Source organism: Astatotilapia calliptera, chromosome 13 (assembly GCF_900246225.1).
Source record: "Astatotilapia calliptera chromosome 13, fAstCal1.2, whole genome shotgun sequence".
Taxonomy (NCBI): domain Eukaryota; kingdom Metazoa; phylum Chordata; class Actinopteri; order Cichliformes; family Cichlidae; genus Astatotilapia; species Astatotilapia calliptera.
Window position 1 is genome coordinate 3,017,502 of NC_039314.1, and position 72,089 is coordinate 3,089,590.

Here is a 72,089-nt window from a genome sequence, read left to right on the forward strand (position 1 = left end):
AAACCGTGATTTCGTTTGCAAGAGTGTCTCATGACAATGACGTAAGTGAGTCCGACGTTCGTGGCAACAGCTGTGTGCAGATCAAAAATGGATAATATATCGATATATCGAGTGCGGGAGAGAGCATGAGCGTGCAGCGTTTAAAGCGTGGAAGTACTGACCTTACTTTGAGTTTGATTCCGTAAAAAGTGACAAAAACATTAGCGTCCGCTGTTCACTGCGTGGGAAGAAAACTTATTTTACAGCGAAAAACCCCTAAAGCACCGAGTACGCTGCCACAGGAATGTGAGATTCACAGAGAAACTCCTGGATCCTTCCACTGACAAAAGTTAAAGATCAGAGATCATCTCTGAATTGCGATGTTTTGTGCAAATGTATTTCAACCTAACATAACTCTGTCTTTTAAAGATAATTTTGGTTCTGATTCAGCAATATTTCCCACTTCTTGTGGGGTTTTGAATCACTTCTACTGTTTAGGTCAGTAACAGCATGCCAGGTTTGGATAGGATCTGAACAAATCATAAATTTGTTTTTGACCATAAGTCTTATTTTTATCATAATGCAGCATGGCCACATTGCTCGCTAAAGCTACAGTAAATAATAAAGACAAATAATTAACAACATCACTAGTTGATGTGCTGCAGATAAAATCTGGACTGGTTAGGGAATGGAAAATAACAAGAAACTTTAATAAATAACTTACTGATAACAGCACTGTGTGGAGTAATGGGAGAGTCCAAAACAGTGATAAAATCTATGCATGAAATCCAAGCTAACAGTAGCAAATGGGAGAATAAAACAAAGGAGAACAGAAACATGAGGAAGATACGACAAACTGTCAAAGACTGAGGGAGAAAATGGCATCTAAATACAGACAAAGGTGGAAAATGTGGCAGGACGGCAGTGCATTGGTTAGCACTGTTGCCTCACAAGCTGGTGGGTTTCAATGCACCATCTGACCTGGACCTCTTTGTGCATATTCTCCCTAAACCTGCATAGCTTCTTTCTGGGTACCCACAGTCAAAAAACAATGCAGTCAACTGATGATTCCTAACAGACAATAAGTGTGAATGTGAGTGCAAATGGTTGTCTGTCTTTCTGTGTTGGTCCTGCAACAAACTGGTGACCTGTCCTGGTCATACCCTTCCCCTTGCCCTATGGCAGCTGGGAAAGAAACAATAAGCTCTGGACAAAGATGAACACAAAAGGTACAGAATTGAAACTCAATACAAACCCAAATGTAATAAAATTCAGGATGCCGCATAGATTAAATAACAGATTAAAAGACCATGACACAGGTTTCATTTAATGTCTTAGCATTCACTAGTTTACCAGTGACCTGTCTACAGCAAGAGTTATGTTTTGTGTCAAGCACATTAGAGTTAATTAAAGTTTCACACATCATAGCACTAGTCTTTAAACAGGAGTGTTTAAAAGCTTTTTAACTCCAGACAGGTAAAAAAAAACTCAACATTAACCAGATACTAATCCTAACTCTAGATGGCTCACATGAAGAAAATGTTGATTTTGTGATCGGTATCCACTGCATGCATATGCTAAAGAGTGTGTGCAGTGTTGATCAATATTATAATAATAGCTTTGAAAAAAATACCAAACAACAGAGAGTGTACACATTTCTGGACTGTTTAAAGATGTGTTGATTTTTTCTTATGCTGCGTTAGGTGATCGGGGAAATCCTTTATTACGTTTCCTGATTTGAATGATTCCCACACTAAATGAAATTCACAATGACTAAATCTTACATGTAATAGCAGGTATGCGGGTGTTTTATAAGGATGCTCAAGTGTGTGTGAGAGCTGGATAGAGGGGTGTGGTGTGTGAAGGACACAGTGCTGATTGATCCTGACAGTTTTATGAGCCTTTGTGACTACTGAACAAACAGAGGGGTAATGGTAGATAATGATATTTACTTAAGTACATTCTGTGAAAGTATATGCATTCATACGCTGTATGTATATACACATGTGTGTGTATGTGAGACTGAGGACCCATAAGGGACATCTATTATCAGCAACAGACACTCACTGTAGTCTGAGGAGTGACAGCATAGCGCACACATGTGCTTTAAGATAGTGTGCAAACTAAGTGGAAATAGTACCCACGTGCACTAAAACAGCTAAACAGCTGGACTGTGTTGACCAGCAGATAGGATGGCACATACACCCCCCCACACACACACAAACACACACACACGCACACACATACACAGAGCAAGTAATATAGTGGCCATAAAGTACTTGAGCAAAGGCTAGGGTGACTTCTGGGGTGGAGAGCTGAGTTCATTAGGTTCAAGGAACAGTGTGAAGCAAGTATGTCAAACATCAGTCCATCACGGGCTAGAACTGACCTGCCAAATCACTCTAATTCAACCCACTGGATGTCTTTGGAAGATGTGAAGATGAGCAAAGATTTTGGACTTTTAACTGTAGCTTCATAAGTTTTTGAGCTTCTCCTACTGATAGAGACAGCACACTGATAGCTACACCAAAGTAACTAAGCAAGAAATGAACAATTAAAACTGACAGAAAAAAATTACAGAAAGGTTCATGTTCCTTCACTTATATATATATATATATATATATATATATATATATATATATATATATATATATATATATATATATATATATATATATATATAAAAACCTACTTAAAATGTAGTCCCAAAGAGTCCATATGCTGACAGATTTCTTCCATGACCATTTCTTCATTATGCAGACAAACAGTTGAAATCTACTTATTTTTCTTATATTCAATGTGTTGTTAAACTTGTTACTGACAGAAAGAGGATTTTCACTGGTCTGGCCCACTGGCCCAGATCAAAGTGGGTTATATGTGGCCCACGATGTAAATGAGTTTGGCATCAATGGTGTAAGCCTTGTATGTTAAGAAAATCAGATCAGACACTCGCTCACTCTGTTGGGGGAACTGAGCGTATGGACTTGTTACAAATGGCTTTTAATGGAAGAGTTTTGACCATTTTTTAAATAGGAGATTCAAAAAGATACAACAGTAATTGCTTGATGACGAGTTTGCAACTAAAACATAGCTGTAGGGTGGGGTGGGGGTAATTACATACACATACATGCATGCATACTTGAGATAACTTGACACACACACACACACACACACACACACACACACACACACACACACACACACACACACACACAGTGGAGATAAGCAACAAGTGCCATTATACTTTCATTTTTTTATTAATTGTTTTTTGATAAAGGGACAAAATGGGTGTGTGAACAGGATTATGCAGACATCTGCCAGAAAACACAGACAGTGGTTTTCCCAATACAACTGAACAGAGACCCCAAACAAGTACAACAGAAATTAAAGAGCTCCAATGACCATCGGCCACCATTACAAAAAAAAACAAATTTAAATTTAAAAAATTAAAATTATAACATAACCAAAAAAAGTAAGAAACCAAAAAAACCAAAAAGAATCCATTCCATGTCTCTGTTTTAAACAGAGCATATAGGTAATAATAAATAGTAACTCCCATAGTAAAAGATAAAGTTCAAGTTCAAGTTACAACAAACAGCTCTCAGAACAGGAATAGAAAAGGCTGATAACAAAATATTCCGCATTGCCATTTACAAAAAAGTCTCAACTCAAGCAGGCTTCTCCACGTCCCCCGGGTCATTTTTAAATATGCTTTGCATATGAAAGTATACCCAATCTAAATATAAAGCACCATTTAGTATTTGGCAATGAAAAAAACTGCAAAACATTAAATTTGTTTTTCAACGTATTTATTTTGACGCTTTTTCGTAATCCATGTACTGCATATGAAGTTTTTTTTTCTTTTGTTTTTTTCCCCCCTAGCTTCTTGATGTTGGAATGTTGTCAGGTGGGAGGGGTGAGAGAGACAGAAGCACACAACAGAACAGGCCGACGTCAGCTTGCATTACTGCATACAAGAATGGCAGCGGGGGGGGACAAGGGAAGGAGGTCTGAACCAAAAAGCAAACATATGTACAACCACCTCTGTGGACAGGAAACAGCAGCGGCCATCTGATGGCCCCACGACGCCTCCCAATGCCACATATTTTAGCTGCTTTTTATGTTTTTTTTCTTTTATTTCTTTAAACATACAAATAATTCGCACTATATTATCCTGCCAAATTAAAAAAATATACCGTGGCAGCTTGGGATTTTTTTTCCACTACCAAAAGAAGGTATGGTAAATACCTTTAGAGAGAACAAGCAACAGTTAAAAATACGAGCCTCAATATAAATACTATAGTGCCTACTCTAAGTGAACATTGAATTCAAATACAATTCTAGAAATACAGAAAAAGTAGACCATAAATGTGTTTAAGCATAGGAATTGACATGAGTGTGCATTTTCCTATATTTTAAGTTCTTTATTATATATTCATATATAATTTTAATCCTTTCCCCAATGTATTTCAACCTGAAGAGCTGTGAAGAGCCAAGGCAAAACAAAATACGGAAAAAAAAAAAATCACAGAGTTTGTTTTTTTTTTGTTTTGTTTTTTGTTTGTTTGTTTTTCATCTTTTTTTTGTATCATTTCATATATACTGTGATCGGAGTCTTGAACACCACCAAGACGCTGAGGAAAAGAGAAACGACAATTAAACTTAAATACATCTTCCCCTAAGAGAGCGTGAAGTGTTATTTGAAAACAAAAGTTTATTTTCATATCTATAATTAAAGGAAGATTTATACAAAAAACAGATTCTTGCAGTGTGGGCAACACAACTTGGAGTGTCAGTTGACAAGCCAGTAAGGTCTATAGATTATTCAGGTACAGACGACAACAACAACAGCTCCTTTAAAATAAAGAAGAAAGAAAAAAAAGTGGATGTTACAGTGGCCAGCAGGAATGAAAACTGTGTCCATTTGACGGCCGTGTAGGAGCATCGGTTACTCGCTGTGAACCTTTGAATTTACAGATCTTGCTGACAACAATGAAATATCAGCCCAGGCTAAATGTTGGGGATTCCAGGGGTAACAATTTGACAAATGGTCAAAGGTGAAATGGCAAGGGTACAGAGGTCACGAGGGTGGAGTTACAACATATTATGTGTCTTATCTTTTACTGTTCAGAACAATGGGACCCTCATTGTCTGACAGCATTTCAGTGAGGTTTTCGTCCCCTTTGACGTAAACTTGTAAACAGGAAAAAAAGGAAACAGTGCACTTTATGTCCTATAAATGACAATCTAGCTTTTAGACTCAACCTGCATTGGTGTGGCACAATGCACGAGAGACGTCAGTACGTACCCCAGGTGGAGTGACAAGTGAAAACTGTGAACGGCTTGAATGAAACAACAACAAAAAAAAAAAAATCTGCCTTTGGGTTAAAAAGCAACAGCAAACAAACAAAAATGCTCTGCATTAGCCTATACACACTGATTAAAATGATCTCATTCTGATTTTTTTGAAAGAGCCCTAGAGTACAGATAGATTTTTTTGCAATTCTCTATTTTTTTCTCTGCAATAATACTTATGACCCTGTTTTGATACTGGAAATGTAAAGTGAAAGACATTGCCTCTAATCCCCGTAATATGTAGCTTCCAGTTCTGTGTAGCTTTCTGTCTGTCTAGCTTGTAGTTATTTCAATGCTCTCAAATAAAGTTAGCCTCATTTGGAGCTCATATATTACTTTATGCATTGTTCCACACACTGACGTATTGAAGCAGCGTTGTAGGTTTGTGCTAACGCAGATACATGACACTTCTCAGCCATGCGTTGTATCCCTCAAATTCAGGATTGTACACTACAGGTTACCTTTGTTTTAAAAGTACCTCCTCACCAAAAAACAAAACTACAAATAATTCAGATATACACAATACTGCTTGTACCATGCTTGCCATGAAATCCACATATTAAAGATAGCCTATTGAACATGTAATAGGTAGCTAAATGATGATTAAAGAGAACTCGCTGATCTTTCATCATGAATCATCACAGTCCATTTGAGCAGTCAGGTGCTTGATGCAAGGACCTTCGCTGGGTGGCTTATGTGACCCCAAACTTATGCCAGATAAGGTTATGGCCGATGCAGTCTAAAGATATCAAAGGCACTCTTTCTTATTCTACCGAATGATAGTACAAATTGAATTCTAGCACACCCTTGTCTTTTTTAAAGAAATTTCAAGGCCCACTTACAGTTTAGTCCTCAAGCCAATGCATGTTGGTTTTTTTAAACCCTGTCTGAACATGGTATCTTTTAGAAAGATCAGGATAAGTGCATTTCCAGGGTTGTAAGAAATGGATCAAGTCAAAGAATGTTCACTTTCCATGTTACAAAACAGAACTGTACATGATATGTGTTACAGAATGTATGCAGCATGGATGTATCTTTCTTGTCTTTTCTCTTTTTGAAGAATAAAAAGAAAAAAACTGAACAAGAGAAAAACAGCAACACATTTACTCAACAACTAACCAACCAGGGACAAGTTCTTTTCTTTTTTTTTTTTCTTTGATTAGCAAAAACATACTATGCATGCTGACTAATTCTTAAAAATGGAAAAGGAAAACTCATAAAAGAAAATAGTACACAACATGTAAATTATTGCACAAGAGAAAGGCTCGAAGTTTTGCGTCAATGCAAGAGTATTGCCCCGATACAGATCATGCATTCAATGAGTAATGGAAACAGGGTGTGCTGGTGCAAAGCACATGGTCTTAAACTTCTGCCAGATTGGCAAAAGTGGTGTGTTGGGATTGGGGCAAATCTACAAGGGGCAGGGAATAAACCGGGGACTGATGGTGGACATAACTGCGGGGAAAAGGTCCCATTGTTCGGCCTTCTACTCTGACTTAATTTCGGTACTCAAAGGACGGTCACTGTGCCATTTTTTCATGTGTTTCTCCAAGGTGCTGTAGACACTGAAGGGCATCTGACAAATTTCACACTTGTACACGTCTTTGCCCACCTGACCATGGGTCTTCATGTGGCGAGTAAGTTTGGAGCTCTGGGCACATGCATAATTGCACAGCTCACACTTGTATGGTCTTTCCCCTGTGTGGCTGCGCCTGTGCACTGTCAGGTTACTGCAGTTCTTGAACACTTTGCCACAAAACTCACAAGTATCACTCCTGCGGCCGTCCTTGGAGCTGGGGCGCCCAGGACCACCGAGGTGTGGTGTGCTGCCCCCACTGCCTGTACCACTACGGCCTGACATCCCACCATCCAATTCCCCCGGAGGGGTTGAGAAACGCAGGCTGCCGTTCTCTGAAGAATGCTCCGATGAGGATGCAAAGGGCGATTGTCTGGAATCCCCAAAGTTCAGAAAAGGGTCCTTGAGTTGTCGGGAGGCAGCATAGCCAGCCAGCCACTGAGAGTAGACATTCTCAGTGTTAGGGATTGTAGAAGTGGGCAGGTCAAACTCCTTTTCCAGCTTGATACGTTTAGAGAAAGGACTGAGTGGACTGGGACTACCTAGAAGCAGTTTCTTGGAGAGGCCGACGGAGGCGGATTCATTAGGTGATGCTCCTCGACCGTTGACCGTTGAGACTGAGCCCTCCTCCCCACGATCGGTTTCCAGCACTGAGTCTCCATCGCATATCTCACGATTGTGGTGATGGTCTCGGTTGAGGTGGTGGTGCAGGTGGTTCTCTTGGGCCATGGCATTTCGTTTGTGTGCATTTAGGGCTTCACTGAAGTGCTGCATGCTCGCAGCAAGACCCATTCCCTGCATCACCTCAGGCAGCGAACGAGGGATCGAGCCCTCATCGGCCACTCCTCCCAGTCGACTTCCGATGCTGCCGTTGTTTTCATGCTGACGTGCCGTTTCAAGGTTCAAGCCAAAGTGATAGCTGTTATTGTTTCGTCTTGCTACCCTCTCTCCATTCTGCTCTTCCTCCTCCTCCCCCTCCTCTTCCTCCTCCTCTTCTTCTTCCTCCTCCTCCTCTTCTTCCTCCTCCTCCTCTTCCTCCTCCTCCTCCTCTCCATTTTCACGTAGCATACGGTCATTCTCACTTTTCAGCTTGGCCACCACTGACTTGAGGGCATTGCTTGCGCTGCCCACATGCTCACTAGTTCCAGGCTCCGGGGATGAGGCTGTAGAAAGCCCGTCTTCTGACTTGCCTGTATTTGGTGAGGACGATTTATGCATGTGTGTCTTCATGTGGCGTTTCAGTTTGCTAGCCTGTGTGCACGCATGATCACATAAGTGGCATTTGTACGGCTTCTCTCCTGTGTGGCTACGCCGGTGCACGATGAGATTACTCTGAAACTTGAAGGCCTTGCCACAAAATTCACAACACTTTGATTTCAACTGGGTGGTAGAGGAGGGTGTAGCCCCTGCTGAGGGGAGAGGGGTAGTGGGCGTGGTCTGAGAGCCCACAGGTGACTGCATGGAACCTGGAAGAGGCGGTGGAGTAGCAAGATATGGAGGTTTGCTGCCCCCTGCACCTCCTGTGCCGCCACTTCCTCCTCCTGTCTGGAATGGCTGGAGTAAGCGTTGCATGGGGCTTGGCCGGCTTGGGGACAGCGGGGGAGTGGACCCTGAGGTGTTGCCCGCCAGTTCCCGAAGCCGCCTTGAGAAGTCCATTGTTGGAGGGGGATCTAGAGGCAGAGGAGGATTGAGGCGCAGCACCCTGTCAAAGGCACTCGGGTGGTGGGCTGCCAGCGCCAGCTCCTCTGGGCTCAGGTGGTGGGGGTCCAGGTGGTTCCTTGGAGGGGGGCTGAAGAGGGGTGGTGTTGGGGGGAAACGCTGATGATGGCCACCACCAACAGCGCCAGTGCCAATGCCACCTCCTGCTCCAACACTGTCCCTTCCACCTGAGCCCGAGCCAGGGATGCGCAGGAGGTTGAAGGGGCTTGCATCAGGAGGCAGATGAAGGCCATGAAGTGGAGGCTGAGAAGGGCAGTCTGCGCCTCCGCCAAGGGAGGAAGGGCCACCCATGCGTGGGGTCAGAGGACTGCCATGTTCACTTTCCAGGTAGATACGGAAGCCGTGGGTGTTCTGAGCATGCTGCAGCAAGAACCAGGCGCTGCCATAAGACTGCTTACATGTAGTGCAGGTATAAGTGGTAGGCTCCTCCTTACCTGTTGTGACAAAGAAAAAAGAATGGGGGTTAGAAGAAATGATCAGTGACCTTCAACATGATGCAGACTTTGTTACATCTGAAACAGTTAATGTTATTGTACAGAAGCTGAATTCTTTTAAACATTTAATGCATTTCAAATGCTGCTCATTTAGTGTCATTTGACTCATTTTCATTGAAACAGCTGTACATGAACAGTGCTATATACGGAACGAAACACATGAAGAGCAACTTTGTTCTCAGCTGAACCAGTCTTTAAACCTAAGGCCTAACTGTTACAGCTTTTAAAAGTGGTCGGCACATGGTGTTGAGGGCTTTGCAAATACAACAGTAGCTTTTATTGAGGTCATGCCCCACATGAGTAGCATGTGAGAAGTGTGTGTGTCTCTCTCTTTTTCTCCCAGACTGCTTTGGGACATAATTTCTCCCTTTAGACTGACTGTGAGTCCTCCATTGTCAGCAGGAGAACAAAGAAACGGGGCTATCCCAGCGGACGACCACTTCCCACTGATCTACCAAAACAGAGGCTCACTGACAAACACACACACTCCCGAACACACAGGAGAGACAACACAGAAGAATCCTCCAAACTTGTAATTTACTACTTCCTTATTTCTCCAGCAACAACCTAAATACATTAACCACCTGATTCACTAGGTCATTGGAAACCTGTCTGGGGTTACAATTAAGAGTAGATCCATCCTGTTTCATAGATTTCTTTTACCTGCCAGGCGGTGTACTGCAATGACAAAATATGTGACTTCATTCAAAATGTAACATGTTCTCCCTTCTGAAAATTTGCCTATCACACATACGGTTAAAGCAAAATTCAACCGTCACTCATGGCAGGCTCTGGCAACCTGGAGGTTGAAGCCATGAGTAGTCAGAAATGCTTTTCTATTTTTATCTCAAATGTATGCAAGTTCATTGACATAAACTGTATTTTAGAGTCATATGTACTGCCCACACTTAAATGTGCATGCACACCCTTATTCACACAAACACAACAGAGCAGCTCAATCGCCCAAGGATGGTATAACAGTAGGAGTGCGAAAACATTTAGGCTCCAACTGGAGAGGAAAAATAACCCCTTCAGTCTGCTTCAAAGCATCTTCTGTCAGTGAAGCATGTAGAGTCACTTTGAGACAGCAACAAGAGGAACATCTAAAACAATAATTGCCTTTGAATGGCCCTGGTGACGATGACCTGTGGCAGGACCCGCAATGCATGTGTAATCTCATTAGGGCACTGATGGACGGCCATCAGCTCGTTTACAAGATTAGATGATAAACAAACCCCGCCATCACTGCCATTCAGAGTGCCTTCCACTATTAAGCACTGTGCAGCAAGGGTACATTAAACAAAGTGAACATGCAGATATGCACATTTTATACATTAACGAGTTTATGCATGATCAAAAGCCCAAAGCAAAAGAGAAAATATTCAGATAGACAGCTAGTGTGAGGTCAGTCTGGAATTTTAATTTACACTAAAACAGAAAGTAGCTATAGCATAATAGCTCTATATGTGACTGTACTGAATGACTAACACCATAGCTTTGTCCCTTTCACTACCAACAATCGTAAAATATCTCATTTAATGCATAAAATGCTTGAGCTGTCTTCAGTGTGTGGGTAGAAATAGAGTTATTTATGGAATAACAACAACTGCAATGAAAAAAAAAGTCAAAAAGTTGTAACACATAATAAGCTGAAACAGGCAATATTATTTCAAAAGCAAATGGGTGTCATTCTCGGGGTCGTAATATTGATGCTAATTATCTCAGATGATTTTTTGGTTAAAAGCTATTTTGTTGAATCGTGTCGTGGACAATAAATTACAAAACACCCCATTAATATGTAAACAGGTTAGGTGGGTTGTAAAAATACACACTAAATTGGGACGTATCACCTGCTAATTACTGGCAGAACAAATACGGCAAATTAACAGTGATACTAAAAGGATGTCATGGTTTAGCGGAAGCTTTTAGACGTCGGCACACTGCAATTTACCTCTAATAGCCAGAAAGAGAAAGTCAAAGAGGTTTTAGGGATGGAAAAAATACTTCAACAAATACATGCAAAGAGAAAATCTCTGTGTACGAGTGTGTGTTTAAATGAGATCTAATTTTACTGACAGTACAGAGCTTACAGACAGCGATTTAAATTGACAAAAGAAATGTTTTTATTCACATAAACGACAATGAATTGCGACAGAATAGCTTGTCGTCATAAGGAAGACATGATTGAGTTAAAGTGCGTGTGCGCGGGGGTCTGTCTGTCTGTGCATTTCAGCATCTGGTCGAAAGATTCGCCTTCATTTCCCTTCCCTTTTCCTCTCCCGGCTTCTCTTTCTGTACACACACACACACTTATCCCATATGACCAACCATTTGCAAAAGCAGCCAAATTATGGATCATTAAAATCGGCACAAATTACCACTAATTGTAGGCACCTGCAAAGGATCTAACCTGTGAATATCATTTGCATTATCAGGACCAGGGAGGATTCATTTATTTATTCATGTTTTTTCCCTTTGGTTGATCTGCTCTGGTCTTGGACACTGACAATAAAACTGCACTTTTTCTACCTGGACATTATTTGGCCTTCCCCTTATTGACTAGACAGTAATTTCAATTAAAGGTGAATCTATTTTTTGTTTTGTTTTTTTCCCCTGCCTGCCACAACTTTGGAAAACAATTTAAAATAATACTCTAATAGCCCAGAACTAGGGTGAGAGTTGAGGTCCTATTAGCTTAGAGCCAATAGGTTTAAAGGCATCTGACATCATCTGTCATCGTCCCCAGTTGGTTACCCCTCCCTCAGCCTGGTTCTGCTACAGGGTTCTTCCTGTTAAAAAGGAGTTTTTCCTTCCCACTGTTGTTGTTAGATCGCTGGGTTTTTTCTCTATTATTGTAGGGTCTTTACTTTACAATATAAATCTCCTTGTGGCGACTGTTAATTTCAATTTAATAGAATCTGTAATAGAATCCTCTAAACACTTGGTTTCCGACAAAAGCTGACTTAAAGAGATGGAGAAGGTGCCTAAAACTGCTTGTTTCATTCAGTGGTTGAACAGAGGATGTACCGAGGCTCAGTACAAAGCTACTCGAAGAATCCAAGCATAAGAATATGGAGAATAATAGGTCCCCTTCAAGCAGTTACAGTTTCAAGCAGTAATTCTGAATACAATCATCAAGGTGCCGGTCTGACATCTCTATTTTCATACACACAAAATGAATGAGTCCAACAGAACAGAAAAAAGGTACAATGTGTACTGAGTTAGCACAGTGTGAGCAAGTATAAGAACAAAAGCTGCCCTGTATCTCCCTGAAAAATGTCACTCTATTACAGACTTTTCAGGCAGAATAGTATCTGAGGCATGTTTTGCAGCAGTCAAAATACGACTATTAGTAGGAAGGAAGTCTAATATTTGTCTTACTTGCTGTGTAAAAAACAGAAACGCTTGTTATATAAAACTTAAATGGAGCTTCTCATGAGTTCCAAAATGTGCATATGATTTAGTCCAGTGGGACTGGGAACCCTACAAATAGATGCAAATCAAATCTGACAAAATAGGAAATATGTTTCTCATAAGGAATAACCTTCATGCCTTTGCTTCTGACAAAAATGCCTCTTTGGCTAAAGCGGTCACATGTGCAGATCATTTCATTTGTGCAGACGCTCACAATAAGCTTTGTTTTAAGACATCTTGTGGCAAAATGCTTGGGAATCACTGGTTTATCACCTTCTTTGAGAAAAGTTTCTCTCTATATGTGTGGTTCTGCTCAAACTGATACTCCTACAACACTATACAGAAATCTTTTTCTGAGGAATGTGGTGAATGTGCACTTAGTGTAAATCTTCAACTATGTCATTAAATCATGAGTATCTGCATATTCATAATTTTTGATTCATTCTGTGTCCCCGGGAAAGTACTGTCATTTGATTAAAAAAAAGACTTGTATAAAATGTTGACATTACAAACTGTCTGAAAACAAAAGAAAAAAAATGTTTCTCTCTGTGTATAAAGATGTGTGTAAAGTATTAAGTAAAACAAGTAAAAGGCACAATAGTGTAACTCTTAAGCTAATATGCGCCTTTTTGACTCGTAGCTCAGACTTGTCTGCATGCTGATTGAAACTGTAAGGTTAATGGATTTTAGAGTAGGCGACCGCTCCACTCTGTCTCCCTGTAATATACTCCCATCAGCCACTTCATTAGGCAAACTCTCCACCACTCCAAGGTAGAAAAATGAAGTGAGAAAGTGGAATGGAGACGGTGGAATGAAGACAGATCGAGCCAGAGAAAGAGAAAGAAAGAAGATGCAATAGAAGTAATCTCTGTGGTTTAAGTTTAGATAGAGGTGACAAATACCTCGCACAACTTTAAAGTTTGGCTGCACGTGTGCACCAGGTATATGGAAGGAGACGGGTGGGCAGATGGGGGAAATAATAACATCCGCTTCTTTACCGAGGGTAAATGTCAGAGCCGTGTGCCTGCTAGTGAGACTCCAGAGGACACACACACAGTTTCAGAAATGTCCTAGCACTCAATACCAGCCATGCTACAGTGACAAGCGCAGGCATTAAGCCTTATTAAGCCAAGGGCATTGCCTGGACACTTATGTGGTGCTAGATGGGAGAGGGAGGCAGTAAGACAGCTTGGCTCATGTTTCACAACTCCTTTGTGTGTGAGAGAGAGAGAAGGACAGAGTGCAGCAAGTTCCCCTGGCTCTACCCATCCCTCTCAACAACGAAGTGTAACACTCTGAGCCAATGGCTGTGCAAGGGGCTGAAATAAAGCCAGCGCACCAAAGCGTACAGCGACAAAACGGATAGATTGAGACCAAAATACACCAGAGCATCATATGTGGTTCAGGATTATTGAAATTGTTCTCCCAAGTCTTGGCATTCAGAAGGTGAAAAATAATTATTCTAACAGACACATCAAAAAAAAATTGAACGCATTGCTTGGTGGTCAGGGTTAGGGTCAGGGTGCTGCACTTTGATAGTCTCTCTCTGAAGCTAATTTGTTTTACTTCACTTTAATTTTCAGCTTTTCTTCTGCTGTTATCAGCTATTTTTTTCCTTTGCTTTATAGTTTTTATGTCAACTGTGCTGTAATACTTTTTTTCTTTTTCCCCAGTCATACAGATACAGCCACTTAAAATGGTCACCTCGTCCCTGACAGGACCAGGATGGAATCCTGACCAACTGCCAACTGATAGATGCTCGTAATGATACTCCCCGCGTGTGACGTGGACAGCGCAACCATGAGTAGTGATGCCCCTGAGCATCATCTCTATCCTGTCGCTGTGAACACATGCAAATGGTATTCCAGGAATCACTGATAGAAAGCATTTACAGAACAATCATCTTCTTTGTATTTTGTATAAACTTTATTACAAAGTTCAAATGAGGAATTTTTGCTTTTCTCATTTTAGTGTTTGTTGTTCAGCTGCTGTATCGTCAGCTTTTGAAATAAGAGCCTTCTGCAGACAAGCAGCAACCCGCATGTGACAGTAGCACAGAGTGTGTTACTGTAGCTAATACACCTGCAGTCTTTGAATTTATAACTGTAACTTAAAAAGATGCAGAAGTCATTTCTACTTGATTGAATGATCTCACAAGTCAGAACATGCCTGTTTAGTTTATTTAGGCCTCAGTCAGAGAAACAGTTTACAGTGCTGAGCTGTGTTCATGAAAACTCCGACATCAGAATATTAGTCTTTTTATATTGGGGTAGATGTTCTCTCCTCCTTGAAACAAATTGAAGGTTTCAACAGAAACAACAAAAACTAAATATCAAGTATGAAAACCTTAAATTTATGGAATTCACATAGTAGTATTGACTGCATTTTTTTGGTAGTCTTATAATGTTGTCGGCCACAGTGAAGACATAAGGTCGATGCATGTAGTCACATTTTGAAGGTTAAAATGGCAAAAAAAATATTCTTTTCTTTAAATATTCAAAAAATAAAAACGTACTGAACGATAGATGCTTACAGCATTTGAAACTGTTTTCCACAAGTTGCTGCAGTGACACATGACCTGTTACCTCCAAATGTTTCATGCATGTCTGTGTAACCAGAACAAGACATGTTGGTGGCACTAAATTAAAAGCGTCAGTGTATCTTTAAGATGGCAGCACATTTACAGTATAAAATGATTTTTATTGAATCCACCTCAGAACGTCAGCCAGCATAGTGGTCTGTCCTTCAGCCAGAATTCTGGCCTGTAAATTAGCTGGACTGCCACCATTACATCCCTCCACAACCAGCTGGGAAACAAAAATGGATGCCAGGTCTTGGCTACCTTCTAAGACAGACCTACAACTATCCTTGTAGCTTTACATGAATTCTTTTAATTCTCTATCATTTATGATGATTTCTCCATAAATCTATCCTCCTTATTTCCTTTCTTTTCTCTTTTTTTTGGTACAAGCTAGGACTCTCCTCTTTATAGCCCTCCCCTCCCTTGCTCTCTCTCTCCTCCACCCATCGGTAGTTCTCTGGTGGTGTCCTTGGCTGGGTCCACCTCTGGGCGAGATGATAGTAATTGAGGTAATGGAACATCGCTAAAACAGGATTAGGTACGCATACTGAGAGTGAGGGACAATGTCCCTTAATACAATTTGGGATTTCCATCGGAGCCTCAGGCTTTCAGGATCTGCTGCTTGTATTTACATCTGGGCATCGCCGCTCACCCCTGATGAACCCCTGCTTTACCTTAAAGGGATACCTCAACATTTCACTAGAACTTCAGTTCTTTCCTTATGCTTCACCAAGCATGTCTTGCAAAGCTGGGGTTATGTTCATTTATTGTCAGATTAATTGTCTTTTCCTCTTTTTTTTAAAGAACAAAAAAGAATGAGGAATGTGCCAAAGCAAATAAAAATAGAAATAATTGAGCTGTTACATGTTGGTAAAAGGTAAGCCAGTCAGTGCGGGTCAATCTGATTTTCAAGGAATTTAACAGAATGCTATTAGAAGAATCTGCAAAAAAAACTGCAACAGCTAATGCCTATGATTGAGTTCAGTGATAAATATGAATAACTAATAAACCTAACAATTAATAGCTTTAATATTTTCAATGATTCGTTTGGTTGGGGCAATAAAAGTTTGCAGAAACATCATGGCTTGGGTTAAATGTTCCCCATCAAACAGTCAATTTCAGGGCTGGTCAGACTGTAACTTTAAAAAGGGCTCATAAATATAGGCAATAAATCTGTATTGCAGTGATGCATACATACATCTATGGAACATCTAGCATATTTTATTATAACGAGTTCTGCTCACCCTTGGCCTCACTCTCTCTACACATCCTCAGTGACTCAGATACTTCGGTCTCATACTTGATACACTGACTTACTTACTTTACTATATAAAAAGTCGGTTGTGGCACGGGGAGCAAACCATACCAAAGAAAATGATTTTTAAATGGCTTCAACAGGACATTGAAGTTATTGACTCCCCTATCATAAGCCATCCATCGTCTTCACCTCCCTTCATCTTTCCCCCATCATACAGCACTAAAGTGTAGCAGCTGTGGTTTGCTGCTTCTTCCAGCCTACTATACGTCTCACAAGCACTTAGCCATATCATTGTTGTCGTGTGAAAATCTTGCTACCCTAATTATAGTCGCGTTTCAAGTTTGTCATCTCGGAGCAGCATGTTTGTTCGAGCTGAAGATCAGTGCCCTCTAAACGAAACCATCTTGAGACCAAGTGGGTTTAATTCAGAAAGATGAGGCAAAAACAAGGCAATTACCAAAACCATGGTAAGAACAAAAATAAGAGTTTGGCTGCACTGCATACTTGAGTGTCATCCTATTATAGTGTCACTAAATTCCTCTAATTGTTATTTTGCCATCATTTGCTGTCTTGCCCTTGTAGCGAGTTAAATCCTGCAGCTCCTTTCTGTGCAGTCCATAGAAAAGCGATCTGTACAATCCTCCTGTCCTCCAATTATTTTCCCCTTTATGCTCGGGCCTTCTTACTAACTGGATGGCAAACAATTGGAATGCAAACAGTGGCAGCTGGTGTCCTGTCCGCTCACTGAGGGGAACGCCGCAGTCAAATAATAACATGACAGAAACTGCTCAAAAAAACGGCACTATGCTTGGAAGGAAATCAGCCACCATTAGCAACTATGAGTCACCAGCTAGCTCAAAGGAACTTCCTCAAACACTGCACTTACAAGGCAAGTATGTCAATCCTATTGCAAAGTTGTGTAGGCCGGGGGGAACGTACAACACCAATTACCTTGCAAGATAGGAAAAAGGTTCAGTGTTCCTCCTTCTTGCTGTTACACCGCACCCTGAAGTGTTTGTTCCCTCAAGATGGACTCAAGGACTCGACTTCTTTGACAAATGTAATGACTTTATTTCTACATCCATACATTTTCATTGGCGTTTGCATCTGCTGGTCCAGGAGGCCTTTGACCTCATCTAGATTCTTTTCCTTACAAAAAAGAAACAGCTGTGCAAACACACAGGTAAGGAATGTTCATCACAGCATTGCTTTGACCCTATCTGACTATTCACAAAACTGTTGTGTAAAACTAAGGCAAATGCTTTTAGTACCACCCATGGCACTCAATGCCATAACTGCATTCATGCTTGAGTATGTTCATACACATGATGCCAATCGTCATACTATACCCCAGTTAATCTGAGAATGTCTTGATAAAATCAATATATATCCCGTGGACTATCAGCTTTCTTTGCAACAGAATAAAGTTTTCCAAAGTAAAGACAGAAACTCTGCAAAATAAAAAATATATATTTTTATCTTCAAAAGAAGGCAGATCAATCAGCAATGAAGTTGCCGGATTTATAGATGCTCAATCAAAGTGAACATCCAAATAAAATAATACATAAAAACACCTGCCAATGGCAAAGACCCACAATCTGAACTTAAAATAGCTGCGAACAAAAAGAAGCCTCCAGACCTGACAATAATGATCTGGTATTTTTGTGAGAGAAAGAAGGTAGAATGCATTTGAATTACCAAAAACAACAATGAATTATTGAGCCAGCCTGATTGCATGCTGTGTGTGTGTGTGTGTGTGTGTGTGTGTGTGTGTGTGTGTGTGTGTGTGTGTGTGTGTGTGTGTGTGTGTGTGTGTGTGTGTGTGTGTGTGTGTGTGTGTGTGCCCGAGAATGTGCATGTCAGTGTGGTCCTGCTAAACAGCCATACACTGTAGGCTGATGAGCAAAAATACCAATACCGTCTGTCACTGTGTGTGTGTGTGTGTGTGTGTGTGTGTGTGTGTGTGTGTGTGTGTGTGTGTGTAGGATATATCAATACCTTCTGTCTCTGTGTTTGGAACCCCTGCTGGGCTACAGACTGTGCGATCTGCAACTCTCTCACCACTCTACTCGTGTGTGTCTGTGTGTGTGTCCATCCAGCCACCCATTATAGCTGCAATGTGACAAAGTTTCCTTTTCTTTCTCCTTATGGCATACACAAACACACACCACCGCTCGCTTGCTCTCTGGCTCTCATGCACACACACACACACACACACACACACACACACACACACACACACAGTAATGTATCTCGTAAAGCCTGTTCTAATGACACAGCCTGGGCCCTTAAAACTGTGTTTATAAATGTAATTAAATGCACCGGCCTTTGTAGAAGCATCCAAGCACACTGTAGCAATGATCCAGTGTGTGTGTATGTGTGTGTGAGGGAGAGTGTGTGTCCATTTAGAAGACCAGTGCTCATGATGGCAGGGACAGCCTCCACTTAACCCTAAACCGCCATGGTGAAATTACAGAGCATCCAAATTACAGCACTTATGTGAGCAGAGAAAGAGAGCGAGAGACTGGGGTTTGAAAGAGGAAACTTGGTCCTGACACACAAACACACACACAGTACTCAGTGACTCAGTGTGTTGACTTATACTTAAAACCCATGATGTAGAAACTTTCCTTCATCTTCTAATCTGTTGCAGATTGCTGACCTTAATCAGATTTGGGAGAATCGTGCAGATATTTGATCGATTACATCCTTTATTAAAGCCATATCCTTTACAGAAATGATGGACATTCCCATTGGTTTGTGGAGTCAGGTTTGTTTGCCAGATATGGTATCAAAAAAAACAAGAGGATGACTGCCAAAATGCAAAGGTTTACCTTTGACTGATAAACCAAGGGCACTGTCCACTTATACGATGGCAACTTATCAGTCATAAGGTAGTCACACACTCGAATCATACCCTGTATTCAAAACTACACCAACTGCAGGCTATGTCTGTGTTTCATATAAAGTCTATGATCAGACCCTTTATTAAATGATGTAAAATGTTCTGTAGCATTTTTTTGTCTCACTTCCTATAGATGGAGTAAATAAAATACATCATGTACAGTTGTAGGCTACATTTCTTAGGCAATATCCAGGCTGACAGGCTGCTCACTGATTTGACTGCAGCAAGACTGAAATGTGCAAAATACTGCAACAATTAGAGTCCTGTCCACACAAAAAGTAAAAACAAGTTTGGGCATGAAACCTTTGCTTCAACTCAATGCAAAATTATCCAGCCACTGCCCTGGCACCAAGTGTTCATGAATATAATCGATGTCCTGTTCAATAAACCAAATGGTTGTTATTTCAGCCCCTAAATGGAAACCTCTTGATCACCAGTATAGCTCACTAGTAACTGTAAGCACCACCGAAGGGCTCGCTGTGGGGAGAAGGTTTTACTGGCTAACACCAAAAGCCACAGAAACAATCACTTTTTTGGAAATAGGTCACATTCAAAAGCTTACATTATGTAACAGTGTTATGAATGGTGACGCTAACTTATGACATTCACCAGGTGAACCAATTAGAGGTAGACTGCATTTAACAGAATGCTAAACACGGATACTTTCAGACACTAGAGTCACCTTTTAATGAACTGTTAATGCAGTTTGACTTTTCAGTTTTTCTGAGATTTCCATGACTATGTCAAACAGGTAAAAAAAAATTTAAAAAAAAAGAAAAGAAAAGAAACAAACAAACAAAGAGAAACAACATAGTATGGTGACCCTGACAGGCCAAATGCACTGTCAGGTATCAAGCATGTACTTCTGCTGTGTTTTCTGTGCTTTCTGAACATGTCTGCAGCTGTAGTGCATTTGACCTCTCAGGGCCACCATACTCCCCTTTGGTGTCTGAAAATCGATAACATGTGGATAAAGCAAATTCCAACCATAACCCTGGATTTGGTGAATATTAGGAGGTTCACATAAAATCCATCAAAAAAATGTAGGGAAGTGCAATCTAATGGATATGGTGTCAGCTGGTTGTTTATAAAGTCACTAAATGATCTGAACTAAACATTTAAAACACTGTTCAGGGAGTCTGACGACAGCGGGAAGCTGTAAAGACAATTTAAAGTCTCTCTTTCACAGGATCTTCTGTCAAATATTCTCAGTCATTCAGTGATGTGCAGCTGTGATTCAGATACAGTAGGTTAACATAAATGATTGATCAGAATAGGTTGATGTACTTTTTCCTAAAAAATACACATGCTTTGTTTTCCCTAGAAACACACACACACACTCATGTGTAAAATCTCTGATGAGATAAGAGCTCATGCTGAGAAGAAGCAGATTTTCTCTAGTGCCACAAGCAAGAGGTTGGTGGTCACTAAAGGCACACGCACACACACACACACACACACACACACACACACACACACACACACACACACACACACACACGTGTATATACACAAAGCCAGTCTGGTATTGAGTGATCTGAGGGACCTGCAACAGCTGCCAAGTAGGACAATTCAGTCATCAGTGTGTGTGTGTGTGTGTGTGTGTGTGTGTGTGTGTGTGTGTGTGTCTTGCGGTGACCACAGTGGGAGATCACTCTGAGCCGAGCAAACACCTCAGCTGGCCGGAGGCCCTCACACACAATCACACACACAACACAGCACTTTGCTTCCTCTCTTCATCTAATCCCTCCTATGTCCAGTTGGCTTCATCCCTCCATCTGTCCATCAACACTGCATACAGGTGGCTGTCCTCACTCTTTCTACCCCGTATCACTCGATCCCTCCATCCCACTTTTTCATTTTTCCTACACCTTGATTCCGTTCTCTGCCTCTCTTCTTCCCGACAACATCAAAATAAAAATTAGAAAGGGAGGGGAGGGCAAAACCATGGAAATTAAGGAGGTGGTGTGTGAGCAGACACAAGAGGAGCACGATGAGAGCCTAAAACACAAAGAGCCCCACACACACCCTAAGCGCCCACACACACAGACACACACACAAAAATTTACGCAAGATGTGGACGAGCTGTGACTCGACCGAAGAAGCTGCCAAAAACCTTTCGCTCACCTATTCTTTCACTCCCTTACACGTTCCCTACTCGATTTCCTCCCTCTATCCTTCCATCCTCCCCTCTTTTAATCCCTCCATCTTCCCCTCCCAGGTGGGAAGCACTCAGCGCCGTCTCTTTAATTGTATTCATCCGACAAGGCCAATCGATAGAGGACATATTTAATACAAATTTATGACTATCAGCCATCAGCGATAAAAAGCCTTTTTTTTCTCCTTCCAAGATAGCTCTTGCTTGTGGTGAAAGAGAGAAAGGGGGAGGAGGAGGAGGAGGAGGAGGAGGAGGAGGAAGAGGAAATACAAGCCATCCTGCTTTTAACACAAACAGCCTCCCACAGTCTCACTGTCCGACCTTGGAGAGATACGGTTTAAGCTGTAGGAAAAAACATGAGAATTCAAGATTTTTTTTCCTTCTTCTTCCTTTTTCCTTTTCAGAAAAAGCTTTAACTTCAAGAGGGTCTCGGGTGTATTTGGGAGTTTTTTGGGATTTTTTTTTTGTAAAGGCATTTGATTTTTAGTGCACAGTTCACAAGAGGATTTCAGAATGGACTCCGGCGCAGCAGCAATTTTTGGCAGGCACAATAAATAATTATATCGACTGGTTATTTTCAGATTTGAGTGTGATAAACTGCTCCTCCACTGGGGGAAATTACAAAAACAGAAGCCGAGTGTGCCATTAAGATAGCAACATGATATACTTTACATTCTCAGGGTTGAATAAGTTGCGTTTTAAAAAGGCCATTTCTGGCTATTTCCACAAATTGCTGCCTCGCGAACTCGTGAAAGAGGACGAGTCGTGCGTTTGTGGAGAGTTCAATATTACATTGCCTATCAAAGTTTCAAGGTTTGCCCACTGTTCTGTTACTTTCAGAGACAAACAGCAAAAAGGAGTGTTGCAATGAGATAAAGCACGAAGACAAACTCCCCTTCAGCACTCCTTCACAGCCCTGTCTACTTAACAAACACTGTAGGCTTGATTCATTAGCGCTGCAGTCACTACACCCCGAGAGCCCTATCGATCCCCCCCAGACGTTTTCTACAGGCTGTTGGGAAAAAAAGACGAGCAGAGAAAGATGGAGAAACCGAGGAAGGGCAGAAGAAGAAGGGAAAAAAAGCCAAAGAGACAGGCTGAATATATGGCTCTGTTAATACGGAGCGAGCAGCAGTTTACCTGCCTCTTTAAATTCATTCTAGTGTGCGAGGCGACTGTGACGGCTCCCGGACAGAAAAGCCCCTCACTCGTCGCCAAAGGAAATCTTTCTCTCTCCAAGAGAAACAAGGTGTGCATGAGCTGGAACTGAAGTCAGAGGATGGAGAGATTTTGTGGGGTTTGTGTGAAACCACCAGTCAGATACATTGGAAACGCAGCGAGGGTTAGTATTTTGGGGGGGTTGACTCATCCTCAGTGAGAGAAAGTTTGACCCTGGTTCACACCCCCAAAAAACTTTTTTTTATATAGCATAGTGTCAGCTTTCAATCATCAGAGGAGCTATGGTAATCCTTTAATGCACACATACAGGGTGGGTTTTACAAACTGACCCCCCCCCCCCCATCCCACACACACACACACACACACACACACACACACACACACACATACTTAGTGTGAGTGTGAAGACAGAGTGACAAAAAAAATCTGATTTCTGTCGAGTAATTTATGGCAAGAACAACCAACATATGCATTATTCATTACAACGTTTACCACCATTTACCCTGTTTTAGACTTTGCAAGCTGCATTTAATGCTTCATAGCTTTTAAAACATTATATTTGCGACATTTAATATATAAGACTCTATGAAGTTGTTGTAAGCAGGGGTATACACTTCTTCTATTTTCATAAAGCATTAACCTTTGTTAATTAATAACAAATTGATAGTTAATTAAACTGTAGTTAAAAAACCTTTTTCCCACTACTAACCAATGGTGAAATAATCTTTTATAATTCTTACTTATTAGTTATTAATAGTTTGTTCAACCATGTGACTCACAGGACACAGAGGCCTGTTCACCTTCTCTAACTGTTTGGTGTAAGCGTCACACTTTCTTGGTTGGACTCTGGGAAAAGTTACAGTTTGGGTTCAAAAGTAACCAGTAACAGAAAAAGATCCCTCTGAGTATCAGACAGGCTCATAGATCTGTACAGTAACATTTAGTAATAATTAACAAACACTTCAAATTATATCATCTCTTATTGGCTTTGACACACAGAAATATCTTGAATTGTTTTTATACATGCAATATAACATTACTTTATGTATACAAAATATCTATATAAACAGTGTTATGTTATAAGAATATAACTGTTTGTCACCTAAATATAAACCTATAGAACTGCATTATTATTTTGTTTCAAATATTTTTATTGAGAGCAAGTATCATGATTGTAGTTTTTACAAATTGACATAACATAACTTATGCTCCTTTTTTTTCTAAACTAACAAGGCAAATAATTAAACAACACCAACAACAAAAAAAAAAAAAAAACCCGCAGTCACCCATAAGGGGTCCCAATACCCCGGCTGTCGGCAAAAGGGAAGAGAAACAAGTAAACAAAGTTTTATATTTTCCCAAGGTATATAAGTAAAGGGTGCCAGATTAATTCAAAATCTTTTACATTGTCATTCATACTATATCTTATTTTTTCAAGGTGAAGAGTGTTTATAAGTTCAGTAAGCCACATTTTTAATACAGGAGTCTCATTGCCTTTCCAAAGCTGCAGGATCAATTTCTTTGCAATAATCAAAGCATATGCCATAAACCTTTTTTGAGAGTGTTGTAAATTTTGTGTTTCGTTGGAAATCCCAAAGATGATTACTGTCGGATTTGGTTCAATCTTACTTTTAAAAATATTAGACATATAAGTAAAAATATCATACCAAAAACCCTGAAGCCTTGGACATAGTGCAAAACAATGTAACAGATTTCCATAGTGTATCTTGCATTTTTCACAGAGGGGGGAACACTCTGGATACATTTTGTGAAGTTTTTCCCTTGAATAGTGTAGTCTGTGTATAATTTTGTACTGAATTAAACAGTGACGGGAATTAATAAAAGGCGTATTTATGTTGTGTAAGGCCTCCTGCCAGAAATCTTCTGATAGGAGAGTCCCAAAATCTTTTTCCCACTCCTCTTTGATTGAAGTAGTTGAAGGTATACTCATCTCCTGTATTGAATTATAAAATAATGAAATTCTCTGTTCAAACCCCCTTCCATCACTAAGACATCTGTCCAAAGGATCGGACGATATGTTTTCAAATTGTGGCAGGTATGTACGGATATAGTCTCTTAGTTGAAGATATCTAAAAAAATGACTGTGAGGCAATCCAAATCTATCTTTTAAATGTTGGAATGACATAAAAGTATCATTTAGGTATAAATCTTTTAATTTACAAATTCCTAATTCCTGCCATATATTGAAAGCTCCGTCTACACATGATGGACGGAAGGAGGGATTAGCTGTAATGGGTATACATATTGATAGTTTTTTCAATTTGAAATGCTTAATTATTTGTCTCCAAATTTGTACGGTATTATAAATCACTGGATTCGAATTGTAATATGAGTTTGTCAAAAGAATAGGAGAGAGTAGTATTCCACCAACACAGTAAGGAAGGCAATCCTCCCGCTCCATCTGTAAGCCGTTAGGGAGTATTGCTGTGTCATCCAATAGAAGGGAAATTATTCTTAAATTTGATGCCCAGTAGTAGTACATAAAGTTAGGTAGTGTAAGTCCACCAAGGGATCTATGTTTGCATAGGTGGTCTTTTTTTTATTCTATGTGTTTTATAATTCCATATAAATGGCATAATGATGGCGTCCATCTTTTTAAAAAAAGATTTGGGCAAGAAAATTGGGATGTTTTGAACCAGATACAAATACTGCGGGAGGAATACCATTCTTATTGAATTCACTCTCCCTATTAAAGAAATAGGAAGTGTCCTCCAGTACTGAATGTTATTTTTAAGTTTCTCCAGTAAGGAAAGAAAATTCTCTTTCATTAGGGAGCTGTGTTTTTTTGGTATTGTAATGCCCAAGTAAGTGATTTTTTCATAGGTTATTTTAAATGGGAGAGATGTAAGCCATTGTTTATTCTCTAATTTAATGGGCAGTATTTCGCTTTTTCCCCAGTTAATCTTGTAGCCTGCGAAAGTACTGAATTTATCAATCACGGAGAGAATTGCTGGGAGGGATATTAATGGTTTTGTTATGTATAATAATATGTCGTCAGCATAAAGCGATATAGAATTAGAAGTGTATGTTGTATCATAACCGTGTATATCCATATGGGTTCGAATTGTCTGTGCTAAGGGTTCCAAAGCCAGGGCAAATAATAATGGACTAAGAGCGCATCCTTGTCTTGTACCTCTGCTGAGTTTAAACTGAGTTGATAATGTCTGATTTGTAAGAATTCTGGCTGTGGGATTATTGTAAAGTAGTTTTATCCAAGAGATGAAATCTTGTCCCAGTTGAAATTTTTCTAGGACTGCAAAGAGGTAGGACCACTCCACATGATCGAATGCCTTTTCGGCATCCAAGCTAAGTATAAGTAGGTCCTGTTGTACCTTGGGGGAATAGATTATATTAAATAGACGTCGAAGATTATTAAAAGAACTCCTGTTTGGAATGAAACCTGTTTGGTCTGAATGCACCAATTTATCTATTACTGTATTAAGTCTACTCGCTAGTATTTTAGCCAGAATTTTTTGATCAGAATTTAATAGAGAAATAGGTCTATATGATCCCACTTCCTCCAATGCTTTGCCTTTTTTTGGAAGTACTATAATAGCTGCTTCATTCAATGTTGGAGGTAGGGTGCTCATTTTGTATGCATGGTTATATAATTTAAATAGATATGGTTCTTAATTTGATCTTAAAGTATTTATAAAACTCATTCCCTAACCCATCAGGGCCTGGACTCTTGTTGTTTTTTAGTAATCCGATAGATTTTGTAATTTCTTCAATTGTGATCTTAGCGTTCAAAATATTGGCATTTGTCTGGTCTAACACAGGAAGATCACATTTATCTAAAAATTCCTGCATTTCATTAGGCCCTGCAGTGGGATGAGAAGTATAGAGGGATTCATAAAACTGTCTAAAGTTATCGTTAATATCTTTGTGTGATGTGACCAGATTTCCGTTACTTGTTCTGATTTTATGAATCGCTCTATCATTTTCTAGTTTCTTTAGTTGTCTGGCTAGCAACTTATGGGGTTTATCCCCAAATTCAAAATAGTTCTGTCTCACAAAAGTGAGAGTTCTATTAATATTAATAGATAATATTTGGTTTAGTTTATACTAAACTGCATTATTATTTTGATATTTTATATTTTTAGTCCAAAAACTAATAACAAAGGTAAGCATGAGTAAGACTATTGACTATTAGCACAACAATAAGCATAATTATTATTAATTAGCTTTTCACTGTTTATTAACACCAAAGTAACAATTTAAATACATTTAATTAGCTATGAGCTTTCAATTTATAACTGAGGATTATTATGAAGTGTTAGGGTTATGAAAGGCTGCTGTAACATATAATGTAATAAGGGTTAAAAAGCCTTGGAAATATTAATATGTTGATGAATTTCGATATTCATGTATTTTTGTTAAATAATTATAGTTACAGTTTAATACCTTTCCCCATAATACAACGCCTCACCTGTTCATTTACATGTGTAATGTAAATGTGTACGTAAAACCATATTTTTACAAAAGGAGAACGTGAGGTTGCAACCCTCTGAAACTTCTGTCATGTAGGATGTAAATGTGCATAAGACACTTATTTTTATACGCAAGAATTGAAATGCAAAATCAGATGTTATATCACAAAAAAAGAATACATCTCCGAAAGCCACCACACCGTCTCCCATATTGTGTCACCACTGGGGCTGTGAAAAATGGTTCCAGCATGCCGGTGACCGGTCAGCACCTGCGTGAGCATATGGTACAGACAACATTTCTGAATGATAAAAGACTTCTGTTAGTGTGTGAAACAGTATTCATTTCTGCATACACAAACATGCTCACACACACACACAATGACATATGCCTGGGGCCAAGCCACCAGCGGTGGACAAAAAGGCCAGTAAATAATTGAGAGGTGTGAAAAGCAAAGCAGAGTGGGAAAGGAGAGGGCGATGGGCGGAGCTACAGTACATGTGGAGCTTTTTTTCTGCTGATCTCGTCAACTTTGAGCGAAAAAAGTGCAGTTCAAAGCTAGTTTCTCGTGTCTAAACATCTTGTTGTCTGCAGCTTTGTGTGTGTGTGTCTAGGTGTGTCTGTGTGTGCTGTGTTGGGTCCAAAGATGCTCCATTAGTGATTTGGAAAGTGGTGTGGGGGCCTGGCATTCCCATCAGGCCCAGTATGGCCTAAGTGCTGCACCACACACCCTCCCAAACCCTCACCAACCCCACCCTCATGGACACAGCCTGGATATGGGAGCCACCCCAGCCCCCCTTCCTCCCAACTCTCCACCAACCCTTATCCCACCTAGTGGGACAACCTAGTAGCGCCTCTCAGTCCAAAACACCACACACATACACACACACACACTTATTCATGGTCCACTAATGACCAAACCCAAACAGCTCCCAAACAACTCTAAAAAGCTATTAGGAGAGGGCATTTTGATGAGGAAGTGATTTTTTTATATGCCATTAAAAGCCATGGATAAAATGGGCGTTCGCGTAAATACAGCCACAGGTCGGAAGGGGATAGCCAAACAAGGATAATTGAGAAACCATACTTCCCCCCGAGATAAAGGTAAAGGAGTGTCCACATGTTGCTCTCTGTTAGTGAGGAGCAGTTGGCCAGTAGTTTCCTCTAGTTTTAAACATACTTTTTATGACCTTTTATTCTTTTTACCAATTAATTGTGAACTTGCATTTCTTTTCTTTTTTTTTTAACTCTTAAGCTCGCTTTTCTTTACTGTTGCTGGGAGGCCTTAAATACTTGCCCTCCATGGCCTCATAATTCATGAGATTTGTTAAAGTTGCCTCATTATGCTCATTCCCTGCTGTATATTTGGGGGGGGGGGGGTTAGGATTGGCTTTGCATAATTCACAGTTGCAAACAATCCTTATTTAGTTTGGTGCAACCCCTTTCATTAAACAAGCTCCTTTAGCTCCACCCCCTTTCCCTTTAAGCTAACTTCTTTCTGATTGGCTGTGTCCTCAAGATGACCATATGACCACAGTGTTTGTTGGAGACGTGATAAAGGACCTCAACACACTTAAAATTTGCATTTGACATTTTATAATTTCCATGGATGGATTGTAGTGATAGTGGTGCATAATTCTGCATAGAAATTGTCCTCACCTTTTAACTGTTCAAGTGAAGAAACTCAGTCACAGAACTGAGTCTGTCATTCAACTCAATGACAAACTTAAAAGTGAAGTTCCCTGAAGAATGCTTCCCATGCACAGACACACCTGCACTTAACACTAAATGATTCAAAGCATTTTAGTGGCGTTTTTAGAAACATCTGTCTGTTTGTCGATTCCTTTGGACTTACTCTATACACAGGACCTTGAACATCTGTGTTTTTTCCGAGTTATGCACCCCTCCTTTATTATGATTTGTTTTATTTTGTATGAAGTTTCACCAAATTTGGATTATAGCATTTTAAATCCTCTATAAAAGGCATTGTGTAATTGTAGCATTTAATACCATGTAGTTAATAAGCTGTCCATCTAAACCCAAGGCGCAGCAACTACAGCAGCTCCTGACAGGGAGAAAGAATTCTGGTTCCAGGTTAAACAGGTTCTGTTCCTCACAAGTGGATAGCTTTGGGAATCTCGTCAGCTCATGCTCAGACATGATTTAAGGCTGAACTCTCCACGACACAACTTTTTCCTAGAAGGAAATGGCGAGCTTGGTGTACCCGTTTATTGCTATCCCTCCTCTTCCTTTTCTTTTTGCACCTTAAGATTTTTTAACCAGTTTTTTTCTCTCAACCATCTCCTTTAGAACAGATGAGGGGCGAAAGAGGAAGACAAAACACTGGTCATCATCAGGAAAATACACCTACACACACCTACATGTTCACACACAAACATACACACTCCTGGCTTATTCAGCTTTATCAGCAGGTCATTCAGCACTTCAGCAGTATTTGCACGGCCTCGTGATAAAAGAAAGAACACAAGTGAGAGAGAGAGGAAACATTCAAGAAGCCTCTGGGCTCAACACACACACACACATACACACATAGAACACACAACATTAAGGGTAGGATATCTTTCTCCTTCTTGTTAGCTTTTAATAACCCACAAGGCCATCATATTCATAACAGCTATTAGGCAATCTTTAGAAAAATGCTTCCTGATGAGAAGGTCAGTCAGCCTATTAGAAAAGCCTATTGCTGTTTTTCTGATCATAAATCCAGCAGAGTGGCCACACGTGAAGAAAGAACTCCTCATTAGAGCCACCAGTTGCTACCCTGAGTGTCATAATGACATTAACCTCTATTACTGCTCTGAAGAGTCAGTCACAGTCTTTGTGCTTTACTTGTGCACACAAAGCATATGAAGAACATACAAAACATGAGGCCTTCTCATAGATTAAACTCCCATACAGGTTGGGCCATGTCTACTTACTGTCATTTTACCAGAGTACTGCTAATTTTATAGCACTCAACACCAGTGCATGAGAGTCTGAACAGGACCATGTTACCAACTATTAAGCTGCACAAATATTACTATTACTTTAAAGTAAAAAGTGTGAATATCTTTTTATTCAACACAAATTATATTTAAACCCTTAAAAATTCTCTGCACTGATTTTTATTTCTGATTAAATATTTAGATTTTCCTACAAAAACTAACATTTCCACTTCAGAATATCTCTAAACTTTCATTTTTTATTTGTCACAGCAGGAGCGGTACATGTGTTGGCTCATCTTAACAGGTTTTTCATCTCACTATTAATGACACCTGATTTCCTCGCTGTGACAAATGTCTTTAATGAAAGAAGCATTTGAAGAGTAAACTTTTCATTTGAACTGTTTTCCATTAAAGAACAAGTTGCCGTGAAGCCTCCTTGAAGTGTGTTGTTTAGAGTAGAGTGACAAAGACACTGCTCACAGAGGGGGAGTTTTCTGTGGATTGGATTGGAGGGGAAAAACCCTCAGATCTTATATAGATATCATAATATTCTGTACATATTGATCCCTCTTTATTTAACCTACATGCCTCTTTTCTATATGGAGGCCATATAGCAATGTGTCAGGTACACAAATTAATATTTCCTTAACGACAAACTTTAGTTTTACTACAGGGCAGAAGCTCCCTGACCTTGTAAAATCATGCACCACTTCTCTTTAAATCAGTTATACAATTGCTATATTTTCTCAGACCTGCTACCTGTAAGCCACACTCCTCTCTCTCTCTCTCTCTCTCTCTCTCTCTCTCTCTCTGTCCATCTAAGTCCCGCCCTCTTTTGCTTTTTTCTCATTCCCTGCAGCTGAGCCTTGTAAATCAAGTTGAAACATAACTCTGCATATGAGAGTGTGTGTGTGTGTGTGTGTGTGTGTGTGTGTGTGTGTGTGTGTGTGTGTGTGTGTGTGTGTGTGTGTGTGTGTGTGTGTCCATATACTGCATGCTGCCTACTAACCACTGCCAAAAAAATTTGTCCCAACCGCCCCCTTCTCACCTCCCTATATGTCTCTGCCTATAGGAGGAGGAAGAGCCAGAGGGGACGGAGGCGTGCGTGTATGTGTGAGCGTGTGTGGGATTAAGTTTGGCGCTATCTGTCAGGGTCACACGGGTTGAAGGAACATATCCTGGACGCTTATCTCGAGTGGTGCAGAGAGACAAAGTAACCACACGGTCTGCAGGTCTTCATGTAGAAAGAAAGAGTAGTTGAAAATAAACAGCCACTTTATTTCATCGTAGGAGCAGCTGTAAAATTCCATCTGAGTATTAATCTAAGTAACATCAATCTCTTTCAGCAAGTTAGGCACTGGTGATGGATAAAATAACCAGATCCAGCAAATTACATACCTAAACAATAAAGGTATTTCATATTAATCAATCAAGTCCAATAAGGCCATAAAGCAGTTTCCACACTCATTTCCAAGAATGCCCAAATTCCCTTAGTCAAAGCATTAAAATCCTGCCTTGAACACAATTTTCACAAAAACGTGCCCGCTTCAGTTTTGCTAAAGAATGAGGCCATGTCTGTTTTCTCCAGTCTGCAGGGCAGAACTGTTTGATTTGAAAAGCCAACACAACATACTGCAGCATCGACTGAGTACAGGATTAAAAAGCAGTAAAAGTGACTAACACAAAATAAGTGGAATTAAGTTTTTAAAGACAGACTGCTGATGGTGTAAATTGCACACCAGAATTTATAAAAACAACGACACGTGACACATTTTCTGCCGTCATACCACATAACCCAGTGAGAAGTGTGCTGTAGCAGCAGCTCTTGAAAACAGATATGCCATTAGCTTGAAAGTGCCACAGTCCTGAAACATGGATAATACACATTTCAGGACTACTCTGTCTTTGTCAGAGTGCTCAGGTAAAGGAAGAGGAGGCTGGTTCAGGTTCTTTCAGTAAACATTAAAATTCTCAGAATCACATCCTGTTATGCGACAATAGGCTCGCCCATCCATGGTGTAGTTTTTCTTCTTTGAATGTTGGCTCATCAGAGCAACGCACAGGAAACCAAAATAATAACCAAAAAGGGGGCTTTTAAAAGTATCAAGCAAGCAAATAAATGAATAAATATGCTATCTTTTGAGTTCACTTTTCACCCCCTTAAAAAAACACTGTATGTAAACCAAAATGTTTAAATGCTGAGACAGATTTTTTAAAAATTTCATGACCTATGTAAAAGTATAATTTCAGACTACTTGTAAATGTTGGATATATACTACTCTGTTGAGTTGTTTTGTCATTTTTTCCCCCCACTGTGTTATAGTTTTTACATTTATGATAGAACAGCAACGCAGTAACACCTTGAGTGAAGTGGGTGGTTGAGTTATTGATTATCACTGAAGTAGCATAGATAGGAGTGAGCAGAGTAAGAAAGAAAAAAATAAACAGATCGTAATTTTCTTGCCGGGTATTAATGTATTTGTTTTATAAACAATAAGCACAACGAACAGTTACTGCAGCATTTACTGTGAGGTAAACGCTACTTCTGAGTGCCTAAAACAACGGACACACGGTGCATAAACCCCACTATGAACAAAGTCGTGACTAAAACAAAATTGGAGCAGACTTGATAATCAGTGAAACTGAACTGTAATAAAATAGTGTAATCAGAAACCTTTGAATTCTAAAAGACATTTGAATTTTAAATCATCAGCTTAAAAAGAAAAAAACAAGGACATCAATAGCCTCAGACAAGTTGAGTTCTGCCAAATTCTTTGGGTTTACAGTGCGGTTTTGGAGGCCCCTTTAATGCATTTGGCTCTTCACCTTGTGCCTGGTAGTCCTTTTCAGTAATCAGTCTTTCCCTTTGTTAGAAGACTGTAAATATCACAGCTTGTGTTTACTGAGCTTGCACTGCCTGACTGACTAGTGTGCCGTGTACGTATAAATGTTTGAGAACTTCTGAGACTGAGTTCTGCTTCGATTGCTGCTGTGGCATCCCTCACAGCTCGCAATAACACTGCCACTGGTCAGTTTTTCATTTTTTTCTTTTTTTTTTAAATGTCATACAGTCAACAGTGTCAAAGACGTGAGCCACAGTGTTTCTGTTACTGTAATACAATGTAAATGTAGTGTTCTGAGAAAGACTAATGTGGTGTCAACTTGTGATTACAGCTCTCGTGTTAAAATATGGTAAAAAGAGACCAGTTTTAACCCGACTCTGGCACGACAGAGCTGAGCAATTTTTATGCAGAAACAGTGTGAATGTAGCTATATTCTTTATACGTTGCCGAAACTGTGCGAGAGATAGAGTGTGTGTGTGTGTGAGCGAGGGGAGAAAGTGTCAAAAGCATGCCATATTTAGGCCAGACTGGCACAGAGCGAAGACACCGACTAACTGTTGCTTTTCACACATCGTGCCGACTCTTTCTACCATCTGCCCTCCCTCTTTGTCTCACTGAGCGTCTGTATGTCGTTCTCCTTTCCTCTGTCGCTCCTTCCTAAACTGACGCTCTCTGTCTGGCTGATCAAGTCTTGGCTATAACCTCCCACCACCTCCTTTCTTTCTCTTCTGTCCATTAAAAGAGCCTCAAGGTCTCAACAAGGCAGCAAATATATCTATTAAAAAAAAAAACTGACGGCCATCATAGCTCTGTTAATGCACTCTCTGGCCTTAAAATGGTTCCTATTTGAATCTTTTCCCGACAGAAATGGTGTTATATCAGGAGTGAAAGGCATCGACTAAGTGCCAATATGTGTCAGAGGGCTGGTGGCTGCAAAAAGAAGAAAGAAAGACACTGGGAGAATTGTTCTCATGGTCTGCTGGTATATTTAGACTAGACAACCAGAGCACGGAACACAAACCACCGTGACTCACACACACAGCGGAGAGATTACAGACACACACATGTGCACAGACACAAATACACTCATTCATACACAAATCATGCTCAAATCAATCCCGTCGCAGACAGCCACGTTTCGCCTCAACGGCCTTTCGCATTTCTCACTACCCGTTTTCGTCAGGCCTGCAGCCAGATGTTCACGCACAGGTGAAAAAGAGGAAATGACCAGTATGAGTGATAATACTTGGTGGGGCAGGTGTCAGCAGTGGTCTGAAGGTGAAGTGCGGCTGAAGTTTAGAAGCTCACTGGTACATTCGGGTTCCTAAAGCAGCTTGGACTTTACATTATTTCCTTTCAGGCATGGTGCAGGGATACAGTTCAGACTGGCTTACCATAATTGGAGCTACAGATCCAATATATGGACGCAGTTACCATTTTACATATTTTAAATCATAATTTCCCCTCTAAAGCACCCCGTGTTATAAATTTATGCTGTTAAATGCTCAAATTTAGCATCAGAGAAAATATTACTGATGACATCATCACAAAGTTATTTTCTCCAATTTGATGAAGCTCCTCCAGACACGCAGACGTAAAAATCAATTTATTATAAAATGTAAAATAATTGATCTTAGTGTTCTTAGGGACGGCACAAAGTCAAATTCAGCTTTAGTTACAGCCGATCAACTGACCTCAGCGTTAGCCCACATCAGCTCACCACTGACACAACTGGCTCAGATTCGGCTTCTATTAAAACTGCACATCTGCAAGCTGCTTTGCAACCCAACTAAAGTGGTCCGAACTAAAATACAGTTCTGGTCCCAGTACCACTCTTCTCATTACTAATCCACACTAACTAGAAGCAGTTTGTTTAGATTTTCAACTCCATCTAGGAAGCTTTTTGAAAACAAGTAAGTGGACGTTTATGAAGGTTTTTTTTTTAAGAAAAATGATTTTTCAGGAGCTAACTACGTTTTGACGTACTACCCAACTGCAGTCCATTTAGTGTTTGAGGCTCAAAAACACAAGCATATGGAAAGTGCAGATTTCACTGAAGACATCATAAACATTAGCCTGAATGGTTTTCTGTATTTGTCCGACCTTTGCTTAGTGCAGTTTTTTGTTACTTATCAGTCTGAATGTGGTATCTGTGATCGGGATGGGCTCTAACTCAAACTGTACTTACATTATGCTCCACTTACGGAACCTGAAGGTGTAGATTTGGCTCATTAGCACCAGCAGAGTGGAGCTCAGCACCAGTCTGACAGCAGCGGTTGAAAACATTAGCATTCCACATGCTAACAGCAAGCGCTCCTGTAACCGTGGCCGGAGACCGACGGCCAGCGGTTGGGGGGCCGTGTTGAGCTAATAAAGTCTGTTAATTTAATTGGGCATTGGGTCAGTATGTCTGTCAGTGTGTGTTTGTGTGTGTCTGTGTGTGTGTGGCTATAGCTGGCTAACCCCACCAGATGAGCCTTCACCCCAATCACAGCCCCCTTTTCTGCTGGCAGCCTGCCGTTCGACTTGGCAGACACACACTCGCGCGGGGTCTGGTGTGCATGTGTGTGTCTGTGACTGTGTGCGCACGCATGCATGTGCGCTTGAGCCCGTGTGCGATTGCACAAGGGAGAGAGGATTATAGATGTTGAACATACACACGCAAATGAGCACAGGGCCTGACTGGTCTGCATGGCGTGTGTGTGTGTGTACGTGTGTGTGTTGTAATAAAGCCAGCAATGTTTTACTGGCCCGCTGACACAGTGCATAAAAAGATCAGTGGGCCAAATCCATTAGTAGTATAATTGCATTACATGGTAAATATTCCTAAAAGGTCAATATCTCCATTTGAAACATCACCATCATCACAGAGGGCTGCAAACGAAACAGGAATTCTGGGATTTTACAGAAGCTCGGGCCACAAAATTACACTTCTAGGCATCTATTATGGAAAAGATTTGGCCGGCAGGGCCGATTTTCCACCTCAAAATGAGTGAGCGTCAGCTTGTGGCAGTCCAGCTGATGATTGTTTAACATGTTGAGGATCTGAATTTGATTTTAATACTCCAAAATTCAAAATTTTATAACCAATATCGCCAGTGGCGCCCGGTCGCTTTTTACTCGGGGGATTTAATTGAAGTGATCTTGGACTGAAAATGAGCACGGGAAAGAGAGAGAGTGAAGGAGACAGAGAAACGACGGGAGTGTGGGCGAGCGCGAGACAGCAAGCGTGTGTGAGGAGCTGAGAGTGAAACTAACTTAATTTGGTGTTTATGTAAAGTAAGTCTGTGCATGTGGAGCGTATCACAGATCTATTTTCAATGACGACGAGGGATTAAGACGCTGTTTGGGGGCTGTATGCAAAATCTTTTCCTTTTTTTAACTACTCGGGAACTCACTGTATAGCTACATAATTTTCCACATGCATATGAATGAGATTAATGATAACAATGAACCAATGAATAACCATATCTAGTAGACAATTACAAGTGTCACAGCCCTTTTCTAATTTCCAGATATAACACCCTATGACATAAGAGTATGTGAAAGCGGGGGATGAGTGAAGTGATGTTGAGGAGACCCTGCAGAGTAATCACTCGCTCAAGCAGGAATTGAATGCATAGCCTCAGCTTGATAGTATTCTGTCCTGACCAACAGCAGCGAGCTGCCCTGTGCTACTATATGAAGCAGAGGCTCATGTTTGGATGGCAGGGGGACCATTGTTACACACTGTGACAGGCTTGTACTAATAAACTGCAAATTCATATTTGAGGACAAAAATAATGCGTGAACAAGGCTTCCTGAAGATGCCTGCTAAGAAACGGCTATATTAAAGCAGCTGCTGGCTAAAAATTTGTACCCACACTATTATTTGGTGTAATTTCCACATGCTCGAAGGGCATTTCATACCAGAAAACATAAAACTAGAGTGTTTGCAGGTGCTACGCCATGAGAGACAAATGAGAAAGTATTTTTAGTTTTGTGAAAAGGCACTTTATATTGTAAGATTAAATCCAACAGTATTAGAAAGAAGCCCCAACAATCAGATGACCCTCCTCCCCATGAGCAAGTGTTTGGCAATAGTGGGAAGGAAAAACTCCCCGTTAAAAGGAAGAAACCTCCAGCAGAACCAGGCTCAGAGAAGAAGAAACACTCAGTGCATCATGGAGAGCTCCAGGGTCACCTGATCCAACACTAATTACAAGCTTTTAAAAAAGGAAAGTTCTAAGTCTCATCTTGAAAGTAGAGCCTCTGTCTCTGAATCCAAACTGGGAGCTGGTTCCATAGATAAGGGGCCTGAAAGTCTCCCACTGTACTTTTAAATACCTTATGTAAGTGAGCCAGCAGTCTGGGACGTGTCTTTAAGATAAGATGGGGCCTGATCGTTCAAGACCTTGTATGTGAGGAGAAGGATTTTAGATGAAATTCTGGAATTAACAGGAAGCCCCACAAACCATGTTTATTTTCACAGGCCCACTGTGTACTGATTCGAGCACAGCGGGCTTGACTGACTGACTCGCCAACACTGTCTATTTTATTAAAACCAATATCTGACATAGTTGCATCATCGACTTCAGAAAGTGAGAAGGCAGATGGAGAAGAAAGCAGAAAAAAGAAAAAAGAAACAGGAACACAGAAACACACAGAGGCAACAAAAAAGACAACACATACTGCACGGTATGTTCACTCAAACACACACATAGCCTCCAGGCTATTGTCCTCCACATTTAGGTCACACCGAAACTAACAGCTTCTCACACACACACACACACACACACACACGTTCCCCAGGAGGTTCCCCTCACCTGCAAAGAGGCCAGTTTGGACACAGTGTCAAAGATTAAACCTGTGTTTTATCTCAGAGAAGGGGGCTGCCTGGGGGGGGGGGGGGGGGGGGGTGCGTGCATGTGTGTAGGTGTGTGTGTGCTTATGTGTGTTAACTCAGTCCCCGTTCACTAGAGGGCAGAGGGTCACTGGAGAATACACTTTTTCACTGACACACACGCACACAGCTGCCCTTCTCTGTGTGCGCGGTCAAGTAGAAAGGTGGATCTGTGTCAGGTAGCAAGGGTATTTACTGTTACTGAGACAAGCAGGCCGAGAAAACACAAACACAGCAGGGGGAGAGAGTGAGGGCGAGTGGGGCGAGCGACTTAGAGGAAGACTGGAGGAAGAAGCAAAGGAGAAAGTGGAGAGGGAAGAGGACGGCTCGCGATGCTTCTCGAGCCTTTCAGGGGCAAAAAAACAGCGCAGTCGTGTGCAACATCAGAGACTTAAACGGGTGGAAACAAAGCACATCAGACTACTCTACACTGCACTTTAATAAGTACACATGTTAACGCCAAAAAACACACTCAAGCAGCAGATGTCTCACAGTGGTGGTGCAGGAGAAGCAGGTGGGAAAAAGTGTGAGCAAAGATCTGACACACTGCAGTTTTAGGGAGGAAAGCCGGGTTGGACGTCCTGGATGATGAAGCAGACTCTATCACAAATTAATTAGAGTGCGACCCAAAAACAGCACACAAAAAAACCCTGCACACACTCCTCACCGCTCTACCATGTGCACCGCTTTCCCATCCAAATCAGCTCTTATATATCAAGAAACCACGCTCTCTTAACCTCCATTAACAACTCTGTCTGCTTACCGCTACACTTAATTCACTCCTCTAATCTTTGCTGAGCCTTCATATAAACATTTTATTCTACTTCTGTTGCTCTTTGCGTGCTTTTGCAGCGTTTTTCTTTTTGCTGGTATTTTCTTAAGTTGCAATTCGTTTGATCTCTCAGGGCCACTGGAAATAAATCTGCTTTTATAGCATTGAGCTAAAATTATTAGTCAAGTAATAGATGGATGTTTGAGCACAAAAGCAACGTGCAACAAATGAAAATGTCCAAAAAGCATGTTGGGCCTAGCTTCTCAAACCGTTCTAGGTTGGTATAAAGTCAGATGAAACATTAAGTATTTCATTTTAACTTCATATGTCAATTCAATTCAATTTGATTTATACAGCGCAAAAACCACAACAACAGTCACCTCGAGGCACTTTATATTGTACGGTAGACCCTGCAATAGTACATACAGAGAAAAACCCAACAATCATATGACCCCCTATGAGCAAGCACTTTGGTGACAGTGGGAAGGAAAAACTCCATTTTAACAGGAAGAAACTGGCAGAACCAGGCTCAGGGAGGGGCGGGGCCATCTGCTGCAACCGGTTGGGGAGAGAGAAGGAAGACAGAGAGAACATTATAAATACAGAAAACAATCGGATGAACCAGCGCTGTAAATTCTCCTTCACTGCATCGTGAAATTAGCTGGACTTTCATGTCAATGGTGAAAGGCCTCTCAAAACAAGGCTGCCAACAAAAATCTTCCCTGACTGCTGGGTTTGTCTTATCTGTGCAGACTCACAAAAGCAGAGACTCAACTTGGGTCAAAAGTGGACAACAGAAAGGTGGTTAAAGAAAAGAAACTTGTTTCATTTTCTGTTTATACATAAAAAAAATAAGGTTGTATCCTGAACAAGCCCTGGAGACAAAAAAAAGAACTCTGCATCCCTGAAAGGCCTTTTTATTTATCTCTCACTTTACTTATTTATTTATTATTTCTGCTTTCCTGCCATGCGGCCGGGGGAGAGAAGGACCACAGGTGCTCGGGTGAATCCGATGGACATCTGCAATTTATCATTCATACGCCACTGATGGCAGGCCGGGCCGAAATATGGCACGCTAAACACAAACCATAGATCATTCACGGACACAGATACACACAGACAGGCGCCGACGCACACAAACACACATCCGTGCGCATGCACGTACCTAAAATGCATCTTTGAAGACAGATGCTTTTATGCATTCACAGAGCTGGACACGGGTCACACTACAACATGTTTCTTGCAGCGTGGTGTTGATATCTTTTTCTTTCCATCTCCTTCCGCTTTATCTTTGTCCCTCTTTTGGGAGCGCTCGTCCCCCTCCTTCACTTCTATATCTCCTTGTTGATTTCTGGCAGGCCAGACACTTAAAAGCGTAGTCCCACCACCCTCCTATTAGTAAAATAGTAGTTTTGGCTTTCTAATTTGCTTTGTAACGTGTAAAGAGCAAGATTTTATTTCTCTTGAACAATTACTGCTTCCTTCTCTTTGGAAGTCAGAATACAATCCAACTGACTTCCGACCTTAGTTCCGTCTTTCCTTTTGTTTAGTCATGCATAAATAAAGAGATGATAGCATCCCACCCAGAAAAAAAATAGCTCCTATATAAACTTTCCTCCCTTAAATGCTCCCTGCCTCCAAACTTTTAATCCAGGCTTTAGAGGGATATATCACAGTGGGACATCACTGCTGGCCTGCATCTGCCAGAGTGAGCTTGGAGCTGATTTCTGTGTTTACATAAGATTAGAGCACAGGGAGAAAAGAAGGTGGCCGATATGGTAGCTCCAAGCCAAACAGCTCTCATTTCTAATGCAGCAAAAGCTGCCATAAACAGCCTGCAGGAGGGAGGGGGGCTGAGGAGTGATATAGCCAAAGGTAGGACCAGTGAGTAACACCACTTCCAAGCCCGAGGGTGTGTGTGTGTGTGTGTGTGTGTGTGTGTGTGTGTGTGTGTGTGTGTGTGTGTGTGTGTGGGCACGATGGCCTGCTTATTCTGGATTTGCAGCAGTGGTCACTGATCTTAGCCACACTTCCAACACGGCGATATTAAAAACCCATGAGAAAAGCCCCACTCAGGTGTTTTTGTCAAAATAGCATTTAAGGGTATAATTGGAAGGATTTAAGAGGTGTACTTTTTTTGTGAGAAAGAATTTACTTGTGATGGATTAAAGCTGAAAATTCCAATGTGCATCATTGGCAGGGAGGTGTATAGAGGTGGGGGTACTGTGACTGCAGCTCAGCCACCAATTCAAAAAGGCAACAAATTAAATGCTCACAAGAACAGACTTCTGCAACAACTCTTGAGAACCAAAGAAACAAAGCGGCTTTTCATAGCTGGGCACTTCCTCTCTTGGCAGTGTTTGCCAACAGAGGATGCTAATGCGTTTAATGTGTACAAGCTAAGATGTGGAGACACCTGAGGGGTGTACTACAAAATGAGATTAATGGCTTAGCGAACTATGTCAACCTTAAAGTCAGAGTTTCTGTGTCATGAAAGTGGCGCTCTTTTTACCTGACAAAATCAAAGGTGAACACATGGTCAGGAGCAGAATGTGGAAACTTTGCATCGCAATTCACCAGGTTAACAATTTTCTGCAACACTAATCTCTTATCTGAAACGGTTACTGTTCATTCAAGAAATAATGTATAGTGTGCCTGCAGGACAGCTTGCTGTAAAAGACGCTGCAGCATTCTCAGCATGTATTTCAGTATATGTGTAAAGTCATGGGGTCCAGTTTACAGCTGCACTGAAGGTAAGAGCACACATAGATTCCACATACCACCTGGCCTATCATATGTCGGACATGAAATCATACACACAGTATAGCTCCACCAACCAATGATAAATGACACAATCATGTGACAGCCCTGTCAGAAACATGACTCCATATCTATACAAAATAAAAATCATAAAGATTTCTTGGTCATGGCTTTTAAAACTCTCATGAGGACCAATGATTTGTGTCTCTCCAGACGTACATATTTACAGCAAGCATTTCACCAGAGCACGGCATCTTTCTACACAACTATGTGAGGTTGAGCTCCTGCACGCTCCTACATATCATACCTGTCGTGTATCAACCATGTTTCTCCAGCTGAACATGCAGCAAAGGAAAATTGCCTTTAAACATACAAACAGCCTTGCAGAATTCTGTGGATGTGTGAAAGAGGAGCAAATGATATAAGATATTAAGTTCTCTTTTTAATAACGCTTTATGAGGAACTTCTACACGTGCTTGACCTGCTGACTATAAAAAGCTTCTTTTCTTTATGTCAACAACCATTTTACAGTAACGCAACTCAGCTACTCCCGTCACCTCTGATCCTTGTTAGTGATGGGTTGAGGTGAACATGCCGTACTTTATTATACTGGCAGAAAAACACAGCAAAGCACATCCAAGTAGAGGGCAGAGTCTAGAAGAGTCAACATTCCTAACGCAGCCATTTTTAGAAGAAAAATCGACAGTATCAAACACCTGTCACCTGATCCCAAAAAAACAAGAGTGCTGCAAATATTCCCAGAGCAATACAGTAAGAAGAAGTAAAGAAGCACAGGATAAAGTAAATGCATCTTAAAACAAACAACAACCCCCATGACAGTTACAGCTAAAAGCTCTCCTCTTACTTCCTATATTGCAACCAGACAGCCAACTGACGTGAACGTGCCCTTAAGCAAGGCATCAAACCCACTGAACCTGCTGGGCAGCAGCAGCAGCAGTGTGGATTCACACACAGTGCGTAACCCTCCCTCCTTCCTGCTGATCCTCCTGACCCCGGCTGTTGCTGTAAATATCTGCGTGCTCCTGCACTGTCAACTCGCGCTCAGTTACACAAGCAACAGTTCCACGGAGGTTAAAACTGTATATTTTACTTCCTCCTGCTTTCCCTTTGCCTTGCCTGCATCTGTCCCATCTGTCTAACTCTATGCGCGGTTTTCCTTGTTTTCAGTCTTTCTGTCTCTTGAAGTGAAGGGCTCGGCAGGTCAGGGGCATTAGTGGAAATTCTGCTGTAAATTTCTCTGCCTGTTTGAACTTTTTTGTTGTTGTTGTTTTAATTGTTTTATTTTTTTTATTTTTCACTTTTCTGCTTTCCTTCTTTAACCCTGCATGGCACGGTTTCCATGCCAGCAAACCGGTCTGAACTAGTCCTGCTGAATTATGAGCGCACACGCATGTGTGTGTGTGTGTGTGTGTGTGTGTGTGTGTGTGTGTGTGTGTGTGTGTGTGTGACAGAGAGAGAGAGAGATACCAAAGGCTGTGTGTGCAGGTAGATAAAAATGAGAATGAGAGCTTACATTGAACACCAGGAGAGGGTTAATATGCAGAGCAGGAGCAAGGAAAGACGGTGTGTGTAATCACGTGTGCGTGTGCATGTGAAGCCCCCCCCAGCACACACACACACACACACACAGCCTTATGACACCAGTCTCATCAAACAGTTGGACGTCGGCCAAGTTCATCTGTTAATGGACAGTCGCCACCAGGACCCAGTCTTCTCTACCTCGCTCCCCTGCGTCTTTCTCTCTCTTTTTCTCCCCCTCACATCCCCTGTCCCCCTAGGGCGTTCTACCCCTATGCCCTCTCCTCCTCATAGCCCCCATGTTTCTGTCTTTCTGCCCCCTCACACCCATTCCCTCCCCTCATTTCTCTCAACACCTCTCCCAGCATTGCAGATTGGGGCCTGCGTTTCCCTCGAACAGCAAAGATAAACAGTGTGTGTGTGTGTTTGTGTGTCCCTTTGTCTTGTCTGTCTGTCGGCAGACGGCGCTCGGGGTGTGTTGCATGTACACACAGACACACACGCACGCACACACACCTATGCAGTGGAGAGTACCTTTGAACAGACGGTTTTCAACAAGCTAGAAACCAAAAAAATAAGGACGGAAATTACACAAAGGCCAAAAGACGAGTTAGCTTCCATTAATTTAAAGGAGACAGACTGTACCTGTGTGTGTGTGTGCGTGCGTGTGTGTGTGTGTGTGTGTGTGTGTGTGTGTGTGTGTGTGTGCGTGCGTGCGTGCGTGTGTGTGTGTGTGTGTGTGTGTGCGAGTGAGAGAGAGAGATCAGCAGTGTCAGCTACAGTCCTGAGCGTGTTGAAACACATCTGTATTCCTGTGGAAAACTGCAGCACGGGAGAAGAAAAAGTGAAGAAAAAAGGGTGAAGACTGACAAAGAAAGTGAAAAGCAGGGAGAGTAGTTCATCAAAAGCAGGTGAAAACGTTTAAAACACATGAATTTTTTGCAGGGGCAGGAGCTCAAGGAACTACTTTCACACCTCTTCATTTTTTTTTTTACATTTAGAAAGACGTCTTCATTTTTAAGCCCACTTTATTTTTATTTGGCGGAGGTGAGCATTAGCAAGTGTTAAGTGCAGCTGATGTGACGCCCGATGTAATTTGGAGGGCAATTTTGTCATCATAGCGGAAGTTAAATGATTGTGTGATTCTGCTGCAGGCTGGGAAATCTTAAGGACTCTCGAAGATTTTTATGATTTAAAAAACGTTCCCACCTTCACAGGAGAAAAAAAGAAATGAGTTACTTTTTGTTCTTCTTTACGTCCACCTTAAAACTTTGTGTTCTTAAACAGTTTTATTAAACATCTGGACAATAATGACTGCCACTGCACTGAAAAGTGTTTGGAAAGCAGCGACTGTTTCCACACTGACCACACACACACACACACACAGCAAACAAGTGTACTGCTAAACACCCGCGCACACCGAGACAAAAAAAAAAGTCTAAGAACTAGATTTTAATGGTTCTTTATCTGTTTTTTGGGGGGGATAAATTATCCATTAGATTTCATCATATCTTGCTGGGGCAATTACATCAAGAAAATGATAGCGGGCACAGGATCAATTATGCATGCCCTTGGCCAAAGACCAAGCATCGGGCAGAAGGAGAGGGCATGTATACACACACACACACATGAAGAAGAGGAGGATCTCATAGATGTGGCCCATCAGTTCATCTTACTGCCTAAAAAGTTCATACGCTTAATAATTTAGCTGTGTTCTGGATACAGTTTCCCAGCTGAATATTAACAACTTTGAAGTGAGTAACAGCAGCCAGAGGTATATATATATAGTGTGTGTGTGTGTGTGTGTGTGTGTGTGTGTGTGTGTGTGTGTGTGTGTGTGTGTGTGTGTGTGTGTGTGTGTGTGTGTGTGTATTTGCAACGGGCTAAAAGAGACCTCAGGAAACAGGCCTCGTGAGTCCTACCAGAGACAACCCCTCGAAACACACACACAAACACACACCTTCCACTCGACTGCGTCCATTACACCACCGTTTGTAACATTGCTCATTTCTGGGCAATTAAGAATTCCTTTTCATCGCTATGTAGGTTCACATATCTCCCTCACAGCACTTGTACACAAACTGGGAAGACATGAGGAAAACGAGGTGTGTTTGTGTGTGAGGCTGAGAGAGAGGCTAAAAAGATGAGAGGAGGAAAAGCAACAAAGGGAAGCGGAGAAGAAAACATGAAGCTTAGCGCCCTCGCGTTAGTTCTTCTTGGTTGCTGTTCTCACTTTCTTAATTGTCCAGCCTCGTTATTTGATTTTTAAAAAATGGCTTTATTTCATCGACTTTCCCCCCCTTTTGTCTTCCTCTCACAGGAGCCTTTTTCAGAATGAGTTTCTTTTTGAAGGCGTGCGTACAGGTGCTTGCATTTTGTGTGTGCACGTTTTTCTGCTGAGTGCAGAACAATGGAATTCATTTTCTTTCCGTCTCTTTTTTTTTTAAAGAGTTTTCACCGATGTTTACAGAGAAACTCACTTAGCAAGACGAATCGCTGTCTCCAAAATGGCAGCCTTAGATGGAGCTGGGGAGGGACGAGGAGAGAGAGAGAGAGAAAAGAGAGGTATCTGACATCTGTTTGTTCAAGGAGAAACAGAAAGCAGTAAGAAGGGGAGGGCGCTAAAAATGAATAGGCTGACAGAACGAGAGAGCGAAAGAGAGATGAGCATTGAGAAATCATTTTACCATGTCAGGACCGACACGTACAGGAGCGAGCCAGATGGTTTGCATTGGGTGTGCTTTGTAAATTTGTGTGTGTGTGTGTGTGTGTGTGTGTGTGTGTGTGTGTGTGTGTGTGTGTGTGTGTGTGTGTGTGTGTGTGTGTGTGTGTGTGTGTGTGTGTGTGAGACGAGCAGTGTAATGAGGGAACAGACGAGACATCATGTAAATTAAATATGTCCAATCTCTGGCTCGCCTCTCAATCTTCACACAATAAAAAAAAATGTTACTTTCATTTATATCAGCCTAACAAACACACCCAGCTCACACAAACACACACCCACATATCTCGAAAGCAAGGCACGAATGAGAACATACACACGCACACACAAACACCCGTTGACATGCCAGCTCTGACAAGCGTGGCTGATGTGCGCCACGAATGTGCATGGTAATAGGCCAATCAAAAATGCAAAACAATTGGCAATTACTGTGAGGACCTAATGGTCATTAGAATTTACAACTAGGTAATGAACTAAAGTCTGCCCACTGCATGCATATTCATAAAGCCATTTGAGCTTTGAAGATTAAAGTAGTGCTTAAAATTCAAATGAGCCTCCGCAAATTATCAGGAAAAGTCAGTGCTGCCGCCGCCGCCGCTGCTGCTGCTGGTCCTGGGTGTGTTGGTGACAGCGATGGGGGAGTTCCCCATATGTGCTGTTTGTGCGTTTATGTGTGTGATTTTTTTTAAAGTATTATTAAGCGGCGTGTTCCTCAGCATCTCAAGATGGAACAAGAAAAATTACAGGTTTGTTTGTTACCTGACATATCACATGAAAATAATTTTCTGTGGCAATGTGATGGTTTTTTTAACTCATGAATGGAAATATTCAATTACAGGTTTTTAAACGATACCAAATGCATCTGAAATGTATTACAATTCTTTTTTTGTAATTCCACACCAACAGTCATGTTTTTCTTCTTTCAAATAATCAATATTAAAAGAGCAAATACTGCCAGAAACCGTGGGATCAGGTGTTTTCCTGGATTATGATCCAACAACGCTGTCTTATACAGAACTATTACGTAATGTAAAGGATTCAGAAACGTAGCCAAAATTCGACTATATGCCACGATACCATTTAGTTGAGGACAGCAACTACTGGAACTGTTGAGCGTAACAATATGCCATTTGGTTTTTAACAACTCAGTGGTTCTGGAAAAAGAAGAAGAAGAAAAGATGATACACAGTTCTGCTACTTGTTAGCACTGTCGCTCATGAGAAGAGTAGGGGGCATCATCAAACCTGATAACAATATAATTTTTCCAGAATTTTGCCATTCGTGGATAAAGAGTCAAATCTGTTTCAGAATTTGTGACAAAGCATTTTAGGAGTAAGTTTTTATTATCTTTTATTAATTGTTCATCAATACCGATCAATAAAATAGCTGTTTGGTTTGTAAAATGTTAGAAATTAGCAAAAAAAACCCCACATCTGTCACATTATTTTTGCCTACAAGAATTCACATTTGCGGCTGAAAATGCTGATCAGCATGTCTGGTTACTATGATACTGGCTTTGCAAACTAAAAGAGCGAGGCTCATACCTGCTGGAAGTGGATGAGGGAGCGTTTCGGGCTTCTTGTATTTCTGGTGATTTTAGACTGCAGGAGTCAGGCAGTTTAAGGTTGTCTACTCTGTTGCCGAGAGTCAAACGTGTTAAACAAAAAATGGAACGACATGCGTTATCCTACTTTGAAGAGGACTTTATTTGGCACTACGAAATGCTTTCAATTTGCTGACGAAGGACAGAAAGTGGAGGGGAAAAGGTGGCGGGAATGACAGAAAGAAACAGACTGATGCACGTAATGCCAAAATAAAAGATTAGACCCACTCATACAGAGCTGTGCGTGTACAGTAAACACACACACAGTCATAGGGTGTGTGGTGTGTGTGCACGGCCCTCTGCTGCAGTTGTAGTAGCAGTTCAGCCAAGCGGGGAACATAAAACCAGAGCGAGGAGCCAGGCTCCTCCACACATATGCACACACACACACACATGCATTGTCAGCTCTGGCACACTTCACAAAGGGATGTCCTGCATCCACACTGCCAGTTCACACACACACTTGTGCCACAGTCATGCAGGCCTGTTGTAATGACAGGTACATCTGCATGTACATGTGAATATATGCATGCGTGTGTACGTGTATCTGTGTGTGTGGTGTTTAGAGCCAGGCTGTAATCCAGTGGCCTATATAAATAAGCTTTGTAGTGTATAAACAGTTTTATGAACAGCCCTTCAACTGGCTTCAACATAATAAGAGAGCTGCGTTACATGTGCACCCCCCGAGCAGACCGAGCCGAGTGCATGTGGAATAAACACACACACACACACACAGAGCGAGCAGCGAGTGAGCCAAAAACAGCAGCTTTCCCTCTCACCACGAAGAAGTAAATGCAGCATGGATGTCGAATCATTCGCATAAACACAAAGAGCCAGATCAATAAACAATCCTCCATCGCAGAGCGCGTACAGTAGTGGGCTTTGACGTCACGGACGTCGCGGACACGCTGTCACCGCTGTAAATACAGCAAACTGCTTTTTCTTTTCTCATCACGCCTGCCGCTGTCATTGTTTTGGAACGGGGTTTTGCCGGCCATGATCATCTGGAGGTGGTGGGGGACGGGGTCTTTTTGTTTCAACTGATCTGTCGCTGTGTTTGGCCGACGTCGCTGCGGCAGAGTGTCTGCGCCGCACTTCCCAGGGATCAGCTGTCAGTCAAAGTGTGTGGGCAGCGTGACGTCTTTCCCTCTGATTTTTCTTCTTTTTTTCACCCTTTGATGTTGTTGTTGTCTCTTGGTGGCGGTGGTGATTGCTGTCCATGCCCTGTTCTTTTTATATTTAGTCCAAACCCACTGCACATATAAAACTCATCACTTCCTGTGGAAGCAGGGTTTTTTGTCCCGGGAAGACTCAGCAGACAATGCTGTAAATAAAAAACGGCTCTTGTATCCATTTTAAATCATTTCCCACAGAGCTGACAAAGCTGATTTGCACTGTAAAAAATAAACAAAAAAAAAGAGGCTTCCATGTTTTGATCTTCCCATTGCACCTTATGTAATTTCCCACTTCATAGACAGTTCATGCTCTTCTTCTGATTAATTCAAGTCAATTCAATTCACAACAGCAGGCACTTTCTACCCCCCTAACATTCACGAGGTCACCAGCAACCTGTTCAGGCCTAGGTTCAGGTTCATGTCTAGCCTTTTGTATAATATCAGACATACTCAAAAGGAAATCGTACAAGAGAAGTAGCATGAAATACCTGTTTTGCATGAAGCTGAGATGCATTTTATCCCTGACCCTAAACAAGTGGTTCACCTGGCGGATGTGAAGAGGTTAATTAAAGTAAAAACTAGGCGACATCAGAGCGAGATTCCCAATGATCCCTGTGAGCAAGCACCTGACAAAAGTATGAAAGAAAGAACGCCACATTAAGGATTCTATTGTGTGATTTTAATCTATTTGTTATTAATATAATGAGCACTTTTTATTCTACATTGATTATGCCATGATCCGTGTGCAGAGGCATACTCAGCACATGTGCACACGCTCTCTACTCGTCTACTTACTCCAAAACCACCGTAAATGTAAACAGTGTAACATGTGCAAATTGAAACGGACGCTTCCTGCCCAACCGGGCGATGATTTGGAGGAAAAGGCTCCAGCTACTTTTGCAAAATGTTTTGCATAAATAGTAGAAGCCAGCACGCCTTTGCAACAATAATACATCTGCTTTGCATTTCATTGAAACGCTGCCATCTTCTAAGAAGCACTATAACAAAGTGAATCTGACGGTGACAAAGAAGCTCAACAGATCAAAGGTCACAGCAGCCGAGGTCAGCCTAATATGCGTCCAGTGTTTCAAAGAGTCTTTGCTGGAATGTCACTTTACTTTCCTTTGTTAGTCCTACTTCAGTCAAGAAATCAGCTGTTTAATGTCCCCTAGGGGAGTCACAAGTAACCCGGCTGATGTTTCTGTGATGTCATCAGGGTTACCTCACGAGTCAGCCTCACAAACCGCAGCAACCGGGTTTGAAGGATGAGGGGAAATTCTTCTAGAAGCAACTCTCGCTGCAAGGGCCCCCCCTCTTTTCTAGGATTACGTAGATTTACTGTCATTTCAGTCGTCTGAAGGACTCACAAACTGCACGTGTACAATCAGCAGTCAGATCTGATAAAGACTGCTTGGAAGGTTTGCCCAAAATAAACCTTTAAAAAAGTTCTACTTCTCCTACCATCTTGGAACTCTCCACTACATATAATGTGCATGACGTAGAGGCAGCGAGGGTTACAAACGTCAGGACACATCGTGCTTTTGCTGTGTCACCATCCAGCTTTGCAGAAGTTCAAGATAACTAGAGTGGCTCTCTAAATGAAAATGCAGGCTACGTTTTTGTTCAGCGCTGTGACTTATGTAAAAAAACTATGAGCATTATAAAACAGGATAAAGGGCGAATCAACAGGCTTGTCTTTGTTTTATTGCTACTCTTTAACACTCAGCACCAAAAGGCTTTTTTTTCCTTTGCTGTTGTCCATATGCAGAGCTTCAGTTACTTAATCATGAATTTTTTTTGTGAGCATCAAATAGAAAACATTAAGGCCTCTCTGAAGGATTATGAACTTTTCCCTCAGTGTGCAGCATGCTCTACCCTGCTGCTGATGTTTCCTCGCACACACCGGCAGCGTTTGCGTTCGGCAGGCTTCCTTCAAGACAAAAGCCACATTCCCACTGTTCAAACGCTGCACTCGAGGCCGCTAAACAAAACGCAGTGAAGGGAAAGAATGAAAGAAAGATGGACATAAACAGAGGGAGGGGGCAGCAACAATAGATTAGTGATGGCAGCCAGCGTGTGAAATCTCTTTGTAGGCTCGCTGGGATGCGCCACAGCACAACACACATGGCCGCACACGCACACACATACACCGAACGTACTGTAATTGATTCAGTATCAATTGGCTGTCTTGGATTTGCATTGACTGCTAATGTTGCAGCGAGATCAAGAGAGAACGAAAGAAAAAGATAGAGAGACACCAGAGCCAAAACAGAAAAAAAAGAGAGGACGAGGACAGACGTGAGATGGAGAGCGAGCGATCTGACACCAAGCCAGGCAATGAATGGGTGTTAAAAATGCACTAATGTGTATTGAGGTGGGCAGCATTAGCCGGTGATGATAAGCTAATTGCTAATCAGTAGATCATAGACTAACATGTTACGAGGCTTTGAGCCAGGATGGCTCCTCAGTGGGTTGACTAGCATGAAGAGCTGCATTTGCCTTTTTTTTTTTTTTGGAAGGAAGGAAGGAAGGAAGGAAGGAAGGAAGGAAGGAAGGGAAAAAAATGGGAATGATAAATTTGTCTCAAGAAATGTAGCGATTTATCATCATGTCCAAGCGGCGATAATATCTGGGTTAATGAGCTAATATTGATAAGCTAATTCAGCTTATCAGCCAATAATTCTCAGTGAAATCACTGGTCAGTAAAGACGAGCAATTCTCCGCACTGGCCGTGTATCAATTTGAGCTCATTAACACAAATATTAGGACTGGTTTTCAGCCCTTTGTGCTAATTACGAGAAATCAACTGACAAATCAGGACAGCGCGGGGAAAAAATGCATTAGCCGTCGAAGTAATCCACGAAGAATTGATGCTAAAATTTCAATTTTCAAGCCTCTTTTTTTTTTTTCAATTTGAGTAAAAGGAGCAAAGATGAAGACGCAGCCATTCACACGCAAATACACACACGCAAATACACACACGCACACACGCACACACGCACACACGCGGAAGCCCCACTCTTTTGAGACATTAGCGATGCTGTTTCTGAATGAGGGATGCCTCAGGGATTATAATCAGAATTTTCATCTCAGTCAGGGATTAATAGAATAAATGGGCAAGAGAAAGAGAGAGAGAGAGCACTAAATGTGTGTGTGTGTGTGTGTGTGTGTGTGTGTGTGTGTGTGTGTGTGTGTGTGTGTGTGTGTGTGTGGGTGGGTGGGTGAGCGTTTACGCTGGCTTTTTTGCATCACCGATCGGCATTTTGCCTGTACAGTCCTCACTCTCTCTCACACACACACACACACACACACAGGTGTGTGTCAGCTCTACTCGGTTGGGGCTGTTTGATATGTAAATAGCAGCGTTCCGGCACAAGTCGGACGCTTTGTGTTCCTCTGAGCCTCACAGCCACTCTGTGCTTCTCTGACCACAGACATATTTTACAACAAGCAGTCGGAGCATCATTATATACATGAGAAGATACATGCAGGAAAAAGTATACAGCGATTAAAAAAAGGGAGGAGGGGGTGCTGTAAAATAATTCCTCCAATGTGAGATGAAAAATATTTGGTTGTTTCTAAAAGAAAGCAGATGGAGACGGAGCAACAACAACAAAAAAGGGGGGAAGGGAAGGAAACATGAAGATGGTATGGTCCTATTTTATCTGATTTAAATGAACAGAGTAATAATGAGGCAAAAACTAAACCCCAGTAGAAATTCTGTTAGACTGAAAATACTGAGATTAATGACAAAGCATGTGTCTACAAGTGTGTAGATTTTTTTAATGGCATTAATTGCATTTCTGTTTTAAGGCCTATCTGTGGGAGCAGAGGCCTCATACACAGCAAGGAGGAAGCAGCAGCCCTCACCTTGCTTTGCTTGTGTGTGTGTGTGTCATTGTTTTTGGATGGCAATAATCTCGGCTGAAATTCCAGCAGATTATTACTTTTTCTTTCACATATTTACTCCACCGTGACAGTTTGAGGTCAATTACGATGAAAGCTATGGGTTTGGTCGGGATGGGAGGGATAAGAGAAAGAGAAAGAGGAGGAGGAGGAGGAGGAGGAGGGAAACGCTGGCTTTGATTATCGGCTATCAGACTGAATGTGTTGCGCAAATTCAGCATGTGAGGTTTGTGCTGGTGTGGATCCAGCGGCTGGGAGAAAAGAAAAGAAGAGAAGGGAAGGGGGGAAAAGGAGAGCGGACAGGGTGTAAATAAAGCAGACGGACAGTTTAAAGGCTGGGGTTTTCCTTTTCCAGACGAAAATTCCCAACATTTAATAATAATGCTCGGCCAGTCTCCCGTCCACCTCGACATCGACATCAGACAAGATATATAACGCTGCCTTCTGAGCGTACAGCTGTTCCTACCAAGACGTTCCCACACACAACGCTATTGAAGCCACCAGACGCCGGTATTATGATGTAAATCGCTCTAATAACCCAGTTTAACTGGTGAGCGTCTGAGTGTGTGTGGGAGTGGGAGTGTGTGTATGGGGGGAGTGTGCAATCAAACATGCAGACGCTACAGAAAGTGAAAAAAAAGTCTTTCTAGAGCCGTAGAGACAAAGGTCAAAGGTCAAACCCATCCCGTTTCCTCGCCTCCACTGTAAATTTTGAGCTGGTGGTTTCGATCACGTTTGCTTCCTCAAACGCTGAAGCGGAAAAAACAAACTGCAACATTTAGGATTCCCGAGTTACGTTCAAGCGACAAAGTGTGCTGCGTTTCAACGCGGATGCGTTTCCGCTGCTCCGTGTCATCTCTCTCTCTCTCTGTAACAGCTAATTTAGTACAGGCAGCCCGCCACTAAAAACTACTGCTAATTAAAATGCACGAGAAAAGAAAGAAAGAAAGAAATGGCGCCGCAACAAATAATTAGTGGCGTTAAGACGCTTTAAATAAACGACTTTCCCTCCATGAGCAAAACTTTTTTTTCTCCCCCCCTCCCTCGCTCTGCTCGCCTCTCATTGATTCCTGGGAAAAGGAAGAGAGGCGGAGCGGCTAAAGTGGAGGAAAAATAGCCAGTTTTACCTATGAAGTCTGGCACGGAGGTAAACTCAGAGAAGAAGAAGAATGAAAGCTGATGGAGAGCTGGGCTGCATTTAGTCGGGTAAGATGTGGCGGTGGGAAAGAGGGGGGTGAAAACCACACCAAGAGCAGGACACATCTGCTAGGGCCACATGAGAGGGAAAAACACACACACGCACACACACATTTCATGCACACAGATTCTCTGCACCCAAACTCAAAAAGAGGCCGCAGCTACTCCCCAGACTCAAAGTCACACACAAACACACAACTAATGCTGACCAGTGGCACCACAAAGTCAAGGTCACCCTTAGCTCTTTGCAACTGGCCTGTGGGATTCAGTCACTGTGGCCAAGCTGGGCAAACTGGGAAAACACTCACATTCCATAACACACAGACACACACACTGGAATTTTAGGGGAACTGTAGAAGGGGTGCACACACGCTTTTTGTTGATAAAAACACACACATGTAAAAAAAAAATTTAAAAGAAAAGAAAGAAGAGAAAGACGCCCTAAATCAAACCACAGGGCGTCAACACTGGTGAACCCTCGCCACACCTGTGTTGTTTGTCTCACAAAGCCCCCCCCCCCCACACACACACACACACACACACACACACACAAACACCTCACACGCTCCACCCCCTTCTAACCACTAACAGCCAATCAGATTTCTGTCACGTGTGTGTGTGTGTCTCAAAAAAAAAAACCCAAACAAACAAAAAAGCTTCCTTGGACATAAAATGTGAAATAATGAAAGCAAGAGCTCAGGCTGCAGAAAGCACACACATCCGCTCATCTGCAGCAGTGAGCGCATCCAAAACACTGAGGAAATAATCTCGACAGTGAGCGCGTTAGAACACCTACGGGTGACATTTCTGACTGTGTCTTGGTCACTTTCTGGCTTCTGTCTGATCTGAATGGTTTGTTCACACTTAAGCTGATACTGAGGGGTCCTCTGGGGATATGATCTTGCCACATGGTGGCTGTGCTTGTATCCAGAAAGAGGTGATGTGTGTTGGTTGGTGTGAAAGCAGTTCTGGTTACCTGGGAGGGGCTCCTGTTTGGGGCAAATGCCCCGGGGTGATGAGAACCGGTCATCATCTTCGTCTGCCAGTGTGGCCTGGACACCCACTTCCAGCCTCCGGCTGCGCAGGGAGCCCATTGCAGGCGAAGGAGTGAGGGCCAAGCCAGGGGAGGGTGAGGGGGGCTTGTCCAGCCCCCTGCCCACAGTGAGGCAGGGCGGACCGTGGCATCGCTTCCTCTTGTGCTCAATGAAGAGCAAGATGTCCGCCAGGGGGAAAGTGGCCTGGCACTGGCCGCAGGTCAGCAGGTCCTGCTCCAGAGACGGGTGAGCGTCATGACCCAGCCGGGCCAGCCGGCCCACGTTCGAGCCCGGGTGGTGCCCGTTGAGGCTGCCACTCTCCTCCGAGTTCTCCGAGCAGCGCTCCGACAGCTCCTCCGACGAGACAACAGCCGTGGAGAGGGGCTCAGCTGCTGGCGAGTCAGAGGGGAAGAGGGAGAGAAGAAGACAGGGGTGGGAGGAAAGAGGGAAATTAGAAGGCGATGCTTACTCAGAACAGAAAAGCAAAAACCACATGTTTATATTTTCCTTTTCTCTCTCTCCTGTAATTCGAACCTATTAATACAGTTGTTTTTTGTTTTTGTGAGAATTGATGACAAGGAAGAATCCACAAAAACTCTCTCAGTGTGGATCACAGTTAGAGAGACACAAAGCTAAATAAAAGGTCGGCATGCGGCACGCACAATAAGGGGGGTGAGAAAATGTGCCTTGTAATGATAGAAAAGCATGTAATACAGGGAAAATGATTACAACGCGAGCCGGTGTGGATCACAACAATAAATGGTGGGAAATTCTATCCTGAAAAGCTGCAAAGCTCCAATCAGATTGCTCCAAGATAACAATTTGGTAGCCAATGAGAGCTTAGAAAATGATGCTTAAACACAGTATTCACCGAAAGAAAAATAAAATAAAAAAAACTAAAGATGTGGACGAGTTTGACTTGCCTAACCTTGTTTGTAGAGGGTTTGATCCTGTAATCAGCAGAAGGGAAAACTGTCACAAACATGTCCAACATATGTGCCGGGGAAAGGGAAGAGAGGGCAGGCTGCACGAAGAGAGTGCGTCTGTGTGTGTGTGCACGCGTGCCCGTGTGTGTGCATGTATGCGTGTGGGCGAAATAAAACTCTTCCCTCAATCCTCGGCCTCGATTACATGTGGCTGACTTATAGTTCTTAGATACCAGGCTCTTGTACAGCGGGAAAATCGCCCCAAAATGAGCCGTTCAACCCGATTCCTCACCCCTCCGAGGCCGGATTAACTCCTCGCTGCTTTTTTTTTTTAAGAAGCCTTTTGTGGAGGCCAGACTCGTCCTGCAGCAGGAGGGAGAGGAGCGGCGCAGTCGGCCGAATTAGGGAGGCGAAACGGGAGAACATAATTCACCGTCCCTCTTTTAAAGAAAATCTTCCAGTCCAAGGTGAAGAGTGTGACTCTGCACTAGCCGCCTGATGCGTGTTGACCTTCTTTACTCAGCCGCCAATTTCACATTTTAATGAACTTAAGACCACAGAGAATCAAAAAATAGATTTTAATTTTCACTGTCTGGCTGATTGGTACAGATTTTGTCTGATAACAGGGATAGGTTAGAGCTCCTGCGTGTGTGTGTGTGTGTGTGTGGGGGGGGGGGGGGTCTAAACGTGGACTACATCCCCTCAAGGAAATATCATCAGAATGCCGCAACCCTGCGCGACATCTGTGCGCAAACTGGGACATGAAGATAACATGGTAAATTCCACCAAGACCGCAGCCGCTGCTGCTGCCCCATCAACACCCCCCCCCCACCCCACCCACACACACACACTCACACAGTCACACTTCTCTTTGATTTAACTTGGGTCAACACAATGCCACACAAGTTACACAACAGCTCCCAGGAGGAGGAGGGAGGAAGAAGAAGAAGAAGAAGGGGGCATTAAATTCTCCGGATAAAACAACAATAACAACAAAATCTAATGGAAGCTGCATAAGCCCCTCACCTCTAAAGTTGAACTTGAGAGGGGATGTCTGGGGTGTTTAGCAGAGAATGAGGAGAGGAGGGCGAAAGACCTTAAATAAGATTTGATTCAAAAAGCATATGAACGCTAAATTCAACAAAACGTGTTTAAATGAGAGCCGTGTGTCTATTTTTAGAGCAGTGCAGGTAGATGAAATAAACAGGCAGAGAGGAGCAGAGAGGAGGATTATGTGTCTAAATCCACATGTCGGAACATGCACAACAAAGCTATCACATTTCCTAAAGGAGGGGGTGGAATAACTGTAAAAAATAAAGTTATAAATGTTTCATCAATTAGAAAATCATTTCAGCTAAGTCCACCGTTAAAGTTCCACCTCTCTCATCGATCTGTAAAAGTAGATGTTTAAACTGCTGGCTGACTGCCTCCCAGAATAATTTTTTTTTTTAAATACCATCTTGGCAAAACATGAAAATGACTGATAATGTAGTTTATTCTAGAGGAGGAAACATCACTGAAAAAATAAACAAAACAATAAAACCCCACTGTTAACGTTTTAAATCCAGGCTGGTCTGTATGTGTAAAAGCAAGCACTGGGGCTGCGATGAAAATGATGTTCTATAAAAAACTGAAATGTAATAAAAATTAAAGAAGAAGAAGGGAAAAAAATCGATATTAAAAACACAGGTGCTAAAACTGAAAACTGACCACACGATGTTGATTGGGGTTTTTTTTCTGAGGCCAAAAAATCTGAATTGCTTTAGTAACAAAATTTATGCAAAAATAAAATAAGCGTGTGTGTGTGTCAAGTGAGAGCTAAAGGGTAGGGGGGAGGGGTCAAAAGTCTGCAGAGGTGATGTATATTCTGAGTGTAAATAAATGATGCACAAGAACAATAAAAAAGAAAGTAGGTTTGAGGTGATGAAGAGGAATTCAGGATGGGGATGTATGGTGGAGGTGGTGTGTGTGTGTGTGTGGGGGGGGGGGTCTCCCTGCTTTTCTTGTTTTCTCCCCCCCTCCCTCTTTCCTTCCCCATGTCTTGTACACTCTCCCTTTATTCTAAAGAGATCGCCAAATAGTAGCCCGTGCAGATAGGGGCGGCAGTGAAACTCATCAGGTCCAAGTCGAGAGCCGGATTTTCTGATCGCACTCTGCCTCCTAGCGACGGCACGCGGTCATTGTGACTGTCACCCAACTGGACACACACACACACAGACTCATACAGAAACACACACTCTGTCTCACTCCAACAGCCTAACACGGGCTACAGCCAGTCAACATACCGAAACACCGAAGCGTAAAGATGCCCAAATTCCCTCGTTTTCGTGTTTGCGGGCACTTTCCGTCGCTGAAAACGCTGCGAGGCGGCGCACCGTGCGGCACATGGCGCGGTGATAAACGCCACTTTGCCAATTGCCCTGCAGTTTCTCAGCACACTCATCTGCTCTCTCTCAAAATATCACGCTGAAATAACTCTGATAAAGTGAAATTAATTAAAAGATCCGGCGATAAAAGAACGCCGTGCGTAAAAGTAGATTGTGTCCACGGAGTTCAAACAATTTTGTCAGTTTTTTCCCCCTCACACACGCTGCAGCTCCAAAAACCCAACGGGCTGGCATTCATATCTTACCTTAGCTCTGTATAGCTTGGGAATCTATTTTTTTAAAGTTGGTCCACATTTATCTCTGTGGAAGGAGAGAAAAAAAGACGAACAAAAAGACCGAGCTGGCTATGCTGTCGTCCTGTTGCTGTTTCTTGTCTTTAACTCTGAACTGCAGGAGGATCTGCACTTTCAGGAAGAAAGCCTCTCATCTAAACTAAACATCAATAAACAGCTTTTACACGAGAGGCACAAGGATTTTTTTTTAAGTATAAGAAAAATATCGATCTGTGTCGTCCGTGTTGCTGATACAGAGACTGTCAGACACGAGATTTTTGTCCCCCTCCACTCGATCCAAAAATCCACCTCCAAGTTTTTTTGTTTTTGTTTTGGGGGGTTTTCTGAAAATAATCCCAAAAAAAGAAGAGATGTGAGAGCGAGCAGATGAACAAGCAGCATGCAGAACTAGCAGGCAGCGATATTCCGGGGTGAGTTCTCCACGAAGCTCCGCGGAGAGGACGCGCTCTGCTACCGGCAGCCCTGCGCGCTTCCACTGACCGGAGCGACCGCGGGGGCACCGGAGCCACAGCGAGTACATTTAACAGCCCACAGAAGCGAGAAGCTGCGGCGGGTTTATACCCACACACGCAAAACTTTTTCTCTGTGACAGGCTTTGAGGAGGAGGGGGGAAGAGATCTCCGAGCAGCTTTTACGCACGGAGGTGTCGCACTTTCTCGCCACGCTGTTTAAGTCCAGATGACCGCGGGTCCGAGCGGTGCGTCCGGTGTCCAGGAGTTCCAGCTTCGCTCCCGCCCCCTCCCCCCCGAAAAATCGTAGCTGAATGAAGTGAAAAGGGACCCAGAAATGACATTTTGTTTTTCTCATCTTTTACTTACGCGAAAAATCCCGTTTGCTTAAGTGCTGGGGTTTGCCTTGCTTGCGGCGAGACATGGTGGCTGGCGGCGGCGGCGTTCAGCGCGGATCACATCGGGGAGAGCCAGGGTTAGAGAGGAGACTCCGGTGGGGCAGGAAAAAAAATATCTTCATCCAACGCCTCTGACATCCACGAGAAGAGGAGGCGGAGGGGCAAGGGGAGGAAAAAAAATAAAAATAAATTAGAAATAATATAAAGATGGCGCGGAGGCGAAGATGGATCGCGGGATCGCCGTCATGGCTTTTTTGAGAAAGGAGAGCAGAGAGAAAAAAGAGAGAGAGTGAGATAGAGGTGGATGGAGAGAGAGAGAAGGGGAGAGAGATGGAAAAAATGGCAAAAGCCCCCCCCCCCCCCCACACACACACGCCACCCCTCCCCTCAACCCCCCCTCCACCCCCCACCCCCCTCTGAGCCGTGCAAGTTCAAGTGCACGGACGTGACGTTCCCGGCGAACTTGAACGTCAGGCGATGGACAGACACCCGACATACAAAAACATGGGCAGGGCCGAGGCACCCGAGTGGGAGTGGGAGTGGGAGGAGGGACGGACGGGACGCGCAGTAACAACACCAATGGACGGTCATTAGAGAGAGAGAGAGGGAGGGAGAGACAGAGAGCTCGGAGGGAGGGGGCTGGACATGAGAAATAGACCCGGTGGAAGCCAATGGACACAGAGATCAGGGGGGCCGGACAAGAGGCACTTGGAGGGAGGGAGGAGTGTGTGTGTGTGTGTGTGTGTGTGTGTGTGTGTGTGTGTGTGTGTGTGTGTGTGTGTGTGTGTGTGTGTGTGTGAGCGAGAAAGAGAAAGAGAGGCAGAGATGTCTAATGAAAGCAATATGCAGAAAGAGAGAGAGAGGTGGACGCAAAACAGGGCAAGGGAAACCGCGGACAGGAGCTCACTGGAGGGGGCGGATATGATACTGCTGCATATATACAGGAAGAGAGAGCGCGCGTGTGTGTGCAAAAGTCTGTCGCATGTAGCGGCTTCTGTTCGAGAAAAGCGCGCAAAAATAAGAAAAAGAAGAAGAACGGACACAAGCTCATCTGGACCGTGGACGGCATGCGCACGGACAAGCATGTGTCCTTAAAGCTCGGAAGGTTTTGTTTGTTTGTTTGTTTGTTTGTTTTTGGGGGGGGGGGGGGTATCAGACAGAGAGATGCGTGTGTTAAAATGACAGACAGCAGCTATCCGGTTGCAGTGAACAGGACAAACTGGTCGGGCAGCCAAAGAAGCACAGGCACCGTCTATAACCTGGGTGGCTTCACATGCGCAAAGTGGGCTGTATCACTGCTGACCTCCCGCAGTAATAATAATCACAATAATCATAAAACACACACTCGTGTTTTGGAACAGTGTTAAAGTGTCAGACTCCAAAAACCTAAAAAGTTGAACAAATTATTTACACGAACGTTGTTTTATGACTGTTTAAGTGAGTGAGGCAGACTGTACAGCACACTGATGCGCGATCATTTACACCAGCCTGACTTAACAAGGTCAGAGGAAATCAAAGCCTTCACTCCAACTTACAAACAGGGTTTGATTTTTAGTACTGATTGGTTTTAAGAAACTGCTTCGTGTCCTGAAGATCATGCCGGGGTTATTCACGCGAGCGTCACGCACACTGTGCAGAACTTTAACAGAGACATGAGCGTGTATTTTGAGTGGGGGTGTGGGGAGTATATGCCCACACACGATGAGCACTACAGGGTCAACCCATTGCTTTCTTTCTCCCTATCCAAACTGAAGCCTCTCGCCACCGGCGGGACAGTTAGTGCCCGCTGTAACAACTTTGAGATGAGCCTTAGGTTCGAGCTGCTTACGGTGCGCAGGGGAGGGTGTTTTGCTGCTGCTGGTGGTGGTGGAGGGTGGAGAAGAGGAGAAGGAGGAGGAAGAGGAGGAAGAAAAAGAAGAGGAGGAGGAGGGGGGGAGAGCTTGTAAATACTCTGGTAATAAAGGGGGTTTGGTGATAGAACGGCAGCAAAGACGCGACTCCGCCGGTTTGTTCGGAGGACGCACAGAGGAGAGAGTACCGCCGGGGCCGGGCGGAGGAACCGGAGAAGGAGATCGCTGCGGTATACCGGGAGGGGGAAGAGAGGCAGACGGAGAGGATCTCCCGGGGAAAAGAAGCTCGCGAAGCACCAGCGGCTGCTGAGCGGGAGGAGAGAGGAGGATCCGGCGGCTGCTTCTGGAGACCCGGAGATACGCGCACTGACCGCAGAGGACGCGCACTTAATACCGAGGGGGTGGTGGAGGTGGAGGGAGGCAAGGCAGAAAGGAGGAGGAGGAGGAGGAAGAGGGGGGTGGGGGGGGGGGGGGGGGAGAAAAAGAAGAAGAGGAGGCGGAGGTTCAGCGTGACCAGTGAGTGAAAAATTTCTGCAGGTTGCAACTCGCTGCGTGGCTTATTAGACCGACCGGTAGCGAGGCGAGAGAGAGTGTGTGTGTGTGTGTGTGTGTGTGTGTGTGTGTGTGTGTGTGTGTGTGTGTGTGTGTGTGTGTGTGTGTGTGTGCGCGCCGGGGGCGCGTGCACGACGATTATCCCACATAGGGTGATTATCCCGTTTGCGAGCGTGTGGTGAAGTTGAGGCAGATTTAAAGCTGAGCGGAGCAGACGGGTTTGATTTACTGCTCAGAGTTTGATACGAAACAGGAGAGCAGCAGTAAACTACAACATCTGCGTTATTGTTTAAAAGTACAATAATAATAATTATAAAATAATCATAATAATAATCCGTGTTACGAGCTATTCTGTGTGAGTGTAAATAAGAGATTTGTGGATTATTTAATCCAGCGTGTCAGATTTTAACTGTAACCCGTGTGTGTATGTACGTTTGCGTGGATTAAAATATCACAGTAAGTGACATTTAGTTATTTATCTATTGTAGGCAGGCAGTGAAAAGCAAAGGAATTCAGTGACGACGGAGAGAGGCATAAACCTTTCATTCTTCTGTCTTCACGGAGCGCGTTTTGTTTTGTTTTCTTAGGCGTTACGTGGACGTTCATTGTGGATTCCCGGGTTTAGTTTGTGCAGTTAGGGAGACGTTTGTAGCGATTTGTTGTTAGAAATGTACTCTTTTCCCCCCTGAGGTGTGCATTGATCATTCAAAAGCTGCGTTAAAAAACAAACAAACTCCGTGCTGAATGTTTCCTCTCTGAAAGCGTTAAACACGGGTTAAAGGTGCCTCTCATTTGATAAATGACTTGGTCCGTTTCAAACTGGGATAAACCGGGCTGGGTGGAGTTGGGGTGAAGTGGGGTTGTTTCGCTCTCGGTCCGGGGCATCTGGTATCCTGGGTGGCCTGTTGCTCGTGCTGGCGACAGGCGGCCACCGCTTCCACTAAACCTGATCCTGTAACTGTAGAAGGTGACACGCGGAGGTGCACCTGAGTGAGAGAGAGGAGCGGAGAGAGAGAAAACATCCAGGAGCAAGCTGGGAATCTGTCACGTAACTGATCACTGTGGACAGGTTGTTCTAACTTCCTGATCAGCGTCTTTTTGTTTTGTTTTTTTGTTTTGGGGCGGGAGGGGGGGGGTGAAAATTGGCTCCGTGTGATAAACTCTTCGCTTCAGGTTTGCGCGCACAGTGGGGCACGAATGTGACGTTAAACGTGGTTGTAAACAGGCCCGGACCATCAGCGTCCTCTGTCACCCGCACTTATTTAAGAAGGTTTTGTTTTTGTGTTGTTCATTACCCCGCGCGCAGATCCGAGAACGCCAACCTTGACCTCTGTCTACACCCATCTCCATCTGTCGGCAACAAAGAATGTCTCTTCCTCTTCCTCCTCCTCTGCTCCCGTACATACACTCTAAGTCACGGTGGGACATTGATCAAAGCCCGCAGCGGTGCTCGGACTCGGGGAGTGAGCCGGGGGGGGGATATGTAAATGTTCGGCGCGTCGCCTGATTCCGTCATAAATCAGTCAGGCTGCACGTTTAATGCTGCAGCAAGAGTGTGTGTGTGTGTGTGTGTGTGTGTGTGTGTGTGTGTGTGTGTGTGTGTGTGTGTGTGTGTGTGTGTGTGTGTGTGTGTCTCACTGAGGTCCATATTTAATCTTTTATTACATCTCTGTGTTTAAAGGAAGTGTATGTGTGTGTGTGTGGGGGGGGGGGGGGTGTCAGGTGCGTGCGCGCAGATAAAGAGCAGACAGCAGGATGTTAGCTGCTCCGTATGTAGGCCACACGCCGCCTTTTTTAACTTCACAGTTTCGCGCTCAGCACTTTTATTCTCCGAGCACACCTCAGTACGCACTCTCTCACACACACCGGGTGACCGGACACTGGAGCACTTTGACGGGGGGAGGGGTTACAGGGCGTCAGATCGGCGGTGGTCACATGCGCGCCTTCCTTTGCACGCACGACAGCTCCGGGAAAATTGAGGTACTGGGGGCGCATTTCAATATATGGAAATGACCGGGGGGGGGGTGGGGTGCGTGAGTGTGAATGTGGGGGGGCTCCGGAGATAAATCAGCTCCACACACACCCCCTCCGTCCTTTTCCACGCTCCTTTTTATCCGTTTCTCTCCTCCTCTCTCCTGCTTTGATGCTTTTTTTAAAAACAATCTTAATTATCCAGAATCCTGTGCGTAAGAACGTGCGATGTAAACCGGCCTCACACACACTTACAAGGTTCCACCGGACACGTTCCACACGCGTATGCGGCCTAAAACGCTCCCGCTTGTGTAAATGAAAGGATCCGATCTCCATCCTGCCAGTAACACGAGCACACACACCCGAACAATTCGCGCTCGGCTGTTTCCTGAATTTACACACAAGTGCGGAATTATTTAGAGAAGTCAAACCTTTCCATTAATTTCCATTAATTGTTAACTCGGTTAGTACCTGCAAACCTGCTTCTCTTATTCGTTCTGTTCGTTCCTGAAACCACACACCAAACACGACAACAAACCATAAGAAAAAAACACAGATAAAAAGCTCCAGATCCTGTAATTCTTTTTTTCTTCCTGTCCTTCTTTCTTTCTTTGCGGAGGAATTTCAGGCTCCAGTCCCCGCACATCCCCACGTATAGAGAGCATGCACACACACACACCTTATTTTTTGATCCCACAAAGCTTTACAATAACGCGAGCGGGTTGGATTTTTTTCTTTCCACAACGCGCCCATTATCACATCTGGAGATGTGCGCGCACGCCGTTGCGTCGGAGCGCTGGTATTAGATGAAATCGGGCGGGATTACACGGCTATAGAGCAAATTATCACCCCCCCCCCCCCCCCCCCACACACACACACACACACACACACACACACACACACACACACACACACACACACACACACAACTTTAGATGCTTTCGTCCTCCCAATCTCCTTTTCGTGTGTGTGATGAGACGGTGAAGGTTCTCAGTCAAATTAAGGAGAGATGAGAGATTTTAAACTTCCGGTCAATGTTTAGGAGTCTGTTATTAATGTGTGGCTCACACCGGAAGTAGACATTTAGTGTGAGTTTTGCCGACCGATAAGGTCAACTGGGAACGCCTCAAAGGACCACAAACCATCCATCCACCTCCATTCACCCATCCTTAGCATACACAGGGGCGTTGATGGTGGCTAAGCCTAAATTGTTGTTAATTTTTCCCTAAATTGGTTCCTTTGGGGATGAACGACAGGAGGGGAACTGGGCACTCGGGACAGCCGAGTATTCGTCTGTCTCCGGGCCTGCAGATGCAGGGAGGGATGTCAGTAATGTCAGACTAGCACCATTTTAAGACTCGACTGCAGAAAGCTGACAAATAATCCAAAATCATTTGGAAAGTAATTTAGGACCAAGTATTATTGGAAACAGCTCACTGACTGACTCACACTGGAGGAAACATGCAAAACTAAACTCCAACAAACTTCAAAGCTGCTTTAAATGAAGAGCTGTATGGGTGCATGGTGTGTGTTTGGATGGTGTATGAGTGGACGGTGCTGATTAGGGTTCAAACAGCGACTAGCTTCGTCAGTCTCTGACACTCACCTTTTCCTGATCAGAATGAGCCCGGCAGCGCATGCGCTTGAAGTGAACGAAGCCTGGCTGATGTGTTTTATGTCGGGGTGAATAAAACCACAAACTCCATGATCGCTGTGACATAACAGCATAAAGACCGCCATTTAAATCAACAAGCTTCCAGTTGCGGTCGCTCGCCTTCTTTATTGTGTCCAAACAAGGACTCGAGCGCCCCCTTGTGTCCAATTGCGATCAGTATGAGAGCGAGTGAGAATATATAAGGGACCCCCGCTTTACAAAGCGCAGAGGGCCCGGAGACTCAGGATAGAAATATAATGGAGATTTATTTCAAATGAAAATAAATAAATACAAATAGTATTTGCTTTATTTGTTTTTGTTTTTTATCATATTAATAGTAGGAAAATACGTTTTGGACAAATAATTAGGTGATTTTACTTTCTGATAAAAACAGTTTTATTCATGTTTTTTGGGTTTGTTTTTTTTAACGTAATATAAATATAAATTCACTGATGCCTCAAATCAATGAAATCATTCAAAGATTAGAAACTTAAGAAGAGAAGCAGCAGCGTGAGAGCTGCTGTTCAAGCAAGAACAAAGAATCTCAAATGTCGTTTTTGTTTAGTTTGTTTTTCAGGAATTTTTTTAAAGAAAAAAAATAATAACAATAAAATAATAATAATAATAACAAATAAAACCTCAGAGCTCAGAAATCTGGAAACAAAACCACAAACAAGCTCACCTTTCTGCTATCTGCTCATCTTCACTGAAAACACAGCTTAACGATTAAATGAGCCGTTTATGATCATATTATTCTTATTAGATTTTTTAAAGCGCCTAATTTTAATTGTTTTGAAGGTTTTATAAATGAATATTTCAAGTAAAGGTATCTGTGCAGTGAGCTGTCAAATTGTGCTCTGAAAAATCTGTAAAAATATTTTATTATTATAATAAAATATTTTCAAATCTTTTATATACATTTTAAGTCTTGTATATTATTATTATTATTATTATTATTATTATTATTATTATTATTATTATTATTATTATTATTATCATTACTAAGAAATCGTGATCAGAGGCTAAATGATAGCATACGCCATAAATTGGGCCGCTCATCGGAGAGCTTGCAACGATAAATCCTGCTTTTTTCCTCTTTATTTTTTTTAAATGAATATCAATATTTTGCAAAAGCCGCACAGAAAGAAGGGGTGTGAGGCAGAGGAGGCCAGAGCTGTACCCACAGCGGCGGTGCGGCCCGGCTGAAGGAGCGGGGAGCAGTGCGTAAGGACTGATCTCACGGCACCGACTTTCTAATGAGCTCTGGAGCGCTGACACACAGTCCTCCACGAGGGGTGGGTGGGTTTCAAACCATTACCACCGAGGGGAGCAGTGTGTGTGTGTGTGTGTGTGTGTGTGTGTGTGTGTGTGTGTGTGTGTGTGTGTGTGTGTGTGTGTGTGTGTGTGTGTGTGAGGCTGGGGCTGGTGGAGTGAGGCTGCATGACAAATCTAATGTGACATGACACCCTTCTGTTTCAGTGTGCCTGTTAACCAGCGGCCGTCACACTTCTCCAATCAGCTGACTGCGAACACAAAAAAAAGAAAATAACTTGTGTGTTCGCAGACTGCGTCTCAGAGGACGACGCGCCACGGCTGACAACATATCATTATCAAAAGTGCTCAATTATACGTTATATTGTAACATTCCACAGGCCCTCCTCCTCCTCCTCCTCCTCCTCACAGCGGAACTGCGTCCAGCAGAAGAGGAGGTGACCACACTCACTCAGGTTAGAGCAGCAGATGGAAGCAACCCAGTGTCCTGGTTATTACGGTGTGTGGCTCGTGCTTATCAAGGCCGAGCACTTTCCAAAATAAAGTCACGACGTGTTCAATAAAAGCATAGAGAAACCACAATTATATTATTAATAATAAAGAAAAAACAGGGGGGGCACTATTGGATCAGACCGACCAAATCTTAATATGTTAAATTTACACGTGGCTGCTGATTGGCGGCGTCATTTAAAAGATTGCCGGACAGGTGATCTGACTGGGACTTGTGATAAAGACATGAAATTTCACTCCTTATCTTTGGCTTCTTGTCTACATTGTTATTTATTTTATTACTGAGAGCCACAAACTTTTTTGTTTTTATTTGTGGAACCAGGAATGGAAGAATTTTAGTTTTTTGTCTCACTGCAGTGCAAACTGTAGACTTGTGTTTTAGGAAGCTAAATGGACTTTTCTCATCTGCAATCTGTATATGAGACCAGTTTGTGCCATAACACCACAGATGCAACACTCGGTCATTTTAACAGAATAAAATGTAATGAAATCTTGTTTCTCTTGCCGTTTTTATTTTTGCCTCTTTTTGTTTGTTTATTGCACTGAGTTTGACACATGCTAAGCATATATGTCATATAACAGCACAACAGGGATTGAAACTCAGTAAGTCTGTATTCCTCCGATCAAAGGCTCAGAACAGTGGCGCAAAAATAAAACTCACAAGCAAAAATGTTTTGCTTTTTAATGCTTTTTGGCTCCACCTGCCCCCCAGAGGTGAATCATCACTGCAAATGTGTACAAATTTGTTTGGAGCCATCACTTTCATCATTTCTGTCCTGATGGGAGTGCTCTCATCCAGGATGAAAATCTGTCTTCTGATGAATGGTGTTCCGTCCCTCCGGTGGACTTCCACAAACTTGGTGAGTCCGTTTTCACATTGTAGCTGTTCCACTTACACGTTTTGGTGATCAAAAAAAAAACAAAACAAAACAAAAAAACCTTAATGAGAGCTTGAGGCGTTTTTTCCTTTAATTTGTCACTTGTTCGTGTGAGTATGTCACTATATGAGGCATTTAGTATTTTTGAATGAATTTTATGGGAGCTTTGGGATCGGGATTCACAAAGTAGCATTTTTATGTAAAAGAACAGAAAAAAATACTTTGCAAAAGAAACTATCAAAATGTACAGTATATGTATACAAGCTGAACGCATACTGTGTGTACTTTACAGGCATGGCATAATTTTCAAACTGTTTTCATTTATATTCGTCTCTGAAATATTTGTCAGCACAGTGCATCACCTGTCTTAGTGTAAACCACGCCTGACAGAGGGAAAATGATGAGATCCAATGTTTCTGCCAGATTTGCAAATTGATTCGTTTCAAGTCACCACTAGATGGCACTAAAGAGCTACGAATGTTGCACCTAGGGCTCAAGCGCTTCTTTCACTAACGTACACCGGACTGTATGTGTGTCAAGTAGTTTAGTAACTTTATGAGTTCAATTGTGAAATTAAAAAAAAAGCCAGACTATTTGTTTTGTGGCCAGTGAAAACAAAACCCATGAGAAATGAAAATGAAATCATGACACAGGCTGAGTGTAAAGACGGTATTTGCTCAGGAGGCTGGATGTATTGTTAGCTATCAATCAATCATAAATGCGTCAGAGAACTTTCCATCCTCTGATCTCGTACATGCACCTCCTTCATATCAGCTCACAGTTTAGTGTGTAACAAGGTTTTTATACTTAACTAACACTAAACTAAAAACTAGAAGTCAAAATAAATTTTTGTTAAATAAACTAGACTTTTGGCACTGTTACTGTTCACACCGGGTTCTTTCTGTGTGGATCGTGCATGTTCTCCTTGTGTTTCCGTGGGTTCTCTCCAGGTACTCCAGCTTCCTACCACAGTCCAAAGACATGCACCTAGTGGGGTTAGGTTAACTGCTGATTCTAAATTGCGCAAAGGCGCAAAAAAAAAGTTTTTTTGTAAAATGTGACGAGCCATGAACTCTCCCATTTTTGCGCTGACACTGACCATAGCTGAGAAAAGTGAGGCCTGAAGTTCTTTGGATGTTGTTCTGGGTTCCTTTGTGACCTCCTCGGTTGGCCACTCCAGCAAAGACTCACCACTCTTCCAGGTTTTCTCCATTTGTGGGTAATGGCTCACACTGTTTCACTAGAGTCTCAAAACCTTAGAAATGCCTTTGAAACCCCTTCCGGACTGAGAGCTGTCAATGACTTTTCTTTAGATTGTGACATGGTGCATTGCTTTTGAGATCTTCTAGACGGCTTCACTTTATCAGGCAGCTTTCTTTCTGGCGTGTGGCTAGTGAAAGTGAACTCAGCTTTCAAAAAAATGTGGTTAATGACAATTAATTCATCATTTAACAATGGGGGTGGCAATTAGGGCCAGGCCGCTGTTCTTTGCATCACTTCCACTTTGTCGCACTGTCAACTTAATGCTGACATCATTGGTCAGGTCCAGCCATCTTCTTGCCTGCCTTAGATGCCAATCAACCTGCACTCTGCATACTTTCTATCTCAGTGCTCCTCTGTCATTTTGTGCAACTCACCTCCTTCTCAGTTTTCGCCTTGCCCTGGTCACTCAGAGCTCCATCCAACCCTCCATCTTCATCTTCATCACCACCAATAACTGGACTCCAGGGGGTCCTGTCCTGATTCCAGTTACCACTGGCATTGCATTCTGCAGTGATGGGTCATCAGAGACTAATCTCCCAAAAGCTTAATTCATTTCTGCAACTCGAAAAATTATGCTCAATAATTCCAAATGACCTCCTTATTGAAGCATATTTATAGCCACTTGGGGCTGGATCTAAAAGTGAGACAGTTAAGACACAAGTGTACCATCATGTTGCTCATTACCACCATTCACCAAGTTTGTGCTTCTGAAATTGTGAAGAAACCTATATAAAAAAAAAAAAATCACATTCAGCATATGACATGTGCCTTTAGTCATCAGGTACACAATAACCTGGGAGCACTGGGTTCAAAAAGGCCACGCTCTTCTTCCACACAGTCTTTTATTTGTAAATAATAAAAATGAACTCTTGAATATAAAACATACACATCAGTAGAGCCACATCTGTTATACAAACAAGAACTGTTGCAGTGAATACTTCATCTTTCGTCTAGTATCGTGGTTTGGGAGTGGGGAGCCATGGGCTGTAAACAATCAGTATTCCTGGAGTAATACTGACAAAGGAAAGGGGCAGTCGGCCGTACCGCCAAGTGCTTCAACAAAAAAACATCTGCAAAATATGTCTGCAAAACCAGGTTTCTTGTTGGCTTTAGAAGTCCAGTCCAAACCAATAAACGGGGGGAGAAAAACATGGTTTTCAGGAAGAGAAAGTAAACTTTGCTCCAATTGGTTCTGCTTGTTTTTCTGCAACTGGGACAAAATCAAAATAAAGGCCTATTGGCGCCCACTTGTGTCTCGTAGCCACTCAGCAGCTCAAGCACTGGGCGCGTATTCCCCTCAACAAGACCAGGAATGTTTGTGTGTCAGCGATGCGTTTGTTCGTTCATAACTTAAGTTCAAGCCTAATTTGTATGTACAAAGTGTGCATGTCTGCGTGTATTGGTGACGGGTGTACAGTCAGATACACTCTTTTTTTATATTCATATATCTATATCTTTATAATTTATATCAAACTCATAATGATACTTCATATACATTTAGCTGTTATACACACATTCTCTATCTCTGTCTCTAGCCCCGACCGTCATAAACTACAGTTTAGACACCTACATCCTCGGATACGCCAGGGGTTCGAGTATGCTCAGTACTACAGAACAGCACTGTTGTTCAAAGGGTTCAAAGAAAAAAATAATTCAGACAATTTCTTTTTTTCTTTTGGAGACTTCCTAATACGGATATTTAGACCCAGAGTGGTAGGCGAGGCCTGGGTGGGATTGTCACCCTCCCCCCCATTAGATCCGCTCTTGTTAGGGGGCGGGGATGGCTTGGCTTTTCTCGGTTTGTATTCATATTCAGTACGAGCAAACTGTACAAGAACATGCAACATACAAGCTGGCCTAAAAGTATGTGGAACTAACACACATAGTCTAGTCTTTTTTTCTGTTTTTGTTTTTTTGAGAATTGTTCCTTAATTTGTCTCGTCTTTCGATTTTACAAAAAAGTAGAGAAACGAACCGAAAAAACGAAACGGAACGAAAGAAAGAAACGTGCATGCAGCTTGGGGGCCGGGGAGGGGGCGTCCCCGAGTCATGCTGCTCCCTCCCACAGGGGGAGTTCGAGGGGTTTGGGGAGGGGAGGAGACGGGCGGTGGCGGTCGGGCGGAGGGTATTCAAAGAAATGTGGCCTGGCCTTTGTCATTGGCCTTTGGCATGCCATCGCTCATAAACCAAACATAGACATACACAGAGGGAGTCTGCACCATGTGGCACCATTCTGGACAGTGGGCAAAAACAAAGGCAGGAAAAAACAAAAGATCCAAAATCAAAAGTGAAATTCTAATCCGCAATTTGGTCTATGTTTTCTTTCCACACGGAAAAGGTTTGGCCTCGATTTGAATGAACGAGTCCAGCTTTTCCTGTCAAGGCTAAGAATGTGCGAGTGCATGTGCAGGCTCCCTTTCCATCACGGTTAAACGGGACCAACCCTCTGTCCCCTTGAGCTCATCACTATCGCCACGGTAAAACCTGAAGAGACAACAGCCAAACCTGTGAAGCCGCAACTATTTGCTACTTCCACACTTTTCCCTGTGGCCTGGCTGTAAGCTCTACTCTGATTGGCTGGAGGGTTACTAGGCGGAGAACCCCACTTTGTTTGGGTGCTCTGATAGTGGCTGCACAAGGAAATACGGAAAAAAGAAAACAATGTTGGACAGAAGCCTCCACTGCTGCAGGTCAGAGGAGAAAACAAAGAAAGCAAAACTTTGAACACAAAAAGGTGTAAGGAGGAGGGAGAGGGAAGGTGTGAGACGTGATTGTCAGACTCCAGCTAAGCTTTGATTGGCTAGTTCTATCTCTCCCTCTCTTTCTCACTCGCATTCCCTGTCTCTCCGTCTGGCTTTTCATCATTTGAAAGAGGGCTTCTCGTCGACATCCTCGGGGCGTGTTGTCACCCCTCTGCTCAGTAGTGGTCCAGTAGCTGTGGTCCATTATTCTATTTTGTCACTTAAGGGGTGTTGAGGGGTAGGCGGTCACCGTCCGGTCACTAGGACCGAACGCCCGGCGGCGGTCCTGAGCTGTCCAGTGACGTCTGAGACGCCAGCCGTGTGAGCGGAGCTAATGTAGGGTCCACCAGGGAGGATGGTGGAAAAAGTTTGTACCAGCCGATCACCGTACTAGAGAGGTCCAGCTCCTCCAACAGTATCTGTGCTACACCCATGAAACATTTGTGGTCCAATCGTCCATAGTCACCCCACACTATCACCTGGAGGAAAGAACGGCAGAT

At 42.7% G+C, this 72,089-nt stretch overlaps 2 protein-coding genes across 7 annotated transcripts in view; both read right to left on the reverse strand.

The window, feature by feature from the left end:
* Window positions 1-3,217: 3,217 nt before the first annotated feature.
* bcl11aa (BCL11 transcription factor A a) lies at window positions 3,218-59,207 on the reverse strand. Its single transcript, XM_026189445.1, has 3 exons — window positions 58,870-59,207; window positions 54,388-54,837; window positions 3,218-9,063 (listed from the first exon to the last, which is right to left on the reverse strand). The coding sequence occupies exons 1-3, from the start codon at window positions 58,922-58,924 to the stop codon at window positions 6,821-6,823; spliced, it is 2,748 nt and encodes a 915-aa protein (XP_026045230.1). The 5' UTR covers window positions 58,925-59,207; the 3' UTR covers window positions 3,218-6,820.
* A 10,466-nt stretch (window positions 59,208-69,673) lies between these two features.
* rims1a (regulating synaptic membrane exocytosis 1a) overlaps window positions 69,674-72,089 on the reverse strand; it is a 116,844-nt gene continuing 114,428 nt past the window's right edge. For all 6 annotated transcript variants that reach the window (XM_026190747.1, XM_026190746.1, XM_026190745.1 and 3 more), the window contains one exon: window positions 69,674-72,068. In XM_026190747.1, coding sequence (XP_026046532.1) covers window positions 71,850-72,068 — 219 coding nt within the window. In that variant the 3' untranslated portion in view covers window positions 69,674-71,849. The remainder of the gene's footprint in view (window positions 72,069-72,089) is intronic.

Coding starts and splice junctions, on each gene's coding strand:
- bcl11aa (XM_026189445.1), bottom strand. CDS start 58,924: ATGTCTCGCCGCAAGCAAGGCAAACCCCAGCACTTAAGCAAACGGGAT. Junction 54,838..58,869: donor AAGCAAACGGGATTTTTCGC/GTAAGTAAAAGA, acceptor CTGACTCGCCAG/CAGCTGAGCCCCTCTCCACG. Junction 9,064..54,387: donor CAAACAGGAGCCCCTCCCAG/GTAACCAGAACT, acceptor TTGTCACAACAG/GTAAGGAGGAGCCTACCACT.